Source organism: Pinus tabuliformis, chromosome X (assembly GCF_031772625.1).
Source record: "Pinus tabuliformis cultivar Carrire ecotype Pingquan chromosome X, CPIR1, whole genome shotgun sequence".
Lineage (NCBI taxonomy): Eukaryota > Viridiplantae > Streptophyta > Pinopsida > Pinales > Pinaceae > Pinus > Pinus tabuliformis.
In genome coordinates this window covers 506,689,794-506,761,882 of record NC_142308.1, presented here as the reverse complement: position 1 = coordinate 506,761,882, position 72,089 = coordinate 506,689,794, and the positions used below count along the sequence as shown (strand labels likewise).

The following is a 72,089-nucleotide window of genomic DNA, read 5'->3' as shown; positions in this document are numbered from 1 at the left end:
GACACATGACAAGAGAAAGTGGACAACTTCAACCTCTATCAAAAGGTTCATCATCACATTCAATGGAGCTTGGAGACAATAACATCTATGTAGTCAAGGGCCTTGGATCTACATCATTGGAGCTAGAAGGTGGAGGAAAGCTACATCTCAACAACATTCTTTATGTCCAAAGTTTGAAAAAGAATTTACTTTCCATTTCTTGTTTAAAAGATAAAGGAGATAGGGTTGCTTTTGTGGATGGTAAAGTTTTGGTTTGGGGAAAGGACTATAGTTTTGATAAAGCAAAGATTATTGGGATTCATGAAGGAATATTATATAGAGTCATAACACCATCTCCTCAAGCCCTTGTTCACATGGAAATTAGTCCCATCAAACTTTGGCATAGAAGATATGGACACATTCACTACAAGATAATACCCTCTCTAAGTCAAATGGTGAAGGGCACCCCCAACATTAAGGAAGATCATGAAGGAGTATGTAAGGGATGTGCCCCAGGAAAGAATGTTGGGAAACCCTTTACAAGTAGTGATACAAGGTCTAAAGAAATACTAGACCTCATTCATTCTAATGTATATGGGTCTATTACCGCTCAAACTAGTAGGAGTCCTACAAGGGGATCCTATAGAGAAACTACTAGGTCAAGGGGCAACAATGGAGCAATAGCCCATTGTCACCTCAATTAAAGATCTCTAGTCTTTATGGAGTTTCACCGATGGGAGGAGTCTCGGTATGAGAGGAATCACGAGGAAAGAGGGATCAATGATAATATATGGTGATTCCTAAAGCCTATTCACAAGAGCGGCTCAAATAATTGGCTTGCTTGCTTTGAAAGCAAGTTGATTAGCTCTCTAATAAGGGCTATGAGGATACCTAGACCTAGGATCAGGGAATATCCTTTAACAAGTGGTATCCTAGACCTAAGAATCCTAAAGGAGAAATGGCTTCTATGTGACCCTTGTGAGATGTGAATTACAAGTTTGCGGGACCATAAAGAAGCCAAGTGGACCCAAACTAGGTCAAGGGTGTGGAGTTGATCAACAACAAAGGGGCTTGACCTAGTTAGGGAGGAGAATAGGATCAAAGGACTAATTTTCTTTTTAAATTTGAATGCAATGATCCAAATGAGGACACTAACCCAAATTCACCTAGGGAGAGAAATGATCCTCGAGCTAGGTCTTGCGATATCTCGGGATTCCATTGTCAAATTACCCTTAAACTTGGAGAACCCCTTGAGAATACCCCAACATAGTTGTGGACCAACTTTCAAGGTGTTTGGATGGCTACAAAAGTTTTCCCTTGATGCCCTAGGTGACCTACTAGGTTAGACCTAGAAGGAGAAGAAAAGGCGAGAAAAATATTCCTTTAGGTGATCATCAACGGGTAGATCAGTGTCTTACCTTTGGGAGAGATGGATACAAGGTGATTTTGTGATTTGGAGAGACTTAAACTGATCAAGGAGACCTTTAGGCAACTTCGCATGGCAAATTAGGGCATGAGAGCAGCTACCAAAGGATTTTATACTTCGATGTGCAAGAATCGATGACTTATCAAGGTGTATTCGATGAAATTAAACCTCTAGGAACATTCATTCATCATAAATGGCACATGTAATATATGCAACACTTCAAAATTCCAAAATTTCCACAATTTAGCATAGATTACGACAAATTTCAAATATAGAGAGCGAAAATCCCATACATTATTCATGTGACGAGATAAATGTAAAGAATAGACATGAAAAAGAGCACTTACATGTACAATGAGTATATCCAATCATCAAATCAAGACAAATTTGAAGCTCCAAGACCAAGAGAATAGTATCCAAACAACAAAATTTATCCATGAAACCAAACTCGTCCTCCAAAAGGGAATGTGAGATTCTTACAAGAGCTACTAACCCAATCCCAGTGATGATGAGAGGAATGAATGAGCCTCTCATTTATTTATATCCTTCCTAAAGAGTTCAATTTTCCTAATTAGGCCTAATTAAGCCCCAAATGATAAAATAATGTGCAATAATAACATCCCTTGGTGACAAGCCCACCAAGATAGCTCAAAATAGAAAGATAAGCCTCTCAAGAGGGAAAAATAGTAATTATGATGAGTCGTTGGGCCATTGAGAAGGCCTAGTGGAGTCCAAAGTGTTTCAATGTGTGAAAATAGGCTCCAAAGTCCAAACAGAGTGGATGAGGGGTTGGCCCCTTGATATCCAAGCAAGTCACATGTGGTGTCCCCAAGTGGGTGTGGGGGCACAATGACATCCTCATGGGTCTCCAAGTGGATCAGTAATGCCTGTGAACAATCTATAAGGGCTAGGATGATGAAATAAGCCCTCCCTTTTTCTACCGCGGTGAGACACATCCTCATCTAGACCTTCAAACTTTTGCCAAGTGTGTGCTACAAGTGTGAAGTCAACTGGGTATGGTGATCTAGGTGCATCATCCTCATTCAAAAAGGTGGAACATAAGAAATCATTGAATGGTATTGGGGATCCATGAAGTGCTCTTTGCTATGGTGGAGGCCCATGGCTCTCAACTCTCACCCTACAAGTGCCAATGTGGTCCTCTAGAGGGCTTGGACCTCATATAGGGAGACCAAACCCCAAATGGAGACCCATCTACAATACGATCATAACAGATGGGCAAAGGACCACATTGCTAGTTCAGGTGGCAGATATAGTGGCACATCAAGCTATTTGGTGGTTGCAAGGGGCTGCCGGCTGAGGACCATCTAGGAGAAAATTTTCTCCTATGGCTACTACACACAAGTGGAGGGTAACATCTGGCTCCAACCGGGACATGAGCTCTTAGAAGAGTACACCAACGTACTCAAACAGGAGGTCATGAGAACAATAGCAATCTCTTAGGACCGCAAACCTGTGACCTGCACATATCAACGACCAAGCACCCTAGGCAGCTTGTTTTTGTGGTGTCTTATGATCACCCATGCTTAGTATTAGGCCAAGAAAATAAATTTATGCAATTTTAATCCAAATTCATCTTAATCTATCATGATGATATCATATGACGTTAGTTTTAATGAGAAAATGAGCATGCAATGCATCCTAACCTACCATGCATGTTACATTATGCAAATGCTAAGTGTAATCATATAGCCAATGTAACCAACATATTATTAAATCAATATAAAAACATTTTCCCTTATGAACCATCATGAGGCAAGGGACCCAAATATCACTCTTCCCATTGCAAGATTTGCTTGATGAATGGTAAGGGTGGGGGTGCAGGAACATTTGAGGACCATGCATCAAGGGTCATGGATGAGGAGGGAAGATAAGAATCCAACTCGTGCAACCTTTCTTGCAACGAGCATATGGAGAACTCAAGAACCAAGCTCATAAATTTTCAATGAATAGCAAGCTCGGGCATATCCTCCTCATGGCATGAAGAGATAGAAGGCTCATACACATCCACAATCACATCATCTTGATATCGAGGGAGGAACAAGGTGGACTACAATCATCATATCTTGGGAAGAACCACAACCCCCTTTCAGGGCATTGGGAAGGCTCCTCAATTTCATGGCTCCCAAGAGATTCATCAAGAGGGGAATCAAACTCCTCATGATCATTGGGTCGAGGGTCATCATCTTGAAACATATAAAATAGGCCTCTCCAATGATCCATTTATTGCCATGCAAATTTTTATAAGATTCTAGATTTGGAGTCACCAAGGTGAACTTGAAATGCCTTGAGAAATGCTTGCTTCACCATGTTGACCACTCCGTGTCAACTACCCTATAGCAGTACACTTTTTTTCAGAGGAATTCCATCATGTCCGAGTAGTCAAATATCCAAGATTCATCATCATCATTCGTCAGTTTATTAGAGTTGTAAACACAAATCCTGCAAGTTTATTGTAAACGACGCTAGTTTGACTGTTTAATTATGTAACAACACTTAGGTCCTATGATTTTGCCAAACGATTTTATCCTAGGAAGTTTTTTAACCTCACCGAATTATGTGTGTTTCTAAACACGGATAGTCGGCAGAGTTTTTCTTCCAGCTTAAACCCCAAAGCTAGGGTGGAATTCGTTGACATGTTCTTACGTAAGTCCTAGTGTTATATCGAGTCTTTTGTAAAAGTGTGTTTGGGAATAATTTAAGCACATTTCGCTAAATTATTTTATTACAAACACACTTGGTCTATACTAAATCATATTATGTCACATAATTGGGAAAATTATTAAGGGCTTATGTCTAAAGGTGTTTTCCCCTTTCAAGGGTTGAATTAATTGTAATATCTTCATGTAAAAATATTTTGGTGCATGGTCCCTCATATTTAGACACCATAGCTAAAATATTTGTAGGAAAAATTAATAATCCCCTCTAGCGTCAATTAATTAATTTTCCTGGCTAAATTAAATTAAAATTCTAAGCCAAAAAATTAGTTAATTTTGAGTCAAAAAAATAAATCTCTCCAAGTGGAAAAACGATTTTTGAAGAAAGTGGTCATTCCCAAGGAAGAATTAAATTGACAAACCCAATTTCAAGGCAGAAAAATCACAAGAAATTATTTGGGACCAGAAAACAATTATTTTTTCAAGAAAATTATTTATTATGGATCCAATGAGTTGAAGAAAATTCGTGGGTCCAAACGAAGTCAAATTTTCAATTCTCAAGGCAAAAATCAACTTTTTAACAAAAATTGAGTTTATGGACCAAGATGATTAAGTCAAAAATGATTTTTGGAGGAAAAAAGGTCAAAATAATAATTTTTGGACCAAGAAAAAAGAGAATTATCGTGGAATTCGAATTTTTTCATCAATATCAGGGGACGAGATTTATTTTTGGCATGGATCAAACACCAAGTAATTGTTATTATCCAGGATCAAGTCAAAAATGTGCAACTTCTTGGACCTAGCTATTTTCCACTTGGAGGGGGGTCCAGATCTCTCTATTTTCTATACAAGGAAGCTATTTGCTCCTCATTTGATAGAAATTTTGTAAAGAAGCTTTGAGTCAAGCTCTAATGGTTGTAATATTTTTTTTATCAATAAAGAAAAAAAAGTCTTTGGGGTTTACTTTTGATCAGTGTTGATAATATCGCCGATATTTCGGCGATATTCGTAAATATCGCGCGATTTTCTTGAAAACGAGATATCGGCTGGAAAATATCGCGCTATTTTCTCATTTTGAAAATCTCGCGAGAAATCCGAGATTTCGGCGATATGTTCATAAAAATCGCGCGACGATGGTGAATATCGCCGGCAGAGTTTATAAATTGGGTTTTTGTTTACCGTCAAAGCGTCATTTGATTTTCGTGAGCTGGAGAGTCGAGACGCTGCGAGTGCAAACAGTGCGGAGGGTTTGAACTTTGGCTGCGAAGGAGGGTTTACAGCGGCCAGCCTACAGGTATGCACGTCATTCTATATGCATGGAGAGTCGAGACTATATACGCACAGTCTATACACTGCCTGTAGCAGCCAAATCGCAGTCCTCTAACGCTGTTATTGAATACATTTATATTTTATGATTTTAATGTCTTTTGACTCTTTTCTACATAGCGTATGATGCTTCAAGGCTCAAGCCGTTATACTGGATTATATAATATAGTGTTCAAGGCTCAAGCCGTAATACTGTAGTCTGTCACGACTCATAACTTTTATAACTTCATATTTCATAATGTAACAGTGCAACTGTGTCTTGTAAATAAATTTATAAAATGACTTAAGCTTGACTAGGGTCCTTTGTGTGAAGATTGCAGATTACATAAATGATATTTATTATTTATTATTGACTATGACACATAGATTTGAAAACCTTGTGACTGTCCTTAATATTTTCAGAAGCATGTGATCACAGATAGCAAACACAATAAAAGATGCCTATTTGTGACTGATAAGGCTACCCTGCTACCGTAGTCTCCACTTTAACTGATCAGTGAGATGAAGATCACAAGCAAACCCATGCTCAACTTGCCCCAATAACACGACACATGATAAAATGCAGACTACTTCCAAGGAAATAGCACCATGAACCCACCAAAAGATGACGGAAGAATAATGCATGCCAAGCTGAACTAATTAAACATGAAACAGGTTACAGAACTAAAAGATTACTAGGATTGCTTTTGATTTTTACTCCTTTGTGAAATAGGCTACCCAGCTTGTGCAAGGATTGCTATCAGCAGGATTTGGTATCGCCTTTGAAGTTTGATGTATCATTTCTATTTGACATCATATATATCAGTGTTTTCTTCATATTTATGTGTCAATGTGTTTAGTTCATGTTGTTATTGCTTTATATGTTTAGAAATCTGAAAAAAATGAATATATTATGCATTTTTTATGCTTGCCGATATTTGCCGATATTTTCGCCGATATTTCCGATAAGATATTTTCCGGACCCTCGCCGATATTTTCCCGATACCGATATTATCAACAATGCTTTTGATAGTGTTCCTCTTCAATTTTCTTGTGGTAATGTTTTTTGTATCATGTGCTTAATAGTAATACCGTACTAAAAGAATTTTATAAATTATTATTTCTTTAGCAATTTGTTGGATCAACTATTTACAAAAGTATCTTGTATTAGTTGATGGGTTTTAGAAAAACATTTTAATTTGATTTATCTAGCAGGTATCTCTAGATTTTGAAAGTTATTTTGTTATCTATGCCGCTATTGATCTAATAATTTGATTTTAAGTGTGTGAAGACTTCAGGTATTTAGATCTTGGGCGTGAGGGGAAGTCTTTGGCTAGACCAACTGACTCTCAAGTCAAGAAAACTCAAGAGCCCATCTGATTAAATTTCATGGCTTATTTAATGATTTGATTGGCAGGTATTTTGGCTATTGATCACCATAAAAATTTATTTTCATTATCTATTTGAATTTATTTGTGCATTAAATAATAGATCTGCTTATAAGAGACATAAATCATTGTGAATATTGTAGATTATTTTTGTAAATAATTTTTATCTAACCATTGTTCATATTTTTCTTATTTTGTATATAGCTTATGGGGTTTCATTTGATTTTTTTTTGCAGAAGGGAGAAATCAATTTTTTGGGATTTTAGCCATTACCTAGCCTAGACAGCTAGAGTTTTGGGTTCATATTATCACCTCTTGGCTGGCCGTCTAGCATTTTTAGTTCCTCCATCAAGGCCGTAGGGGTTTTTGCCCTAGATCTGGCTTCTTGAGGCCCGGATCCACCATTCTTAGGCCTTTATTTCCCAACGATCATCACATTTGGAGGCTGTAAGCCCTAAGAGGGCTATTTCACTGAAAATCTGAATATTTTCTTAAGGGTTTATTATTTAAAAATTTGCAAGCAATTTTTGTGGTCTTTTCCAACCTATTCTTGGCATAAGTTTGATTTATTTTCCTTGCAGGCTCACTGAAACTTTTGAGGGTCAAGATCTGGTTTCAGAGGACATTTTCTAGCAGACTCAAGCTTGTTTTTGGCACATCAAAGGCTGCCACAGCCCTTAGGGCCATCCTTCTTTACTGCCACGGGCCTTAAGGCCTTGTTACCTTTGCCGCAAGCCCTTTTGGGCTCTAATAATCCTAATTGTAGCTCCTAAACTTGGCATATATCCTGGACGCATGCCGAGAAGGCATCTTCAATTCATCAATATTTGGTTATCTATACTGATTTCTCTGTTTGTAGGCCTAAGAGAATTTCTTTGAGGGCTTGGTATTGAATATTTGCCATAGTAATCTCTAATCTGCTGATTATTACAATAACCCTTCTTGTTGCAGGCTTGTATACCTTTTTGGGAAGGGTTTTGATCTTTTTCTTTGGGTTTGTAGGCTCGCTCTTTCAATTAACCAACCCTCTAGGCCTAGCCACAAGGCTAGAGGCCTTCCTAGGCTTGGCCGCAAGCTCTTCTAAAGTCTTACCATCTCTGCACATCAGTTCTGGGCTAACAGATTTGTGTTTCCAGATATAATGTTCCCTTGTAGAGGAGTTACAGCACTTTTTGAAGTCTCAACATTGATTCTGAGTCTTTGCTTTGGTATGTCAGTCACATAAGGAAGGTTGTGAATTTCTAAAACCTTAGTCCCTCTCCTTTCATAATCTTATTACAGACTGTCAAATTAAATCAGATCTGAAGCATACTATAGCAGACCCTAATCACAAAGACAAATCTGAAGACCCTAAAAACACCTAAGAACATCATTTAATAATCACACTAATGTTGACAAGTGTTGGGCCCTCATTACTCGCTATTTTGGTCACTGATTTGTGGTTATTAGAGGACTGATACCTTTATTACAGAGGGCTGATATCACTCTACAGTGGTATATTTACATTGAATTTGGTTCTTGTGCATTAGCTTTTTGTTCCTTGCATGTTGGTGGCTAACTGTGAATAATTTGAAAATTTGAGGGCTGATTACATCACTGAAGACTGATATATACTTGACAGTTGTAATGTACCTGTTACCACTCAAACTAGCAAAGGACCTAAAGGGCAAATGCTAGACCAAGGGCAACAAATGGAGACTTAGCCCACTATCACCTCAACTAAGGTTCCCTACTATTTATGAACTTTCACCGATGGGAGGAGACCCGGTATATTATGGAGTCACTGATGAAGGATAAATCGGTAAGTGGATGTCTAGCAGGGGACCTAAAGGGCAAATGCTAGACCAAGGGCAAAAAATGGAGACTTAGCCCACTATCACCTCAGCTAAGCTTCCCTACTATTTATGAACTTTCACCGATGGGAGGAGACCCGGTATATTATGAAGTCACTAATGAAGGATAAATCGGTAAGTGGATGTGGAGTGACCCAAATAATCCTTTTTCAGAAGAGGTTGAAGAATAGAGCTTGCTTGCTTTCTAAGCAAGGTACAAGGTCTTCTAGGAGGATGGGAGGATTTGAGGGTTAGGTTTACGGAATATGACTTGTGAAAGCATTTCCCAATCCCTAAAATCCTTGTTGAAGTTAGTACCTCGGATGGTTCTTAAAGAATTATCTTTTCAAAGTGATGGGACCACACGGGACCAAGTGGACCCAGCCTAGGTTAGGAGGTAAGATTTTAGCAACTAATGATGTTCTTAACCCAAACAAGGAGGGGGGGAAGATCAGAGAAATAATTTTCACTTAAGGTGTTGAATTGATCCTATGAGGCACTAGCCTTGAGGATACTAGGGCAAAGTTTGATCTCGGAGCCAGGGCTTGGCTTTTCTCACAACTCCACCGTCGGAATGGATTCAAAATTGGAGGAGGCCTTGAGGAGACACCAGTGCAGGAGAGGCTAGGAGATCAAACTTTTTGGAGGGAAATTTTGTCGAAAAAATGATGCCCTCAGTGACCCAGCTTGGCTAGACCTAGGAAAAGGTGAAAAAGAGTTGATTTTAAGTGACCACCTCTTGGTAGATCAGTGCCTTAGTCTTGAGAGAATGGAGTCTATGATAAATATGAATGAGGACCTTGGTTCTTAGTCAAGGAGGCCTCAAGACTACCTCGCTAGCCTTCTAGGGCAAAGAGAACTAATCTTGTAGCTTTTATACTTCGATGTGCCAAAGGTGATGGCTTATCAAGATGAATTGTTGATAGAATTATCCCTAGGAGATTTCATTCAAATTACATGGCCCATACATTAAGAGATGCTATATATAGACAAAATTCTACAATTTAAGCAGTAAATGCATACAGCGATTAGCCCTAAAATAGCGAAAGTCCCAATCCAATGTATATGAAAAAGTAAAACAAGAAATAGCATTAAAAGCATGTACTTACATGTAATAGAATATATCCAACCGTCCACAATTTGACAATAGAGAAGCTCCAAGATAAGATAAACCAAATCCACACATCAAAATTTATCCATAAAGCTCCAATTCATCCTCCAAGAAAAAGTGTGAAATTCTCAAGAGAGAGAAGAGATCCAATCCAAAGTGATGATGAGCAAATGAACTGATCTCACTTATATTTATACACTAACAAGGAGTTCAAATTAGTCTCCTTGGCCTACATAAGCTCCAAAATAAAATAATGTGCTAATAATCTAACTTTTGGTAACAAGCCCACCAAACTAGCTCACAATTGAAAGAATAAGCCTCTTAACAGGTTAGATGATGAATAATACATGTCGAAGAGCCCTCCAAGAGGCCTGATGAGGTCCATAGGTGTCATAATTAAGAATAGGACCCTCAAAAGTGATGGACAAGGTGTTGGCCCCTTGTTCTCCAAACAATAAACCTGTGGTGCTCCTAGTGGATGTGGGGGCACAATAATAACCTCATGTATCTCCAAATGAGTCAAAGATGCTTGTAGATCATCTGCAAGGGCTCTGATGATGGTGTAGGTGATGCCACATCATCCTACAAGTCCTGGGTCAACTGCCAAGGGTATGGTACATCTATGGGGTTGGCTGGACAAAGGTGAACCAAGTGCATCTTCCTCGTCCAATATGTGAATCTCGAGCAATCTTTGAACATCCTCGAGGATCCATGAAGTACTTTCTATTGCTGTGGAGGCCCATGGCTCTCAACACACACCCTACGTGTGTCAATGTAGCCCTCTGGAGGATTAAGACCCTGTATAGGGAGACCAAACCCAAGATGGAGACCATCTGCAATCCTGCATAAGATCCAATGCGTCCCCTAGCCTTCCAATACAACAAGTCATTAAAGAAATCGAGTAAATGAGCTTACCAACCATGGACCACGGGTGGGCACTTCATAATGGCATGCCCTTCCATAATGGGCCTTGGGATGTGCCAATGTCTCCTAAACTCCAAATGGGGTTAACCAAGTATCCTATTAGGTGGTTTTTACTTCTAAAGGGGATAATATGTTCAAGGTACATCCTTCAAAAAGTGGTGGCATGTGACAAATAGGTGAATGAAGTAGGGGATGAGAAGGGGCAACCCTGGGCCACATGCTAGGGTGCAAGGGTAGCTAATAAAAGGGAATCCCACACTTCGGTTTATAATGTATAGGAGGGAGCAATGGTGGTACATGAGGTGTCCCGACCTTAATTTTTCCACCCTTCTTTATATGCCTTTGCCTTTTTTATGATTTTCTTTGATTACTTACTTGGGGCTCAAGGGGTAAGAGCATGATGCATAAGATATAGTAGTGAATACCCCGTTTAAGGTATGGTCGTTCATTGCCCACCATGGGTTGGGACAATCATGGGTTCCTATATGATGAAGGAGGCTCATAGAACCTGTAGGAACCAGGGTGATGGCCATGATGATGGGGTAGAGCTCATGTATTGGCTTTTGCCCACGTACTGTATTGGCTTTTGCCCACGTACTAAATGAGTTTGTCCCGACCATCTTTTGCATTTTGTGGTACATTTTCCTGTTGAATGTGGCCAAATATGTTTTTATCTTTCTTTTTAGCTGCATCAATCTCCGAGGCATCATTCCAAACCTGACCCAAGGTGCGAGCAAGGGGAAAGGACAAGCTAACCCTATGTGGACCCAGTGGAGGAATGTGGACCCAGGTGGGAGAAATTATGAATGGGGAAATAATGAGTGGAAAGGGGGTGGGACAACGTAACCAAAATTGGGGTTTCCCGTGAAATACCATCCCTAAAGCCAAATGGTTAGTAAAAGAGATCCCACGGGACTAGAATCCAAGGTTAATATCCAAAAGGGGTCTAAGGGATAGGAGCATAGACCTAGCCCATTCTTTTCGTCGAATCCCCCCATTAATCCATGCCTAGAAGTGTCCATGATAAGAAAACTACAATACTCAATTACCAAATGAGAAGGCATACCTTTAGGTTTGAGAGGCCCACCTTCAAACATACGATCATGGCACATGGGCAAGGGACCACATGGCTGGATCAGGTGGCAGAGAAATGGCACAATGAGCTAACTGGTGGCTGCAAAGGGCTACTGGATACCGACTGAGGACCATCTTGGAGAAAAAAAGAAAAAAATTATCCTAGGGATATCACCCACAAAATGGTGGAAAACAGTCCCCAAATTAATTAATTTTGTTAAGAAGAATATTCGTTTTTATAATTTTGGCAATTGGGGGGGATATTTTGGCCCACAATTGAGGAGAATGGAGAAATCAAAGGAATATTTGACTTTTGGGTAAAGAGAAGGCCCCACTTTAGGAAAAAGCGGAAAAATATTGGAGTTGGTGGAATGTGGGGGCCACCCCTCAAGGAATACACACCCCATGGAGGTAAAATCGATTTTGGGGAGGGAGGTCGAAATATTTTGAGGGACCCACAAGGAAAGGTAAGGCAACAATTATAAATAGAAGGGTGAGGGCAGCAATTGGGATCTTTTGCTCATTTGATATCTGAACCATTGTTTGCTCAATCTGTTTAGTTGGGTCAATGGAGTATTGTTTAGCACACGAGATTTCCGAGGGGAGATCTCAACTCCTATTTCAGTGGACGACTACCACCCTAAGGGAGCTTGCTACATTCTTGGAGCCGTTCCGGAGGGGGTTTCACAGGGAAAATCGAGATATTGAGGAGCAGCCTAGGTGTAGTAAGGGACCACGCACTCTTGTGGGGAGTGAGCTTCATGACAGTGTGGGTTCCGGGAGTTTAGAGACATATTCGCTTGGCACCTAGCAGCGATTTTGCAGTGGTTTGAAGGGTTGGCTGAGTGGATTACATACAGGCCGAAATTCTTCTTCTTGGGCCAGCATAGAAGTGGTTTGGTTGGGCCTGCGCAGTCATTAGAGGAGCACGTTGGTTGTGAGGGCTTGAACCGAAGTTGGGGCTGAAGATTTACAAGGGTGCATAAGGATAATTCTTGGAGGTATTCTCAGCTAATTTTGGAGGGCTTTGGCAGCTATTTTTCAGGCAGTACGAATTACCTAGTTGTAAAGGGTGCTCACACAAATTGGGGGTGATTTTGGAAGGTTGGAATTAGGCCCAACCCTTTCTGGGTTTTCTGGGTTTGTTGAGGAGAGGCCAAGATTAATTTGGCTGAATTTTTTGAGCACTCTAGCAGGCTCAAACAGGTGTCTCTTTCCAACCAACAATTGTTGGTAATTTGCTCCATTTTGTGGGTTTTCTGGTGTGAAGGATTGGGACCAATTCCTTTCTAGGTCCTGTGGGAAAAATTAAGAGGAAGCTACATCCGGGCATTCCAGCAAGGGATTCAAAACATTTTTAGATAGCAACAGTGGCACAATTTCTGGGAAGCGCAGAGGCAATTTGGGGGTTGAAGTTTCTATTCATTGCGGCATCTTTGTCACCTTAGGTTTGCTTCAACTTGCTTATGCAAGCCTAGGTGCACTTGTTCCTTGTTATTGTACTCCCATTTATTCCAATTTTTTAATAAAATGGCTCAGTTGTTGTTCTAAAACTTGTATTGGGCGTTTTGGTGCCTTGTGTGTAAAGATTTTTGGTCGTTTTCTAGTTCATGCTTCAGTTATTCATTGCATAATTCCATTAGGAACATTACAGTGGTATCAGAGCCTTGATCTTGGCCCATCTGTGGGTAGCCAATAGGAACATGGGAGAATTGGGTATGAATGCACAGTGACGAGTGAAACCCTAGACAACCCCATGGCTCAAGGGAAATTCAATATGCATAAATTCTGGGGTGGAATCTGTTGGAACGATTAGAGGTTGGCCCAGTTGAGGACAGCGACATACCAGACCCATCCTCACCCTTACAGCAGAGACACTAGAGGTGCGCATGCCATGGGGGTGCAACCATCTACATCATGTGGGGAAAGTCGACAGAATCAGGGCACCAGATCTCCTGAAAAGGAGAAGGCAAGACAAGGACAGTTAGAGGGTGAGACCATGGGGCGCTTTTGTTGGTGGAGACCTAGCTTTAGATATAGGAGCCTGAGGAGGAGGTTGAACATGATGCTGAGAGCCCACGGGATGGTGAGGAGCACATTGATATACCCGGTGTGGCGTAGGAGTCACCATTATTAGAGACCTCTTTGATATCCCTAGTTGACACCTTGGTGCAAAGGATAGAGCCTACACCCATAGAGCCATTTGTTGAGGAGGTGCCACCCATGGATGAGATGCTGACAGTTGTTGAGGAGGTGCCACCCATGGATGAGATGCTGACAGTTGTTGAGGACAGTTGTTGAGGTATCCAGAGCGGTGACTGAGTCTGTAGGTGATAGATGCCCACGGAACTTTCATTAGTTCCAGGACGGCCTTTTAGCACTGAGAGAGAAGGCCACAACAGTACTAGAGGCCATTTTGCAGCAAAACGAGGGGTTGGAGGGCGTGAGAGCGGTTTGTGCCAAGTTAGCGGCCAAACTGATTCGTGTTGGGGAACGATTGGATTTCCTAATGGTCCAGCTAGAGTGCACATTAGAGAACATACATAGATGGGGCTGGCAGCACTAGTAGGTTGCCTCTGCACATTGGAGAGGGAGAGGCAGAGTCACCTCGACATATTTTATGTGTCGACCAAGATGATGATATAAGGCAACATGAGCTGTGCAGGGTGCAACATCCGCAGGATGGGGGGCTTGCTCTGTGTACAGGAGTTCATACATTCAATCCCTCTCTTGGGGTTGGATGGCGAGAGATTTTGAGTTGGTACCTAGTGGAGTGGACTGTGGAGATGGTAGTGGACCCGGGTGAAGCTCAACAGGAGCTTCCAGGCACTAGGGATACTAGAAGGCCAGACTGGCAATGGGATCCAAGTGGGACTACCTATCATTTCTCAGATATGTCGATTGACTATGACCTTGGCGGTATAGTTGACCTAGTGGTTGAGCGCACGCATTTGCTAGGGGAGTTTCAATCAACACCAGTGGCCAATCTGTTTATGGACAAACTCCTTCGGTTGTCTTGGTCCGATGGTTGTACATGGGATCACAAGATGATTAGCATGCTCTGGCAAGAGTTTGTCGGAGGAGGTGGCATTAATAGGCCACCAGACAGTGCCTTGTATGGAGTCGAGGGTTATCCTTAGTTATGTGGGGCACAGTGGCCACGGAGGAGCAGCACAACGATGGCATCGCCACTGGTACATATGAGGATTCACCCCTCTTATATCTCAGGGAGGATTCAGAGGCGAGGTCCAACCATCAGAGGGAATGGTGATGCAACAGTGGAGGTGGCAATACTGATAGGGTGGGGGCTGACACCTACCATCTCAGCTTTAGATCATGGCATCCATTAGTGTGTAGGGGCGTACAGTGTTGAGCAGTGGCTCACAGGTGACCACGGAGGTGCGTGGTGGTGTGTCACAATGCATGGGGTCACACCATGGAGTAGGGGTAGTGACTCACACCACATTGGATTTGTTAGTGGGGCGACAGATGCATTGGTGGATATGGGACACCTGACAGTGCAAGATGATATTGCAGTAGGCAGGGTGATCCAGTGGTGTACAAGGACAGGTTGTGGCATACAATGGCATGTCGAGGAGTGCAGTGATACTTGGTGGTATGCAGTGGCACATCATGCGGCACAGCAAGCTCTTGGAGTGTTGCCTCCAAGGAGACTTATGGGTAGGGGTATTAGGTGTACCATTGGATGCAGCTCACCTAAGATTGATGAGGACATTGTTGAGCATATAGGGACACCATGTTTAGTGGAGACAGGTCTTCAAGGGGGTTATCAGCAAAACCGAGGCGGAGAGAGGTTCGTCCACAGGATTACTCAGTATCCCTGCAGACTCTCGATCATACCCTTGGGGACCTACCCAACCATCATCCTCCAGTGTTGCTTACATTCGCAGAGCATTAGGTTGCTGCCAACTGATGCTCTCCGTTCAAGCAGCAAGACATGGGATGCCTACCCTAGGCAGTTGGATGAGACACTGTGTGTCATGGGCAGGGAGGAGACTCTCCAGTTGAGACATTTGGTGGGTGCACGAGTTGACGGACACAAACTTAGGGATGGCATAGTTTATTGTCGAGGTAGCATATGTTCCATCCCTGGGCTCACACTTAGGGAGGTGACCGAGAGGGAGTTGCATCGTGATCTTTCCGCTAGACAACTCGAGGCATTAGGCGAGCATGAGCTACGGGGAATGGTAGTCCTTGTTGGCAGGATGATGCCTAGGCTTTTGGCAGTACCCAGGTACATCATCAAGAGTTGGGGTAGCAGATCTTGCTATGTGATTTCGCAGGTGCAGAGCAATTGGTCATTCGTAGCACAGGTTCTTGACACTCGGTGCCTACCTGTTGGATACATGCAGGAGTTAGAGACAAGGCACAGAGGGGTCCCAACAGCTAGCAGCATATCACAGAGGAAGGCAGTGAGGATTGGGAGTTGTGGACCTCCAGTATGGTTATGGGATCCAGGGATCCAGTGGGGTGGTGGGATACCCCACTTCTTAGCGAGCCAGGTCAAGATAACAGGCGATCCGATTCATTCTCAGGTAGACACATGGGGGATCACCAAAGCCCTCACCATATGGCGAGGTAGATTATTGCTCAGGACTGGGGCTAGCCATGGAGTGTTAGGTGCTGGCACTGTTGAGTCTCTTTGGCAAGTTGGGCCTAGCCTCAATCATCGCATATCTTATGGCCGAAAGTTTTGGGGTGGAGGATCTGGTACGAGCATGCTAGGCAGTCAGTGATGACCACAGTGTCGTGGGGTCAACAAGACAGTTTCTTGCTGCGATGGACGTGGGACCCTAGCATCACAGTACTTAGCAGTTCAGCTACCCATAGGGGTGAGCTGGTTTCTACAAGGGAGGGTCATCCAAATCTTCCATCGGGTTTCAGTGATTTGTTGATGGTGTGAGGGACTTCCACAGCATGGCAGGTCGATCAACCTGAGGACATCAGGGGAGGCTCATGTGGATGAGGACTCAACCCCACAGAAGTTGGATTGCAACTTTAGGAGTATACTCCTCGAGTGCATGAGCAAGACTATTCAGTAGAGCAGTTTCACAAGGAGATGACCAAGATTTTATACTACCGTGATACTCTACTTAGTGGTGGTCTGCAAAGGGCATCTAGTGCCTATGCTGAACGGGACAGCGAGTGGAGCACGGGATGCCTCACACTGACCAGGATGGCTTGGGACCCTGGTAGGACAGGGTAGAGATCAGAGATGGTTGGATGGTAAATTTGGGACCCTAGTATTGGGTACATTGATTGTTTGGGTCAACTGATTGAGAGGGTGCTTGTTTCAGGCATTGCTTGAGGACAAGCAATTTTTGGTGGGGAGGACTGTAATGTCCCCAAATTATTTAATTGTGTTCAGTAGAATTTCCGTTTTTGTAATTTTGGCAATTGGGGGGATATTTTGGCCCACAACTGAGGAGAATGGAGAAATCAAAAGAATATTTGACTTTTGGGTAAAGAGAAGGCCCCACTTTAGGAAAAAGGGGAAAAATTGTGGAGTTAGTGGAATGTGGCGGCCACCCCTCAAGGAATACACACCCCTTGGAGGAAAATTCGATTTTGTGGAGGCAGGTCGAAATACTTGGAGGGACCCACAAGGAAAGGTAAGGCAACAATTATAAATAGAAGGGTGAGGGAAGCAATTGGAGGAAGAAATTGGGATCTTTTGCTCATTTGATATCTGAACTGTTGTTTGCTCAAGTTGTTTAGCTGGGTCAACAGAGTTTTGTCTAGCACACGAGATTTCTGAGGGGAGATCTCAACTCCTACTTCGGTGGACTTCGAGTGCCACCCTAGGGGAGCTTGCTACATTCTTGGAGCTATTCCGAAGGAATTTCACAGGAAAATTCAAGCTATTGAGGAGCAAGTTGGGCACAATAAGGGACCACACACTCTTATGGGGAGTGAGCTTCATGAAAGCATGGGTTCCAAGAATGTAGAGGCATATTCTCTTGGCACCTAGCAATGGTTTTGCAGTGATTTGAAGGGTTGGCTGAATGGATTACATACAAGCCTAAATTCTTCTTCCTGGGCCATCGTAGAAGTGGTTTGGTTGGGCCTGCGCAGTCATTAAAGGAGTATGTTGGTTGTGGGGGCTTGAACCAAAGTTGGGGCTAAAGATTTACAAGGGGGCATAAGGATAATTCTTGGAGGTATTCTCAACTAATTTTGGAGGGATTTGGAAGCTTGTTGTAGCGGCTACAACCACCCTCCAAAATTTTGCCTTCGCTTCGTTTTGGAGCCTCCCTCCTCGAAATCATCGCAGTTATCCTGCACTGATCAGGTACTTACGTGTATTTGTTTTCATCTGTCGTTTAACAACTTGTGTTCACTCACTTGTCCCATCGGTCAACCACAAGCACACCCAGCACTTGGTTCATACCCAGTCAATCGTCTGTCGGGCAAAACTCTGCAAACCTGGAGGAAAGTCTGTCTTCCCCTTAGGAATTGTGCAGAGCAGCCCAGCAGCTGCCCTGCACTCAGAAATTACGCAAAGCAAGCCAGTCGACGCTGCTCTCCAGAATTGCGAAGAGCAAGCCAGGCCAGTTGCACTACCCTCCAGAAATGCACAGAACTAGCCCAGCTGCACTGCTCTCCAGAAATGGGCAGAGCAGCCCAGGCCAGCTACACTGTTCTCCAGAATTGTGCAAAACTGGTCAGCTGCATTACTCTCCAAAAATGCACAGAGAACTCCAGCATCACTGCTCTGGAAAATTGCGCAGAGCTGGCCAGCCAGTCAGGGCCACTCAGTCCAAAAACAACGCAGAAGTTTTCCCTTAGTGGTTGTTTGTCGCATGTGCCGATAGGTTGCCCGGTTCCCTCCAGAATTGCGCAATCCTTCTTTGCATGCCAAGCAGCTTTTCTCGAAAAAGCAAAAAGCAAAAAGTGAAAAAGTATCCCTAGATTTTAGGGATCTATTTTTAGCAGCAAGAGTTACATGCAAAACTGTTTTTAGAAACTCCTCGCCAAGTGTCGCTTTTTCCTAGATTTGTGGCATGTGCGTCATAAACCCTAATTTCACCAAATCTATTTAAACGATGCCTTAGATCTCATTCTTCACATTCGATCTTGGAGCTCTGGCATTCCCGAGGCATCTAGGAACCTTCGGCATAGTCGGCGCAACTTTTCCGGGTAAGTTTTTCTTTTCATGCCTTTTGCCGCTTTTTTGTTTTCAGCTTATATGAGTATTGTTTCCTTGGTTTTATTGAACGACCACTGGCGTTTCAATATATTTTAGCTTGTAGAAGTATTGTTTCAAGTTTTTCATTACCTTTCCTTAGTCTCGCATGCATAACACTGTTTTTGCCCTCACAGTCACTGTTTCGGCAACTCGCTTCATGAGCTTCTTGGTTTTGTCGTCTAATTGATTTCTACACTTGCCTAAATTGCATGGATGTCTATTTCACTCAGATCTACACTAGCTTCGCACACACATTCAGTCCTTCATGTTTTCAAGTTGCCATTGGGCAAATCCAGGCTGACTTGGCCTAGATCTTGTCTCTCCTAGCATGCTCTGCGCATTCCTGGCAGTCAAGGCTCTGCCTTGCCTCCAAGAATTGCGCAGAGGCTACCCACACTGACTCCTAGCTGTGCTCTGCGCAATACTGGGAGGCAATGCCCAATCTTGCCAACTGGAACTGCGCAATGCACAGTTCTAGCCAGCAACCTAGCCTGACTGTTTTGCGCATTGCGCAGTTTCAGTCAGTAGTCAACCTCACTGGACTGCGCATTGCGTAGTTTCAATCAGCAGTCAGCCTCACTAGGAGTTGAGACTGTGCAATGTGCAGTTCCAACTGACAGTCTCCCGGCCTCCCAGAGTTAATGCTACGCAATCTTGCCCAGCAATCATTAGTTTGTTACCCGAAGGTTTCTCGAGTCGCTTGATGTTTTTAGCTAGCATTGTCTCGTCGTGAGTGTCTTCTCTGTGTCCAAGTACCACAGGTTTTTTAGCAGCTTCTCAGCAGTACAGGTATCATGGCCTCCAAGAGAGATGGATCAAAAGACACAGTTGAAAGCAGTATTGGGGATATGGTTGAACAGGGGTCTATGAGCTTGCCCGTGTACACAGACACATACTTGTTCATCAAGAAAGACATCAAGATCACATGGCAAGGCATCAATACTATTTTCTCAGGCAGCTTTGAGGAGAATCTGGAGGACCGACAAGTCTATGTCAACATGCATAAGTTAGGATTGTACAAGGTTGCATGCAGGTATAGTGTATTCCCGTGCACAGACGTGATCCACTGGATTGTCTGACACACTGACACACTGATCCTGAGACAATGATACTGAGCAGTGTCAGTGGAGCAAAGCTTGCTTCCTTCTAGACAGAAGATTATCAGCAGATGTATCATTTGCCACTACCGGTGAGCAGGATGGATGCACCGTTCTACACTCCCAACAGCAGCACGAACACAAGAGACATCTTGAAGTGTTGGGTAAATGAGCCAGCAAAGTTCTGGACGGCACCCAACCAGATATATAGGACAAAGACACTTAGGAAGGCATACCAGTTCTTGGTCATCTTCGCATGTTGCTTGTATGGCCAAGGGATTACAAAGACCTTCCTGCAGAGTTGGGTTGCTATGTTGGATCAACTGACAAGTGAAGGCAAACCTTTCAACTGGTCCGACATGTTGGCTCTCCAACTAAAAGTGCATGTATCCAATGCCCGGAGTCCACCCAAGGATCAGCAAGCAAGATTCTTCATGTCTGCCTACCTGCTCGATGCAATCTGTGCCTGTCAATAGTTTCTTGGCATGGGTTGGGCATGGTGACCTTTAGAGTGTGTTGTGAACGTATATTGCAAGTTTCTCCCAGACTGCAGCTACCATGGAGTACTGGCTAGAATATCTGACCATTTCATCGCCCCTCTGTACACGATGATCTTTGAACAAGATCCACCCTGCATGTCCCAGGCAGCAATGGAGGCGTTGTTGAACATTGCAAATTGGTACACCTCACCCGAGGGCACCTTCATCAAGATGTACAGTACGGAGAATGCTCCGCATGTTTTGCCGAGGTTTGCCACGGACAAGTTGGTAATGCAGGAGGTTGCATACCACATCTCGACAGGGTTATCAGCTGGATTACACGGGAAGAAGGCACCATGGCCTACACTTCCTGTGCGAATTAGGTTGTATGCGATCGGGAGTTTGAAAGAAGTTGATGCCATGGTCGTAGACTTCAAAAAGTTTAAGTTCACACCAAGAGTTTCAATCCGTACGACCCACATGGATTTTGTAGGGACCACTGTGCGAGAGTGTACTATTCTTGGATCCACAGGGCATGTCATTGGCCAAAGGAAGACCCATGGAGATATTGTTATAACTCCTCTAGGCTCAATGAACCAGTCAGCATGGCAGTAGAGTGGCTAGCAGCACTCAAGGCAGCAACACCACAAGGAGCAACAACACCACAAGGAGCAGCAACAATAGCCGCAGCAAACAGCAAACCTGTGCAAGACAAAGGCAATAGGAAGATTGCCGAAAACACAGAGACGAAGCAAAGCTACAAGTTTAAGGAAGATCCACTTGTGGAAAAGGTAGCTTTGGAGATAGATGCAAAGAGGCGACAGCGCAACAGGAGGATAGCACAAAGAAAGAGAGAGAAGCAAAGACTGGAAGATGCAGAGAGGATGTTGCAAGAAGTCCAGCAGAAGCTCAAAGAAGAACAAGAGTTGCGTAGAAGAGAGAAGGAAGCGTAGCATGAGCATGAACAGGAACAGGAACAGGAGGAAGTGCAAGGCGCACAGACAACGCAAACTGCACCGATACAGGTTGAAGACTCTGAACCAGCAGCAGATGAGGAACAGGGTGAGCAGCCGCAAGAACAGGAACTTGCTTCGTAGGATGAACCGATAGTAGAACAGATGGACATGGAGATGGAGCAGCCGGAACATGATCAGGATACCAACCTCATGCCAAAAGCAATCGAGGTCACTCCACAGGCTTCACCAGCTCCAACAGCAAAGCAAGTCCCAAGTGAACAAGGGGATACCATTCTCCTTGAGGACCATCCAAGAACAGATGTGTACAACATAGCCTTTGATGAGTCACAGCACAGAGTTGTACAAGCATGTAGAGCGCGCACCCCAGATGAGCATGCATCACCTGCACACTTTGAAGAACAGGTCATTTTTGTGAAAAATTCTAAATAGAAATCCTACTGCAGTGATTAATATTATTATCTCAGAAATAAGTTATTCACAGTATTCTTCCGGCAAATATCCAAATATATTCTATTCCAGCCTTCACAATTAAAACATTGCAGAAAGTAAATGTAACGAAAAATATTGGCACAAATACAATCACAATGACACAATTAGTTTTGGACAATAGTCCCCGGAAAAACCCAATGTGCGAAAACCTGTGCAGCAGATAAGGGTTTTATTATTCTTCAGCAAATTCTCATGTACAAATTACAACCAGCAAAATAGGAATGAGAAATTTTACAGACACTTCTTGACCAAGTTCTACCCTAAGGTGAAGCACTTCTTCTTCCCCAGAATCCTTCTGATCCTCTTTGCGTCAAACTACTCTCCCTGGCTCAGCGTCAAGCTGCCCACGCAGACTCTGCGTCAAACTGTCTCTGCACTGCCTCTTTCTGCATCACCTTGTTCCTACTCTGCATCTTGTTGCCTTGCACTCTCTGAATATGCTAATGCCCTCTCTTCCTTTCTCACATGCAAATCTCCCTCTGATTCGATTTTCTCTTGCCAAACTTCGACCAATGAGAAAATCGATCTTACTCGGGTAATTGAGTATCTGCCTCTGGTGTGTTCTCCAAGTGCCCATCAAGTCTCCTCTTATGTCTCCTCTTATAATCCTCTCCTTGATCAATAAACGACCCAAATTAGATTCTAATCAATGGTTAGGATCATTTGACTTGATCTCTGCCTTCTTCTAGAAGTTCCACCCACAGTTTAGATTAATACCCATTAATTATTTTTATTTCCTAAGTTTAGACTTAAGGTCCCATTAAAAATAATTAATTATTTTAATAAAATTGTGTCAAGGTGGAATTTCCCAAAACCATTTCTGGGTATTGGAGAATGCATGTGTCTAAGCCTTTCTGCAAATTTTGAGGCCTAGAGCACATCCGATGCTACTCCAAATCAACACTCCCTCTTAGCGAGGAATGTGCTCTAGCAACATACTGCTCTGACTCGGAAGCATCGTCCTCTGCGTTGCTGATGACTAACAGACTGTCCACCAACTATTGTGCTACTGCTATAACTGTACTGCTGCTGACACTGTCACTGCCAACACTGCATCCGTACTACAACTCCCTCTGAATGTCTACATTTGTACTGTTGTTGGCACTGCCACTGCCAATTGTCCCTGTACTGCAAACTGTTGTTGCTACTAAAAGAAATTTTCTACCATACCCATCTACTCTCTAAACTGAATGAACTTAGCTCTTCCGAGAGACTTTGTGAGTATATTGGCCACCTGCTCTCATGTGGGGACATATTGTAGCTGTACTACCCCACGCTGAACACAGTCTCTGATAAAGTGACAACGGATATCTATATGTTTTGACCGATCATGAAATACTGGATTCTCAGAGAGTTTGATACAACTTTGATTATCGCAGTAAACCTTGGTCGCTTCCATCCTTTTTCTAAATAAGCTCACAAGCAATTTTCTAAGCCATATGGCTTCGAACGTATCTATGTTGGCTACCATATATTCTGCTTCTGCTGAGCTCAGTGCTATTGATTGTTGCTTCCTGCGGCACCAAGATATCATCCCTGATCCAACACTGAAGTAGTACCCTAAGGTACTTTTTCAGTCTACTGAATTACCTACCCAATATGCATCAGTGAACCCATTCAAACTGATATCCTCCCCTTAGGAGTACTTCAACCCATATCCAACTGTTCCACGTACATACCTAAGAATGTGTCTTGTTGTTGCCCAATGCACCCTTTTTGGTTCCACCATGAACTGACTAAGAGTGTTGATAGCAAAACAAATGTCTGGCCTATGTTGACCAAATACATAAGCGACCCAATGAGATGCGTGTACAAGGTGGGATCTACTTCCTTGTCTTCTGATGCATCTATTGTCTTCCAGTTTGTGATCATGGGAGTAGCCATGAGTCTGCAATCTTGCATTTTGAATCTCTTCAAAGTTTCTATAGCGTACCTTCCTTATCCAAGGAAGATCTCCCCATTCTTCTGACAAACTTCCAACCCCAGAAAATAATGCATCAATTCCAGGTCCTTCATGTCGAATTCAGCTTCAAGATTCTTCTTGCAATCCTAGATGAGCGTGGATGATCCAGTTAGGAACAAGTCATCTACATACAATACCAGAATAAGTGGCTCATTCTCTACCAACAAATAGTAGATATTGGGATCAACATCACTCTTGAAAAATCCCAACTGCAGCAAGTAACTATCAATCCGACCATACCATGCTCCAGGTGTCTACTTGAGCCCGTATAGGGCTTTCCTTAACCTGCAAACATGAGTTTTCTTCTCATGAGTTTCTAAGCCTTCGGGTTGTTCTATATACACCCCCTCATCTATCACTCTATTCAAGAATGTTGTCTTGACATCCATCTAGTGAATCTCCCATCCCATTTGAGATGCAAGGGATATAACAGATCTGATAGAGGTGTATCGAGCAACTGGGGTGAAGGTCTATTCATAGTCTATTCCTTCTTTCTGAGCATACCCCTTTGCCACGAACCTTGCATTGTACTTCTCTATACTGCCATCTGCAGCGTACTTGATCTTGTAGATCCATCGTGATCCTACTGTTAAACTAGGTTGTCATTGATGTCAATTTGGCATTGGAAAATATTCTTGACATGCCAAAGGATGACTATAACTCATGTTTAATAAAGATGTCAAGACAACTTGATGATCTAGAAGCTCTTGATGACTTATGAGACATACACATGATGACATGTCCTAACTCGGATATCTTGATGATGGAAGACTTTATGATGACATGGAAAAGTCAATGTTGCATATGATTAATGGCATATCACTATCTTGATGACATTATAAGCCTATGATGAAGAAGCCTAACAAGAAACAAAACCATGAAGAAGCCTAACTACCCTACCTCAAATTCTGCACCAATAAATTACCAGTCACGTTAAAAATATTTTTTTACTACCTTAGAGGCAGCATTTCATTATGACACCTACACCATCTTTTAAAGCACATTTTTGCCTTTCCAATGAGCTATTACTTGGCCCGAAACTCCAAGCGGTTTGGGAGAAATGGATTTTTAAAATTAAGAAATTTATTTATGACAGTAAGCCGACCTGTGCTAGCCTACCCAAGTCGGCCTACCTTTAGTGACATGTCTCGTCGCTTTGGCTTGCGAAAACCACTATTTATAAGGGTTTCAAACTTCATTTCTTATCATCAGTTTCGGTGATCATTTCAGAGAAGAAGCACAGAAGGCCGAGGAGGACGTTATAGAATACAGTTTGGGCAAATACTCTTTGTGATTGGGCTTCCTCCATTACAGCAGCAGACGTGTGAGAAAAAATTCCTGAGGGTGTAGAACTCAAACCTTTTTTTCAGGACTCAGACTTGTTGATCCGCAGCTCGATTTTGTTGGGTGATCATTCAAGCTACATACTTCGGACTGCCTGCCTGTGGAGACTTGTTTTGGAGCTCAGACCCTACTACATCACCTCAAACCTTGTGAACAGTCAACATTTCAAGTTGTGGAACAGTCGGACCAGAACCTTGTAACAGTTCAGAGACCTATGGTGTCATCACAACTCGGACATCCTACCTTGGACCTGTGATAAGTGTGGTACGCATATCTGCGAGGGCTCAGATTGGAAAGAGAATCACAGTATTACGGTAGGACAAGTCTCTTATTACAGCTCAGTTTTACTAAACAGTCATCACCTCAGCTCTGTGGCAAGAGGACTACACCTCGAACAATTGCCTGTGGGAAGTGTCATTGTGAAGCTTGAACCTGAAGAAGGTATGAACAACAGACTTGTAAGACCTCAGATTAGTATATGAAAGTTGAGGTGTCTGTGGAAGGCTCAGGATAGTCTACAAGAGACTCAGATCTGTGGTGTGTAGACTGCCACTTATCTACAGTGGACAGTTTTTTTGTGATTGCAGATCAGGACTTGAACTTGTGGAGGATCAGACCCATCCTGTGGAGCAATACAGATCTTTGGGAACATTCCTTTGGTCAAAAGTTGAAACAGGTTTTTAAACAACTTTGTTGATCATTTATTGAAGCGGAATTGAAGGCTTGTTGAAGCATATTCGGAGCATCTCTAGTAGCAATGAAAACCCACAGTAATCTCTTTGTGGACTTGTGACCTGAGCACATTTGGTTTTGTGCAAGAGAGGTTCTTGGGGCAGTCTATTGTAGGTACTTGATTGAAAGCCCTATGGAGTGATCTTAAGAGAAGATGCTTTGACAATCTTGTGATCAAATTTGAACAGCCTGGTTGAGGAACTGTAGTGGAATAGACCTTGGGTTTAAACAAGCTTGAAATACTCTTGAAGGAGCATCTCTTTGGAGCATATTGAAGATTCTTAAACATACAACCTTGCCCTATTGAAGACATCTTGTTGAGAAGCTTTAGCTGATCTTGAAGGCACCCTTGGAGATGATGATACATTGAAGCCGTCATGATGTGACCTTGAAGAAGTTTTGTTTGGGTAACATGAAGAGCAATGGTGACACCTTCATGTGAAGAACAAGGTTGTCATTAGTGACGTCACGTGGAGACTAAGTGAAAGCATTGTTGAAGATCGACAGGGCTCAGTGAAGAAGACCTTGGGAGCCGTGAAGTACAACCAAACATACCTTGACAAAGTGAAGCTATAGGGTTGGAGCCCTTGGGGTTGGTGCCTCAGAATTGACAAGGTTGGTGCCTTGGAAAATCCAAGTTGGTGCTTGGCAAATATAAGATTGGTGTCATTGGAGTTGGTGCTCCTAAACACAAGGTTGGTGCCTTGGATAAGATAGGGTTGGAGCCCTAGAGGATCAAAGTCTTCAAGAAACCAAATCGGAGTCTGTACCAGAGAAGGGTTGGAGCCCTAGAGGATCAGAGTCCTCAAGAAACCAAATCGGAGTCTGTACTAGAGAAGGGTTGGTGCCCTAGGGGTTGGAGCCTCTAAACGCAAGGTCGGTGCCTTGAGAAGATAGGGTCGGTGCCCTAGAGGTCGGAGCCTCACAAAAGTCCAAGTTGGTACTTCGCAACAGGTTGGAGCCTGGGAGATTGAAGATTGGTGTATTCAACTAGGGTTGGAGCCCTACATATATTGTACTTAATTTATTGTAAAGAATAAATTAATAAAAGCATTTATTATTATTGTTCATTTTGTGTTCTAAATATAAGTGATCTAACTAGTAAAAGTAACAATTAAAAAGAAATATTGACTCACCCCCCCCAGTATTTCCAACAATTGGTTTCAGAGCCAGTACCTTCACTCAAAGCCTAACAACTTGAAGGTTGATCATTAGAACACAAATGGCAAAGCCAAGGAAGAAAGTCTCCAATGCTCATAAAGATGTGTCTCCCTCAACCACCAAAATTGAAGTCAATCAATTTATGAAGGCTCCATTGTTCAATGGAAACTTTGATATATGGGAGGCAAGAATGAGGAATTTCTTAAAGACTCAAGGCATTGAAGTCTAGGAATTGGTGATTGTTGGCAGCTTGATGGATGGAGAATCCAAGGAACATAATACAAGAGCAATAAAGCAATCTTGAATGGGCTACCTAATTCTATGAAGGCCAATTTTGAAAAATGTTCGTCAACAAAAGGCATATGGCATAAACTTCATGATCTTCACTCAAAAGGAGTGTTGACAATTATCTCTAGCCAAGAAAATGATGGGATACAAGAAGGAAATCCAAAGCCCATCAAGAAAGCTGAAGATAAGAGTGATAACATCAAGGCTGAAGAAGACCTAGAAGATGAAGAGAATGAAGAATATTTTGAAGAAGATCTCCTCTCTAAGCTTATGGTTGCCATAGAAGAGATTAACAATTTGAAAAATGAAAATGAGGAACTTAATAAGAAAGCGCAAGTTTGTGACCAGGACAAAACAAGGAAGGAAGTTGACCTTGTCAATCTTCAAGTACAAGAAAGAGATGAGGAGCTTACCAAGATTAAGGAAGAATTTCATCAAAACGAGACAAAGCATCATGAAGAAGTCATATCCGTGACAAATCAATTGGATAAGGAAAAGAAGCGGGAAGATACCTTGTCAAGCCACCTTGAACAAAGGCACAAGAGCTTGAACAAACTAGAAGGACAAGTTGATGAAGCAGAAAAGGAGAGAAACACCATGACATGCCAATTAGAAGAAAAGGATGATGACATCACCAAGTTAAGATTAGAAATCACTTCTCTTAAGACCCAATCATGTGAAGCAACCAAGATGAAGGAAGAAATGGAGATCATTCTATCAAAGAAGGATGAAGAATGCAAGGAAATGAAGGACAAAATTGTCTTTCTTAAAAAGGAAGTTGACTTGTTGAATAAGAACTTGAAAAGTTCTCAAACCCTAGATGACATCCTAAGTCATCAAAGGTCTCCCCTTGATAAATCAGGTCTTGGCTATGCAGGTGAACCCTCAAGCAAGAATGATGCAAACCCTAATGCTTCAAACAACAAGGATGTGGAGAAACTTGGAATAAATATTGATGCTCCCAGTTCCAGCAAAGGCAAGGAGAAGAGTCAAGACAACAATGGAAGAAATCCTATTCCAAGAAGAAATGCAAACGAAGTCAAGGATACAAGAAGCAATGGTTATCATCAAAGGATCCCAAGGCAAAAAGACTTCGGAAGTACATCAAGGAAACCTTCTTCTCCCAGGTACCAAAGTATATTTCTTGGTTATTGTTATTCTTGTACAAACTTTGGGCACATGGCAAAAGATTGTAGGGCATATCACAAAGAGATATTTAATGGTCCCCGAATTTTCACACTTAGCATCTGCATGCCAAATCTTTTGCAAAACAATAACATGCAAAGCATACATGAAATAACTTCTGCTTAATAATAAAAACCCTCAGATCTGTTGCACCAATTTTCCCGCATTGGGTTTTTCCAGGGACATTTGTCCAAAAATAACTAGGTCCTTTGTGTTGTATCTCTCTATTGTTTAGTTTCTTGTTTCGACATATTATTTTAAATGGTGTAGGCTGCAGCGTATGTATTTCAATGTTTGCCATAGGAAACTGCAAACAACTTGTTCATGTAAATTAACAAGTAGGAGAAATATTATCAGTCGCTGCAGTAGGAATTCGGGTCACAGAATTTTCACACTTAGCATCTGCATGCCAAATCTTTTGCAAAACAATAACATGCAAAGCATACATGAAAATGGGTTTATACCCAGAAAAACAAAGGAAATGACTTGGTAACTAAGGGTTAGGAATGCACAAAAGTCACCCTAGTTGTCAGTCACATAATATGATGCACACAAATGATGGAAATCAAATGTAGGTAATTCCGTGGTCGGAGCTTACTTCATCCCCAATGCTTGAATTTGGTGTCAAATCCATGGTGGGTTTGACCTCCACTAGCAAGTTGATACCATATGCATACACCCAAGTCGAAACACCTTCAACACCAACCACACAAACTCATCCAAACTTTGATTTATTCAAAAAAATTCAGCCCTCACTCACAAATGTAGTGAACACGTGCAATGAGAAGAGTTGGACCGCAATCAACCAAACAAACAGAGCTTCAAAGCAACCAATGAGAACCATGCACAAGATTCCTTCAAATATCATTCAAAACCATGTAAATATGATATGGCACTCTTAGCTTCAAAATTCCATTACCAAATTGATCTCAAGCAGAGCTCCAAAGAACAAAGTTGAAATGACTAGCTTCATTAGGTTAAGTGCCATTGAAACAAGGGGCTCAAGTTCCACACTATCAGAATGAGATTGAGGGCTATGTAAGCTCGATGCATTAAGCATGTACATACACCAATGAAAGTGTAGTGTTGATTTGAAACGCGTCGGCCAAAAATTTCTCTTATGTGATTTCTACCGAAAGACTTTGCTTAATTCATTATGGAACACAGAAGCCTGAATACAAAAAAAACCAATCACAGTGTTAAGTGCACTCATAATCTTAAGTGCACTCATAATCTTGATGAGATTTAATCGCAAGTCCATAAGTCACCTCATAAACATTTGCCAAGTTTACAGCTGACATGGTTGGACACTTGGTTAATAACTTAATTATTGAGGAAGGTCTTGATCCCTAGTCTTTTCATACGCATATGCTTGTAATCATATAAGCCTTGAGCTTGGAAGCTTTTCTCCATAGCTCTAGCATTGAACACTTGTGCATACACACATACCATTTCATTAACTCAAACTAACAATTTGTTTGCAGGTACCCAATATCCACACATAAAAAGAGACAAAGACCAACAAACCAATAAACCATCTTCAACACAACCATGCAATATTTTTGTTGCTCACGCATTAATGCTTAAAATCTGTTTGCGGGTACCTTGTATCAAATCAGGGTGAAGTTGTACTTGTACATAAGCATCACCATAAAGAACATGTCACGACTCACAACCATATCATCATCATCAACATGAAATCATTATAACCATAATCACCACGTGAGAATCAGAGATAGACTAAAGTAAACATGAACAGATCATCGTAATAAACAAGACTGCCATATTCAAATTCAAGCTTCTGTGATCCATATTCTGAATATTTGAAGACTGCCATAGCCAACTGCTGAATACATACTCATTGCTCCAGTGCACACTAACTACTAAGTTACTAACTAGTGGCCCCCTTGGTAACCTATATAGGAAATAAACAGTGAGACAATTTGCCAACGTTGAAGTCAAGGGTTCAGGTGGCAGTCTCTTTTAATTAGGATTAGCCTTTAGGTTTAGGGACATATCCCAAAACTTTGCAATCATATATAAGTTGACCAAAAAATGGGTCAAGGCTCAACAGATTATTTCTGTGAACAATTTGGAAGGGTGATTTTTATGTAGCTTTGTTCACACTATGACTATAGTTATAGGAAAAGTCATTCAGATTGAAGAAAGGCTAAATCCCACCATGTCAGGTGCTCTTCAACAATAACCCGCCAACCAGCTCCCTAAACTTCTATTTACCAACCTCAATTTGCCCATTGGTTTACAGATGATACAATGAATTGTATTGTAATTTGTTGTCCAATTTATGCCATAATGTCCACCAATGACTTGGAAAATGAGTATTTCTGTCACTTGTAATTGTTTTGGGCAAGCACACAACTTCTTTGAAAATTAATCCAACCTCATTTGTCCTTTTGCAAAAAATAAAATAGGTCATTTTTAAAACCTATCAACAATAACAAAAAATTGAAAAACTATGTATCCATGTTTGAGGCAACCTCAACAAAAAGTGTATAGGAATGCTATCTGGTATTGGTAATGGAAATAACAATTTGATATTTTTTGAACACCCTTATTGTACTTTATTATATCCATCAACATACTTGACCACCAATCTACACATGCGGCAACAAAAGAATAACTCTTCAACCATACTCAAGGTCTTAACTTATCCAAAATGCTCGCCAAGTTCTCCAGCATGCAATTCACAAACGAACTTCTCTCTCATAGATTCTGCAAATGAATGCATAGCTACTTGCCACAAAAAAGGTACCATCCAAATATCAAATAATAATCAAAATAATTTTCAAATTCCTCCATGGGATTTCTAAGATGCTCAATAACTTTGCGAAAGAAATCATCAGTCTCAATGCCTTCTTCATGGACTCAAATTCAACGCTATCATTCTTCATTGTTACAAGCTAGTGACGTCTCCTACTCCAGTCATCAATAACTTCAATCGACTTCTTACTCTTGTGTTGAACTGCAAAGGAGTAACTCTGCAAATATGATGCCCACTTGGAATGCTTATGAGACAAAGTTATTTTGGAATTTACATATTTAAGAGCTGGATGATCAGTTGGCAAAATAAATTCCTTATGTAGAAGGTAGTGTCTCGAATGCTATAAAGCCTGTACAATGGCATAAGGTTACAGGCTATTGGAAGAATACATCGTCTTTGCTTCATTTGGCTTTTCACTTGAGAGTGAAGCACGTTGTCTCTCTTGAAGCATCACATTCAACACAAATATATTGGAATTAGGGGATGAAAATAAATTGAAGTCTGTCAATTGCTTCGTTTAGTGTTACCAATAATCCCGGCATGAACAAAACCCTCCTTTGAAATGATGGAATCGAATGGCATCTCTTAAAATAATTTCTCGCCCAACAATCTTAGATATGAACTTCATGGCAGTATGGCAGTCTCCACATACACGGAGATTCTTGACAATTCTGATTGGTGCTCCAGGAGGTGCATTGATAAGACCAAATGCCAGAGCAAGTTTCTCACTATGGTGGCGCAGAAGGTGTTCTTTTTGCTCCTCGGCCACATCAAGAAGCACGAAGCTGGTATCAGGTACATAACCTTCCTTCTTCATTTGTTCAGTTAGCTTTTCCAACATTGCATAAATCTCTCCAGTTTGTGGATGTGATCCATCATCTGCTGTAAATGTATGTACACTGTTCTTGACTTCAATCCAGCTGTAACCTGGCTTCTTTTTAACAAGCTTACCGCTCATTATTTTTCTGACATCTGCCACATCTTCCCACTTACCATTTGAAGCATAAATATTTGAAAGCAGCACATAAGGTGCAGCATTGTCAGGTTCCAACTCAAAATGGCGTTCTGCTGCTAGTTTTGCTAGCTTTAAATTACCATGGACTCTGCAAGCACCAAGCACAGATCCCCAGATAAAAGCATCAGGTTCAAACGGCATGTTGTTAATAAAGTGCTCCACCTCATCTAAGAGCCCTGCACGGCCAAAAAGATCAATCATGCAGGTATAGTGGTCTACTGTTGGGGTGATGGAATGATCTTGGCTCATTGAATCAAAATAATAGCGTCCTTCATCCACTAGACCAGCATGGCTACATGCAGTTAAAACGCCAACAAAGGTGATGTTGTCAGGCTTCATACCAACGAGCAGCATTTGTTCATATATTTGGAGAGCTTCCTCCCCACATCCATTCTGAGCATATCCAATGATCATTGAAGTCCATGAAACTGCATTTCTATCAAGGATGCTGTCAAAAGCACGGCGTGCGTCATCTATGCTCCCACATTTGGCATACATGTCAAGAAGGGCACTCCCTGCAAAGACGTTTGACTCAAATCCCGTTTGAATGTTGTGAGCATGTATCTGCTTGCCCGTGCCCAGAGTTGCTACCGAGGCACAAGCACTGAGTAAACTGGCAAGCGTGCACTGGGTGGGCTTTAGGCCAAGACATCTCATGTCTGAAAAGAGTTTTAAAGCTCCATCGCCTTGGCCATGGCGTGCGTTGCCTGCAATCAATGCATTCCATGAGACCACATCTCGTTCTGGCATTCTGTTAAAAACTTTGAGTGCGTCCTCTAGACACCCACTTTTGGCGTACATGTCAATAAGAGCATTCCCTAAAATAATGTTTGAATTAAATTCATCTCTAATGATGTGGAGATGGATCTGTTTGCCATTTTCAAGTTCAGATAGACTGGCACATGCACTCAGAGTGCTTGCAAAAGTGAAAGGTGTTGGATTCATGCCTGCATGTTGCATTTGCAAAAAGAAACTTAAGGCTTCTTTCGAATACCCGTACCGTGCACATCCAGCTATCATCACATTCCATGAAATACCATCTCGCTCAAGCATCTCATCAAACACCTGCTGAGCATCATCCATGCACCCACATTTAACATACATCTCAAGAAGAGCATTCATCACATAGACATCTGAGTCAAATCCAGTTCTAATTAAGTGGGTATGGACTTTCTTACCGTCTAGCAAAGTTGCCAAGCTTGCACAAGCACTGAGAACGCTGGCATAAGTAACCTGATCCGACTCAACGCCTACCCCTTGCATTTCACTGAACAAGTCCAGAGCCTCCCTACCACGACCATTCTGAACATATCCTGCAATGATAGATGTCCATGATACAGGCCCTCGTTCAGGCATTTTGTCAAGCAGTTTGCGGGCTTCATCTAGATTCCCACACTTGGCATATCCAGCAATCATTGTATTCCATGAACAAGAATCCCTTTCAGGCATTTTATCAAACAGTTCGCGTGCAGTAACCAAACTCCTACATTTGACATACAAATCAACCAGACGATTGCTGAGAAACACCCCCGGCTGGAACTCTGACTGGATCATATGAGTATGAACCCTCTTGCCCTCTTCGAAAGCTTTCATCTTGATGCAGACCTTCAAGAGGATGCCATAGGTGGTGGGATCGATACGCATGCCACGCTGCCGAAAAATGGGTAATAGGTCAACGGCCTCCTTCAGTCGGCTTTCTTTGCATAAAATATCAAGCGCCTCCTTCAATCGCCCGCCCTTGCGCATGGGTTTCTTATTATCCTCCATTTCCCAACAAAAACTGTAATACCTTGTGAAAATATTCATATTAGAATACATAGAATTGGTCTGGTTTGTAAAAAGTGTGCATGCCGACATCCTCAGAACAAGAACGATTCTCAATTTATCAGCTAACATCTTCATTTTTGGGCATAGTATCGTCAATGCATATTGGTTGAGAAATCAAATTTGAAAAATACAAAGCGTACTCCATCCATTATATTCACATTTCTCCAAGGTAACACCTGGCACTCTCTTGGGCGATCCTTCATCGCTGATAATCCACTGATAAATCTTTAATCGAGCCTCAAAGCACTCCCATCGATATATCTTTAACCATCATGCTCCCGACTTGTTCTACCGCTCTACAATAGAGGGATTGGAACTGCCAGACTGCCACTGGCACGTCGTAAACTTGTCAGTCAAGGTGAATTCAGTGGTAAAGTACTTCATGTTATATACATTTGACTCTATATCTTTACCCATCGTGCTCCCGAGTAGTGTTCAAAATTGAACCCTTCCTAGCCCTTCTTTGGCCTCCTGGCCCTTCCTAGAAGGGTTAAAAAAAAATTTCACTTCCAAAAAAATTTAAATGATCAAAACCACTAGTCAATTACAAAGGTCAGATTAAATTTTTATATTTCAAAAGAAGGGTAATATTTTTAATAACGTGTCAATACTTTTTTAAGTTTACTATAATTTTGAGTTTGTACTAGTGCATAAATTTCTCTGACTAGTGATAGTTTCGTAAAAGAGACCAGTTAAAGTCCAAATGACCTCATACAATTTAATAGTTATGTCATGATTTGGGAACGTTTCCTGAGGCCCCTAACTTAGGCCAACATGATGCAACTTGCAACAATAATACATGCAACAGTGATGGTACTATTACACCTAGCACAGGGTGGCAAAGCACATTGAATAACCATTCAACAACTATGCACGTGCTCTTGCTCCTCTGTGATTATCCTTGACTGCTCTTTCCCTGCATACACTTTTTCCATTTTCATTTGAATTGCAACCCATCATCCATAGAAGGAAAGTTATGGTTCCACGCTAGACTATAATGTATTTTTCATTATCCTCCTCATATCTTCATTAACATTTGGTTTTTCATTCTATGGATTCTTTAATGCAACACTCCTTGAAGTATTGGCAGCCTTGTCACACAATGTCTCATGGGCACCACAGAATCCACCCCAAGAAATCAACATTGTGGCTAGATACCCTGAATACAACTGCTTGCCATCCTTCCATTCTAGGAATGGGTGGTGGAGTTGTTTTCTACATTGTTAATGGTGCCATTTTTATTGTCATAATTATATGAATCTACCAACTATGAAAATAATATCTATCTTATATCGAGGGTATTGGACTCCACAACTATAACACTTTCGTTCAAACTCTTGCTTATTTTTCTTCGTTGCTTAGATCCATACAAATTTCTTGTCACAGTATGATTTTTCATGAAGTGTTTGTTCTCTATCATAAAGCTACAGGTTTCCTTGAATGTTACAAAACATAATTCAACAAATCAATGAATAACCTATCAAGAAATCTATAGTCAAATCCTATGGAATCTTTCTAAAGTTGAATTTTGTCTATCTCAATCTTGCTAAGGGATTTTTAATTTATGTATTTACTTATTCTATTGTTTTTATTTATTTAATAGGCGTAAATCTTGAAAAATTCTCCTATTGGTTGTCCTAAGAAGGATAAAATGCAATTATCAATTGTTGAATCATTTGGCCTTACACAACATTCTAATCAACCATGTAATATTCACAATGAAGTTGATGCTCATCTACATGAATATGATGAATCAAATAGTGTAGAGCTTGTTGAAATAGAAAACCCATCAAAGAAACACAAAATAATATTAAAATCCAAATGGAATACAAGGTTTCCATGGGCTTATGTTTTAAAACATTTAATGGTAATGAAAGAATAAAATGTTCTTGACGTGTTAAATTTAAAAGTGAGACTCCATTTTCAAAAGAGTGAACTACCACTCTTCATGTTAGTGGTATAAGTGGCCATGCAAAATCAAAAGCTTATTTTTTTTTCAACTTTTGGAGGGAACAAGCAATTGAAGCAATATTCCAATCACTAAACATGTAGAACTAATGGTAAATGTTGGGAAGGAGAAAATTATATCAATGATTGAAAACATGTATTTTGTTGCTATACATGATTTATCTTTAAAATGTATCATTCAATATGTGACTTTGAATAGGTATAAATGAACTCCACCACCAAGAAAAGATTTTCTTCAAGTTTCTAAAGAGGTGTATTGGAACAAACTAAAAGAGAAGATTTTACATAGGTCATTTTACTCAATTTTAGTTGATGAAAGCACTGATCAAATTATGAAACACCAATTGATTGATTATATTACATTTTTGACGAATGGAGGAAGAGTTCAATGTTTAACAAAGTTTATATGTTTACTTCAAATAAAGGATGGAATAGCTCAATGTAAGTATGATCTAGTGAGAACTCTTTTAGCATAAATGGATTTATATTTGATGAAGTTTGTTGGTTTTGGTTCAGATGGTGCTTCTTCCACGAGGGGTATTCATGAGGGTTTATCTCCTAAGCTTCGTATGCTACTCATTTATTAGTTATCCATTTCATAGATCATGGGGAAGCATTAACAATCAATGAGGCTTCATCTCATTTTCGAGAGTTGCAATATATTAACAAATTTGAAACAAAGTTTATTCATGACTTGGAAAATCAACTAAAGGACAAGGAAAATTGAGAGAGCTAATGTATACATTTCAAATCACTAAGTTAGTGGTCTTACAAATTCATCAAATTAGGCAGCTCTCTAGAGGAAAGGTCATGGAAAGACTTGTTAAACTCATGCATTATTTATCACGATTAGGAATCACGGGAGAAACAAATGTATGAGTTGGCAACAATATTTCAAGTGCATACTTGCATCCATATACTTTAGACATGATCGTTGAGTTAAATAATTTAAATCAAAAGTTCGAAGAGGATCATGTTGCTATTACATATATTGACACTACTTTACATGTTTCTATTAGCATTCTTCATAAATTATTTTTGGAAAGCATTTTTGGTGTAGATGCAGTGCATATGTCTTCTTTTTTAGTTAAAGCATAAAGAGGAACCCTTGAATTTGCAGATAGTACAATTATGGTACATTTACATCCATTGAGGTTTAAAATTTTTCCAAAGATGAAAATATCGGGGCTACTATATGATTGTCTTTTTTTGGGAAAATGTTTTATTGTAAAGGTGATTAAATCTTTAGATAGGAGATTCATAGATTTACATGTATTTAATGTGGATAAGTTTTGCACTTTTCAACATTATTATGAAGAAGTGAATGATATAGACTGTCCAACAAAAATATAGTTGAAATGTTTATGTGAAAAATCTATTGTGGATAATTGTGGATACTGTTAGATGTTGGGGTGAAATGAATTAATTTATTTGTGCTATTTGTAAATCATACCTGAAAAGCATATGTATGGCATGACACCTATGTGGAGATGAACATGGATGGTTTTAAGACTTTCCATATTGATGCAATTATGGCAAGCTATTCTTGTTATCCCAACAACCACATCAGTGTGTGAAAGACACGTCAGTGTGTGAAAGAGGCTTCTGAAAATTAAACAGGATAAAAAATGATGATAGATAAAGACTTTCATTGCAGACACTAAATATGTTAATGTTTCTCTCTAAGTGCACATCATGCTCTAAATGAGGTAGATTGGAATGCTACTTATGATGTAAGGAAATAAATGAAAACTAGAAATCCATTTCCATTGGGAGAATATATTTATATTTTCAATTATGTAAGTCCAAATACTTTTGAAAATCATCTAATGAAACATATGTTTACCTTTTTTCAATAGAATTTGAGATTTTTTTGTTTGTTTATTTACTAGTAATATTGAGATTTTATAGTGTTTTCATAGAAGCTACTCTTTAAATTTTTAAGATTTTAAAGATTTAGAATGACACTATTTTATTATGGATTTTTTTTGAAGGGTTTATTTAATATATACTTTTTAGTAGAAGTGAATTTTTTTTATAACCTTTCATATTTGAAGGGTTAGATGAATATATACCCTTCCAAATTAAATTAAGAGTAGACCTTCAAATTTGATCACTGCTCCCGACTTGTTCTACAGCTCTACAACAGAGGGATTGGCATTGGCATTGGCACTGGCACGTCGTAAACTTGTCAGTGAAGGTGAAGTGAAGGTGAATTCAGTGGTAAAGTACTTAATGTTATATACATTTGGCTATATAAAATTACAATTCAAGTATATTCATATTAAATGTCGCGTATGTTAAGTGTTAAAATGTTTTGCTTTTGATAGTGAAGTAATAAATAGTGTACATGTTTTAGTGTTTTTATCCATGTAAATTTTGTAGTGAAAGTTTTGGTATTTTCTTAGGGGAAAATTTCACAATTAAGTGCGCTTGAGCTAGAGGTTGTTGGAGATCAGATGCACAGTTAATGAAAACAAATACTCAGCAAATAAAATCAAGGACAGGAGACACAGCAATTAAAGTGGTTCACCCAACCAATCTGGGCTACGTCCACACAACATAGGCATCGGCAATTCTTTATTAATCAAACAGGAGATTACATAAAACAAATCTTCACAAACTCTCACCCTCCCAAACCATCCGTATGGATACCTGTTATATAGCAAGGAGGATCTAACTGCCTCATAATTCCTCTCACATCAAATTTAGGATGCATTAACTCCCTCCCAACAAACTGGAGCTAATCTAGGAACTAATTCCTATTGTTGTCATCTACTGAGATTTTGCCTATTTTATTCAAAACAGAAAATCTCAACAATCTCCACCTTGACAACAATTAGCCTGATGCCCTGTTATTATTATTTTATCTTTTCTGCAAGCCAAGAGAAGCCAAACACCAGCGTAGCTTCTCTAACAAAACTGGTTTCGTGAACATGTCTGCACAGTTTTCCTTTGTATGCACCTTTTCAAGAGAGACTCCCCTTTCAGTGATAACCTGTCTTACAAAATGGTACTTAATTGGAATATGCTTTGATTTACTATGATAGGCCGGATTCTTAGCCAAATGTATTACACTTTGACTATCACAAAGTAACCTGATGTTGTCCTGTAACCTACCAAACTCACCAAGCAAACCTTTCAACCAAACCGCCTCTTTACAAGCATGCGAAGCAGCAATGTATTCTGCTTCAGTAGTGGATAAAGTGACAATGTTCTGTAGCTTTGACATCCAGCTTATAGCTCCACCTGCAAGAGTAAAGACATACCCTGAAGTTGACCTTCTCTTATCCAAATCACCTGCAAAATCGGAATCAACATATCCGCAAACAAATTCACTACTCTTATTGTAAGTGATACAATAACTACTTGTGCCTCTCAGATACCGAAGCACCCATTTCATTGCTGACCAGTGTTCTTTACCCGGATTTGCCATGTACATGCTGACAACCCCAACTGCATGTGAAATATCTGGTCGCATACACACCATCGCATACATTAAACACCCTACTACATTAGCATATGGAATTCGAGACATATAATCCTTTTCTTCATCTAAATTAGGACATAAACTCAAAGAAAGCTTGAAATGGGAAGCGAGAGGGACTGACACAGGCTTCACATTATTCATACCAAATCTCAAAAGTATTTTCTCAATATACTTCTGTTGTGATAGCCATAGCTTACCATTGCTCCTGTCTCTGGAAATCTCCATGCCCAAAATTTGTCTTGCTGCTCCTAGATCTTTCATATCAAATGTCCTTGCCATCTGAGCCTTCAACCTGTTGATTTCTTCTATGCATTTGCTTGCTAAAAGCATATCGTCAACATACAATACCAAGATAATGAATATGCCATTATTTAACTGTTTAAAATAAACACAATGATCATATTCACTTCTAACATATTTCTGACTCAACATGAAAGAATCAAACTTCTTATACCACTGCCGAGGCGACTGCTTCAGGCCATATATTGACTTCTTGAGCCTGCAGACAAATTTCTCATTGCGATGCTGAACAAACCCTTCCGGTTGTTCCATATATATTTCCTCATCTAAGTCTCCATGTAGAAATGCAGTCTTAACATCTAATTGCTGCAACTCTAAATCAAGCAAAGCCACTAATGCTAATACAATTCTAATTGAAACAATTTTAACCACTGGTGAAAAAATCTCATGAAAGTCAATACCGGCTTTCTGAGAAAACCCTTTTGCAACCAGCCGCGCTTTGTGCTTGTCTTCCGTATCATTCACACCCCATTTCAGCTTGAAAACCCATTTACACCCCACAGTTTTCCTGTCTTTCGGAAGCTCAACCAGATCCCATGTGTCGTTCTTACCCAAGGCCATCATTTCGTCCTTCATGGCTGCTTTCCACTTGTCACTTTTCGAACCTTCTATTGCTTCCTGATAGCACAGAGGTTCATCGTCATTAGCAGTAAATGCACCAGAAGTGACATAATCATCATACCTTCTCGGTGGCCGTTTGATTCTTGTCGACCTCCTTAAGGATGTTTCTGGCGCTTCCTCGATTGGCTGACTACCATCTGTAGGAACTTCTTGTTGATCAGTATCTAAGACCTGTTCATGATCTAAACCTGAAACCTGTTCATGTTCTGATTCTGAAACCTGTTCATGACTAGTATCTGAACTATGGTCATCATGACTATCATTAGAAATGCTATCAAACTGAATGTGTTGAAAGTCAGATACATCATCCTGTTTCAATCTACTATCTACATCTAACTGTACAAGAGAGGATTCATTAAACTTTACATCTCTGTTGATGATGATTTTGCGGGTAGTAGGATCCCACAATCTATATCCCTTTGTTCCAACACCATACCCAACAAAGATATACCTTTTGGACTTTGGATCTAATTTAGTTTGCTGATGTTTAGGCACTAGAGCATATGCATCACAACCAAACACTCTGAGTTTAGAATAGTCACAAGGGTGTCCTTTCCATACCTCTTGCGGAATCTTGCAGCCTATCGCCGTTGATGGAGATCGGTTTATCACATAACAAGCTGTTGCCACCGCTTCCGTCCACAACTCCTTTTGCAACCCGGCGTTACTCAGCATACTCCTTGCTCTCTCTAGAAGAGTCATGTTCATGCGTTCAGCAACTCCATTCTGCTGAGGAGTATAAACTGTGGTCTTATGTCTCTCGATCCCTGCATCCTTGCAATAGTTGTCAAACTCCTTGGAAGTAAACTCACCACCATTGTCAGTTCTTAAACATTTTATTGTTCTACCAGTGTTGTTTTCTACCAATGCTCTAAATTGCTTGAAAACTGAAAAAACATCAGACTTCCTTTTCAACATGTAGACCCACACTTTCCTAGAAAAGTCATCAATGAATGATACAAAATAAGACGAACCACCATATGAAGTTGTAGGAGCTGGACCCCACACATCTGAATGGATATAATCAAGTATGCCTTTACTAGTATGTTTGCCTGTTTTAAACTTTTGTTTACTTTGTTTTCCAAACAAACAATGCTTACAGAAATCTAACTTTCCAGACTTTAGATTTGGAAGTAACTTGCGATCAGCCAAAATTTTTAACCCTCTTTCACTCATATGCCCCAATCTTTGATGCCATAAGTGAATGGAACTACTGTCATGCTCAGACACCGTAGACACATAATCTGACCCTATACTTCCTTCTAACTGAAATAGATTTCCTACCTTCTTAGCTTTCATAACTAGTAAAATACCTTTGTAAATTTTCATTACTCCACCTTGAATTACAGTTTTATATCCATTTGAATCAAGTGCTCCTAATGAAATCAAATTTTTTCTTAAATCTGGTACATGCCTCACATCAGTTAATATTCTAGCTGTCCCATCAAACATTTGCAGTTGTATACTCCCAATTCCCACAATATTACATGTTACATCATTACCCATGTACACAACACTATCATCAATTGATTTATATGTCTTAAACCATTCTTTATGGATACACATGTGGTTTGATGCACCGGAATCTAACAACCAATGTTGACCATGATTTGACACATTAACTGATAATACTTCATCACTCATACCTGAACCAGATGTCGAACCTGTATCTGTCGTATTTGCCTCCTTCTTCTCTGTCGAAGAATCTGCTTTTGAATTTTGTTGCTGTCGTTTCCAACAGTCCTTCTTTAAATGCCCTGATTTGCCACAAAACCAACACTGTAGCTTACTCTTCTTCCCTTTCGAATTTGAACGTGAGTCGCTCGGCCTCCTGGAGTGTCTTTCTTTCGAACGACCTCTAACCATCATAGCTTTTGATGTAGAGGTTTCGGAATGCGACCTTCTCCTTGTTTCTTCCGATAATAAGGATGCAACTACATCATCAAACTCAATAGTTTCTGATGAACTAAGACTTATAGAAGTAACAAAATGATCCCATGATTCGGGCAACGAGCACAATAAAGTAATAGATTTATCCTCGGATTGAATATTTACTTCTATACTTTGTAATTGCACAAGAAGAGTATTAAAAGCATTTAAATGATCAGCAATCGATGTACCTTCCTTCATTCGCAAACTGTACAACTGTTGCTTCAGGAGAATCCTATTGGTTAAGGATTTAGTCATGTACAGTTTCTCCAGTTTCGTCCACAAACCAGCAGCTGTTGTCTCCGACACGATATTAAACAGGACATCATCAGCTAGACACAATCGAATAGCACTTATCGCTCTTTCATCCATCTCGGCCCACTCATTATCTGTGATGTTTTAAGGCTGTTTGGATTTGCCCAACAACGCCTTTGCCACACCATGTTGGACAAGCAAATCGTACATTTTCACCTTCCAGATCTCGAAATTATTTTTGCCATTAAACTTCTCAATTTCAAAACGGGCACTTTGAGTTTTCGCCATTTTGTATCAGCAAAACACAATAATCTCCAAAATCCAAAAAATAGTTAATCTGAAAACACTGCCTATGCCTTACTCCCTTTGTTTTTTTTTTATTTAAAAAAAAAACTTTTTTTATTTAGAAAAAAAACTTTTTTTATTTAAAAAAAAAAACTTTTTGAATGGTAAATGCCTTCCATCAATACAATGCCTTTGCCTTTAAATATCATGGCTTATTACCATTTAAAAAAAAATGATATAGATATAATATTATATCTATTCCAAATCCCCCTTTTTTTTTGTCTTAAATAACAAAAAATAACTCTTCTCAGGAAATTAAAAAAAAAATAATGCGGGGAAGAAATTACAGAAATAAAGATCACCAAGTATCACATGGAAGCCATTGTGATAGCGTAATACATCGCATACATCAAATTGTTGCGCAAACCCAACTCACTGGTATGAGGATAAAGGGAGGTCGCACTGTATTTTACGCTCAGGATTTACACCAGCAAAACATAATACCAGCAGCAAAACAAAATACCAGCAGCATTGTACTTTACGCTCAGGATTTACACCAGCAAAACATAATACCATCAGCAATTGAAAGCTCCAGCAATCATATATGCACCAATTCAACCACACCAGCATCAATTGAAAGCTTCAGCAATCATATACGCACCAATTCAACCGCACCAGCATCAATTGAAAGCTCCAACAATCATATACGCATCAGCACCAGACATCAATGAATTTAACTCGGCCACCGCAGCAATCAATTAACACACTACCAGCATTAACACACCAGACAACAACGAATTTAACTCGGCCACCGCAGCAATCAATTAACACACCACGCAGCAGACTCGGCAATCTTCACGCAGTTGGACAGCAGTCCAACAAGCCTCCAGCAATCAATTGAATACCACCTCAACTTAGCACTCCGGGACTCAACGCACCAGCACTCCGGAACTCCACGCAGGTTTATCACGCAGGCTCAATCATGCATCAGTAGTTGGTCCACGCCCAACGCATCAACAGCAGTGCGCACCAACGCTCCAGCAACACCTGTGCTCCATCACGCTGCTTGATCCAATGCACGACCAACAATCAACTGTGCTCCACCTCCAGCAAAGCTCTGATACCAATTGTTGGAGATCAGATGCACAATTAATGAAAACAAATACTCAGCAAATAAAATCAAGCACAGGAGACACAGCAATTAAAGTGGTTCACCCAACCAATCTAGGCTACGTCCACACAACATAGGCATCGGCAATTCTTTATTAATCAAACAGGAGATTACATAAAACAAATCTTCACAAACTCTCACCCTCCCAAACCATCCGTATGGATACCTGTTATATAGCAAGGAGGATCTAACTGCCTCATAATTCCTCTCACATCAAATTTAGGATGCATTAACTCCCTCCCAACAAACTGGAGCTAATCTAGGAACTAATTCCTATTGTTGTCATCTACTGAGATTTTGCCTATTTTATTCAAAACAGAAAATCTCAACAGAGGTGATCTGGGATAGGTGACTTTCTAGGTAGTCTTGGTTACCAGGTGCTAGTCCCAAAAGTGATGATTGATGTTATGTGATTGATCCAAAATGGATCTAAGATAGATTTCTAAGTCTAAAGTGTTCCTTACAGAGGAAAATAAAAGTCCAAGGATGCTCTTGGAAATAGTCTCATTGCATAGATCTTCTCATTCTAAATCTACTGCAACTTGAATGGACTAAAATGGACTTTGAATGATGAAGTTATCGCAGAAAGAAGATTGCCTTTGTCCTTTGAAAAATGAAGAAAATTCTTATGAAAATGGCTTAAAAGGCTCATTGAAAAAATCGCATCGAAAAAAGCCAAGGAAAGGACTTAACACAAGGGCGTAAGGACCCCCGATCAGCGATCTCCGATATATCGGGTCGGAGGTAGGCTGCACCCGATATCGGGACCCCAGGTAGAGCGATATGCGATTGAATCGGCGATCGGAAGAGTAGAGGCATAAACCTCGTCGATGCAATACGCGAGGTGCGATATCAGCAGATCGGCGGATCGACGGTCGGTATAACCAAAGGGAAGACCCTCGGGCCGTTGTGACAACGATATTGCGACATGCGATAAAGCAATGGGCCGATGTGCGATTGCGCGTGGACCGTTGGATCGGGTGCACAGATCAACGGTCAGGATTCGATCGGGGTGATCGGCGATCGGGCGATCGGCGGATCCCCGATACAAAGGGCCGTTACATGCACCATGCGACTTGCGATAGCGATATGCCAATAAGGGCCGGACCCGATGGGTTTATAGACCCGATTTCATAAGTTTTGAAATCCGAGAATGCAGGATTTCTTTGTATTTCCTGTGTATTGGGTTTTTTGACCATTTCGCTATGCGATTGCGATAAGCGATATTTGGACGGACCTGATAGGTTTTTAGGGGCAATTCAATAATATTTGAAGTCTGATTAAACGCTCCATGAAGCATTTTCTTGTGTATTTCCGTTATTTGGCTGTCACGACCAGAGGAAGGCAAAACGATCGGGTTTCCCCACGCCGACAATTCCTTTCCATTGTAAATGGATTCTTGTGGTGAACAGTTAGGTTTTCCATGATGGAGGACTGTAACCGACGTGTTACAAATGCACAGAGCGCACAATTGCAAAGGATGGCTAAGAGAGCGCAGAGAGTTTTGGAGTCGCTTGGAGGTCGAGCGAAAACTAAAGAGCTCAGAGAAGCCAGAGCCAGAACCGGGAGCAGAAGCAGACGCTGACAGAGGTTGGAGGCAGTTGTAGAGAATAGAGCCAGCGTTCATTCTCAAGGTTCCAATAGCCGAAGTGACTATAGGGGACCGTTGAATCCATTGACATGGAGTTCAGAAAATCTTGAAGACTTCTAAGAGCCATGGAGCAGTAATGAAGCTTCAGAATAGCAAAGAGATCAAATGATCCAGCTGTTGCTGGTGTTCAGAGTGTGATGAAGATAGAAGGCATTCCAAAGACAGCGAGAGAATTCTGAGGGAGTTGGTCCAAGCTAGAGCTCAAGACAGCTCAGAACGTTGATTGAAGGAGTATAGTCCAGAGAAGCCTAGATCTGTCTACAGAGTATGGACAACCAGCGGGACAAGATGGTATTCTAAACCCATAGGTTCAGTTGTAAACCAATGGAGTTGAGCGTGGACCTTGTAAAATAATTTATGCTATAATCCCAAAGAGCCTAGTTGAGTTGACTAGAGCTCAAGGAGACATAGCCCAAGAGGTTTGGGTGAACTCCATATTATATTGTTGTTATGTGTGATGCTTATTTGCTGCACTGTTTCACTGTTATATGTTTTTATATCAGTTTAAGCAAATCAACTTAAAGCACATAACCAGTTTAAAAACAAACACAAGCATACACATATTTTCAATCACTTTTTAATTCCGCAATTAGTTAATCATAAGGTCTTGGAAATATATAAGCTTTGGAGTGGGAGAGGTTCTTGTAAGCTTGACAAGAAGCCTTTAGTGCCCCATTTCAGATCAGGTGGTATCAGAGCTTGAGATTGATTAACCCCACCTTCAGGAAGGTGATATCAAAGCTGGTTATACCAGAGCAAGTGGTATCAGATCAGAATGCTTGATTGACAGAGCAAGGATTGCTTGTCGGAAAGGTGTTTGGGCAGTCAAGGATTGATTGTCTGATTGATTGTATGCTTGTTTGCAGACTGACTATTGTTTGAGTTTGCAGAGGTGAAGGGAAAGCTATTGTTAGCTGAGTCCAGGAGAGGACAAGAAGGAAGAAGGGCTAAAGGCATTCTTCTCATCCCAAAGGACCTCAAGGCAATCCTTGAAGCACAAGAGGTTTGTTGCAAAAGGTTGCTTGAATAAGCTCTTTGTTAATCTTGTTTGAAGTTCTTTTGTTCATTTGCATAATGACAACTTCTACAACTGAGTCCTCAAATTCCTTCTTCATCACAATATTCTTTGATGAAGACATGAAGCAAGACTTGTTCACCATGATGGACAAGGTGAGAGAAATGTATGAGGACGGAAGGAAGAGCAGCATACTTAGAGAGTAGTTGAATTCCGTGGAGGAAGAGAAGCAGTTGCTTTCTGACAAATTGCAAGAAATGGAGAGGCAACTTCATATTGCAAATATGAACCTGAAAATGATGCATGAGCTGGAGACCTAGCTCTTTGTTGCCAAAGAAGCCTTAGTAAAGTATCAGCTTGAAGAAGAGGTAAACAATTCCTGTTTGTCTTCAAATTCTTCTAAGAATGCTTATATAGGTTCCCTTGAAAAACATACCAGAGGCATAGGTTCCAAGTTAATGTCCAAGATGGGCTATGAAGGAAAAGGCTTGGGTAAACATGCACAGGGTATTGTTGAGCCAATAATGGTTAAGGAAAGGCCTAAGTATTTGGGTCTTGGCTATGGACAGTCTTATGAAGAAAGTTCCAAAGCTGCCATGAAGGCCATTGAAACAGTTCCAAGAAGGGGTTTCATTTCAGGTCTTCTACCTCAAGAGTGTGAAGATTGTGTTCATGGAGAATGCAAAAGCTTGAAACATCATTTGCAGGATGCAGTTGTTCATAAGCATGCACTTGAACCAGAGAGTTGTGGAAACTCTGAAAGCCTTGAAGAGATTGATGGTGTTCCAAGGGGAGCTACTTCTTCATTCAATTCACCTCCTCAATAAGGCAATAAAGGTGAAAGAGAAAGGTATAAATCTAGTTCTAGCGATATCCCTTTTGATTATGTTCAGCATGATAAATTTCCATATGAGCATGGGAAAAGAATTGCATTTTCCTTTTGTGGTTTGGTTAACCATGATGTTTCTAGATGTTGGAAGAGAATGGCCACATACAGGAAACTTTTGAAGGAAAAGAAGCAAGAAGCCAAAGGTCCATTGGACAAGGCAAACCATGTTGTCAAGCACTTACTTCCATAAGCAAGGACACATTGCTGCAAAATGTTGGACTCTGAATCCAACAATGCTTCCATGAAACTTGAAGAAGGTGGAAAGAGAGAATGGCAGGAATGGAAAGAAAGTTTCCATGAATGACGTGTTTCAGGATGATTCACATGTTGATGTTGATGTGCAGACAAAGGAAGCACCTTTGAAATGGATTGGTAAGAAATGGGTAGAGTTCTTATCCAATTAAGATTGCATGTCTATTGAGGCATCTATTTGCATTTCTTTGTTAATGAGATGCAAGTTGCAGGTTTTTACCAAGAAGGTGAATGGAAAAAGTTGAGCAGGAGACTCACTTTATTGCTGCAACATTATATTCATTTCAACTTCGAAAGTACAGTGTACTTAAGCGAAAGTTGAACGATGAAATGTATGCCTAAGCTTGATATGCATGAACACAGGGATGTTGATGATTTCCTTGTATTTGAACATGTATGTGTAATTAACTTGAAGGGTTGATTGCTTTGTTTTAAACATGCATGCAATATTGACTTGAGAAAAGTTAATTTGGTCTCCAAGATGGAGATGATGATGAAGTGTTTCATCTTTGAAAAAGAACTGTAGAATTCTTTTTCCACATGCTTGACTTGAAGGGTAATTTGTTTTAAAGGCATGTTTTGTGGGCTTGTTATCTAGTCCATCATTTGTATGCAGATGTAAAGACATGGAGGTGTTCACAAGATGTAAAATCTGTTTCTTTTGTTGAAGCAGGAGTTTAGGCCATCCAGTTGTTGTTTGTATTTCTGTTGTTTTTAACATTTGTTGTTGACAGCATGTCAAACATGTACAAATGAAAGTTTTTGTGAAGCAGATGTAACTTCACATTGGTTTGGACCACCTTGGATCAATGATCAAGGAAGAGAAGTTCAAACTACCTTATGTGACCATCTTAGCAAAAGTTCTGCATGAAGTCAAGGAGGAAAACAGTTCTTCCCAAGAGGATCAGCACACCCAGAAATGAAAGTGGTCAAAGGATTTGGTTTAGAGGCACTATGCAAGGCAAGTGTATGGAGGCTGAAAGAAGAGGGTGTTGCTACTCTCATTTACTGTTTAGATCAGTATATCAGTCTTTTGGAGACCAAAAGTTCTTTTAGTGGGAAGGTGTGATCCAAAATGGATCTAAGATAGACTTCTAAGTCTAAAGTGTTTCTCACATAGGAAATTGAAATTCCAAGGATGCTCTTGGAAATAGTCCCATTGCATAGATCTTCTCATTATGAATCTACTGCAACTTGAATGGGCTAAAATGGGCTTTGGATGATGAAGTTATCGCAGAAGAAGATTGTCTTTGTCCTTTGAAAAAGGAGGCAAATTCTTATGAAAATAGCCTAAAAGGCTCATTGAAGAAATCGCATCGGAAAAAGCCAAGGGAAGGACTTAATGCAAGGGCGGAAGGACACCCGATCAGCAATCTCCGATATATCGGGTCGGAGGTAGGCTGCACCCGATATCGAGACCCCAGGCAGAGCGATATGTGATTGAATCGGCGATCGGAGGAGCAGAGGCATAGACCCCGCCGATGCGATACGCGAGGTGTGATATCGGCAATCGGCGGATCGACGGTCGACATAACCAAAGGGAAGACCCCCGGGCCATTGCGACAACGATATCGCGACATGCGATAAAGCGATGGGCCGATGTGCAATTGTGCGTCCACTGTTGGATCAGGTGCGTAGATCAACGGTCAGGATTCGATCGGGGTGATCGGCGATCGGGCGATCGGCAAATCCCCGATACAAAGGGTCATTACATGCACCATGCGACTTGCGATAGTGATATGCCGATAAGGGCCGGACCCGATGGGTTTATAGACCCGATTTCATAAGTTTTGAAATTCGGGAATGCGGGATTTCTTTGTATTTCCTATGTATTGGGTTTTTTGACCATTTCGCTATGCGATTGCGATAAGCGATATTTGGACGGACCCGATAGGTTTTTAGGGGCGATTCAATAATATTTGAAGTCCGATTAAATGCTCCATGAGGCGTTTTCCTGTGTATTTCCATTATTTGGCTGTCACGGCCAGAGGAAGGCAAAACGATCAGGTTTCCCCACGTCGACGATTCCTTTCCATTGTAAATGGATTCTTGTGGTGAACAGTCGGGTTTCCCATGATGGAAGACTGTAACCGACATGTTACAAATGCACAGAGCACACAATTGCAGAGGAGGGTTGAGAGAGCGCAGAGAGTTTTGGAGTCGCTTAGAGGTCGAGCGAAAACCAGAGAGCTCAAAGAAGCTAGAGCCAGAGCCGGGAGCAGAAGCAGAGGCCGACAAAGGTTGGAGGCAGTTGTAGAGAATAGAGCCAGCGTTCATTCTCAAGGTTCCAATAGTCGAGGTGACTGTAGGGGACCGCTGAATCCATTGAGATGGAGTTCAAAAAATCCTGAAGACTTCTAAGAGCCATGGAGCAGTAATGAAGCTTCAGAACAGCAAAGAGATCAAATGATCCAGCTGTTGTTGGTGTTCAGAGTGTGCTGAAGATAGAAGAAGGCATTCCAGAGACAGTGAGAGAATTCTGAGGGAGTTGGTGCAAGCTAGAGCTCAAGACAGCTTAGAGCGCTGATTGAAGGAGTCTAGTCCAGAGAAGCCTAGATCTGTCTGCAGAGTATGGACAGCCAGCGGGACAAGATGGTATTCTAAACCCATAGGTTCAGTTGTAAACCAATGGAGTTGAGCGTGGAGCTTGTAAAAGAATTTATGCCATAATCCCAGAGAGCCTAGTTGAGTTGACTAGAGCTCAAGGAGACGTAGCCCAAGAGGTTTGGGTGAACTCCATATTATATTGCTGTTATGTGTGATGCTTATTTGCTACACTGTTTCACTATTATATGTTTTTATATCAGTTTACGCAAATCAACTTAAAGCACATAACCAATTTAAAAACAAACACAAACATACACCTATTTTCAAGCACTTTTTAATTCCACAATTGGTTACATAAGGTCTTGGAAATATATAAGCTTTGGAGTGGGAGAGGTTCTTGTAAGCTTGACAAGAAGCCTTTAGTGCCCCATTTCAGATCAATGATTCATTTCACTAGTTTCAATCCCACTTCTTCACCCCTGTGAACATCACCCTATGCAATGAGTGCTAAGTGGACTATTCAAAAATCATGAGAAATTAGTCAGTTACGACTACCTCTCATGGAAATGGTCATAAATGAATGACTTACTAACGCAATTGAATCCCAAAAAATGATATCTAATACTAGCAAGAGGTATGTAATAAATCATAATCTCTTACATGATGCTCAAAGTACTTAACCATTCTAGTATTTTATTTGTGGGGATATATATTGTTAGATTTGAAGATAATCACTTTTGTTTATTTTTATTATTATACTTTAATCAAATTATATATATCAAGAGTTTATTTGTCAATAATTCCAACTTAAGCATGTTTTGATGTAAACATGCCACATTGTTATATGGGGTATGTCGAGTATTAGTTCATTGTCTTTAGGTGTATTAGTTCCCAACAATCGTTTCTTTGGGAGTGGAAATTGCAACCAATTGAAAATTAAATAAATAAATATTTATATATATGCATATGTCAATATATCCACATGCACTAATTAGAGTGGTAAGTGCTTTGAGCTTCATGTAGGAGGTCCTAGTGTTAGTTCTCCAAGTTGGTTGTCTATAGTGCATGCCTCCATTAATGTCCCTACTAGATCAAGGGGCATAGTCAATATCAACTAGTTACATTGGTTGTCATTTGTGAAATGCAAGGAAGTGCATGTAGTTTCTCCATGAGATTTTAAAGGTTAGTGGTGTGGTATTTACAACTTAATCTGTTAGGAGTTTGGGGTCACTAGAGTCATAGAGGTTAGATGTTCGATGTTGAGGTCCATAAGGGTTAGTGGGGCTAGGGATGTTTAATTGTTTATGAAGCTATAAAGGTTAGGAGGTGGGGGTGTCCATTAGAGAAATTTTGAGGTCTAAAAGGAGTCTCCTAAGGAATATTATAAAATATTAGTGGAAATAATAAAATAAGATTATATTACATCATCAATTTTTTGAGAGAAAAAATAAAAAACTATTTTTCAACTCGTATTTTCAATTTATCTCCCTACAGTTTTAATCAAATTTCGAGCAGGAGCACTCGTTGGATGCTTAATTTAATTCCTCGTCTAAGAAGTACCCATGTTGCATATTTTCGCTAGACCCTGCTACATGAAAAATGAGAATAAATGAAAAAACATGATTGCAATCATGTTTTTCATGTATTTCTCATTTTTCGTGTAGCAGGGTCCATAAAAAATATGCAACATGGGTACTTTTTGGATGAGGAATTAAATGCTGCATCCAACGAGTGCTCCCACTTGAAATTTGAGTAAAACCATAGGGATATAAGTTGAAAACGTAGTTTTTCTATTTTTTAATCTTTTTACTTTTTTCACTTCAAAAATAGTGAATCATTCCCCATGGTTGACATCATCATCTTGAATCCTAATGGTTCTTATACACTTTACTTTGGTTGTACATTTTTGTTTTGAGGCTTATTTTTTATCTCAAAATTTCTCTAATGATAAAGGTTATGGATAACAGGTTAATATTTAGTTAGGGGTAGCTTCAACAATGAACAACTATATATAATCATGGTCTTTTCAAGAAACCATCATGACTAGGTTAGGGGTTAAGACGTTATTGAGTCAACGGGTTAGTAGCATCAATCATTAACATATTTAATAATCGCTACTACTGTTCAACCAAAATCAACAATCATTAATGGGTTAAGCTTTAATGGTTTAAGTAGGTGAATAGTATTGCATATTCACATAGTAGAACTACATTCAACCATAGTCCTTTGTATTTTTGAGTGGTCTTTATGTGAAGAATTAATTGTAGGTTAGTGGAGTAGTTTTAGCAATTGAAAAATATATGAAACCATGCTAAATTGAGGTGAACTATTGTTACTAAGTTAGAGGTTAATGGCTTATAAGTGGGCGAATAATGTTTCCCATTAACATAATAACGACACATTCAACTATGAACATCTACAGTCAACCATGATTAACCATATTTGTTAGTGATTATTATGTCAAAGTCTGGTGATTAATTAATGGACTAGCATTAACCATTGAAAACTATATGCATCCATGGTTAATCAAAGTCAACCACAGTAAACCATCTTTAATGTGTTAAGGATGAGCAATGTTTTCATGCATGAATAACATCACCCATTGACACAATATGGTTGCACTCAATCATGTATAGCTTTAGTCATCACTACAAGATATTGCCATAAAGTCTATGTTTTATGGTTGCACTCAATCATGTACATTTTTAGTCATTGCTACAAGACATGCCAATAAAGTTTGTATTTGTGTTTTCTTTTATGTAATTTGGGAAATGTGAACACTGCTCTTACATATTTTTTCCCATCCACTTCTATGTCCTCTATGCCTATTTTTCCATTTCATTTTAGTGATATGCATCTGCATGGTGCCATACATATTTTCTTAGAGATTACATCAATTATGTGTGCAAGTGTGGATGTGTTAGGAATTTCTATAATACTTATGTGGATGTACATAAGTGAGACACACACATGAGTAAATGAATATGTGTGTGAGTGTGTAGATGAGTACATTATTCAAATGTGTAATTGTGTAACTTATATTGTGTTGATTATGTGTATGTATGTGTATGTGTTGTTTAGGTGTGTGGGTATGTTGCTTATGTCAGGTGTGCCACTTATGTTAGGTGTCTTTCTTATTTGCACAAGTGCAACACTGATGTGTGAGTGTGTTACTTCTTTTTAAGTGGGTTACTTATGTGCATGAATGCATCACTTATGTTTGTAAATGTGTTACTTATGTGCTTGAGTGCATCATTTATGCATGTTAGTGCTGTTTATGTAACATCTCCTCCCACATTTACCCAATTCCACAAGCTCATCAGGGTAAACATGAGACGAGTGTCACTATGACATGACTCGACCTCCAAGTTTCAGTTATGGAAGTGGGGCTGACATACTGACAACTTACTGACATCCCACAGGGACTACAAATCACTCAGGAGCTAGACAACCACCCCAAGTTATTAATCCTTGAGTTGGAACCTTTTTTCTTTGACCTAGCACCCCAATCGCATGCACAACAAGGCAAGAGTGCAGTTATAGGCCTCCAACTGCACATGTAGGCCTTCTTCCCTGCAGTTATGGCCTAAATCCTTTAGTTCCGAGCATGCAATTCTAGGGTATGTGCCACCTTTTCAGGTCAGCTTCCAAACCACTGCCCATAATTGCCTACAACTTTTCATAATCATAATTTACATGATGATAATGCCAAACATTCAAACTTAAAGCAAGAACTTGATCTAGATTTTCTAATCTATAACAGACATTTCGTCAAACATATGGAAAAAATGTAAGCTACAAGTCATGAATGCATATATGATCATAAATTGATCTTCTTCATCTAAAAATCAACAAGAAGACTCTAAACCCTCTCTAGCTAGCTGCAATAACACTTGTTAGTCCATGCATTCATCCACCAATTAATAACTTATCAAAACATGTCAAGAGTTATAGATGAATTACATCATATAACCAACATAAAACCATGGCAAGTTAGCCATAATATCACCAACATAATCACTACAAGTATTCATAAATCACAATAGGAAAATAACTATTATTAATATATGAGAACACCGACCAAGTCAGGCACTTCCACGTACCGCCCGACCATAGATTGGGTTGAACCAAATCTCTCTTTCAACTAATCACCCCCACTCCATATTCCAAGCATGAATGTGGGATTTCATGGTTTAAACCAAAACTAAACCATTCAGGGTTTCCATAGGCCAAATCACCTCAACCCTCAACCACAATGATTCCACCTCTACGGTCTAAAAATCACTAACATCAACCAAATTAGTCTCTACCCAAGTTGTCCATGGCTCCAAGAACTAGTAACTCAACCCACAACCTTCCAAGGCTCCAGAGAATTTGTTCCAACGACGACTCTAGGGACTAGTAACTCAACCCACAAAGGGCTCTAGAGCGTTTGTCCCAACCAATGGATCCATGAACTACTAACTAAACCCAAGTTGTTCTAGGGCCTCCAAAGTGTTTGTTCCAACCCACAACTATAAGGAACTTGAGCACCAATCAGAAAAATAAGTGGAAAAACCCACAACACCATGACTATCCAGGAAATGGAAAGGCAAGGCTAAAATCACTGTCAATCCAGACAAATCCCCATGCCAGTGACAACGCATAACCAGAGAATCACATGCATATACCATGCATCCAAAAATCAACAATGAAATCACACATTCAAGCTTTTACCTGCTAAGCAATTCAATTGTAGTTGTTGATCCAACTATTTCCTTGCACTCCCGACTTTCCTTTAACTTCTTTCTCCAAATCCAAATGGATGCCAAAGTGCTCTAAGTGTGCAAGAGTATGAGATAATGAAGTGAGAGAACCAAAACTGAACTAACAAAAGCTATGAATTGATCCTCATAAGCCTTTTTATCATTGATGTCTCTATTTTCTTCATTTTCCTTCATTTTTCCTCTAATTTCCCTTGCATGCAAATTTGTGTCTCTTCACCTTCATTTTCTCCTATTTTCCTTTATTTTCATAAATATATGTCAATTATTGCCTCTTTGCCTTCGTCAATTTCCATAACCATAAATTAATCACAAGTGATGCCCACTATAATTTTTTGCTCAACATTCAACTTGGAATACATGTTCCATGACCTTGGTCTTATTTTATTTACACAGAAAATCAACCAGGGGTTGTTACAGTTTATATGCAATAGTATGTCACTTATGTGTTTGAGCAAGTCATTTATGTGCTTGAGTGTGTCTCTTGTATGTATAAGTGCATCACTTATGTGAATACAATTTATTTTGTTTTGACCAAAGCGATTAAGAGTATTTAAAAACACAATTGACTAGTAGGAGAGGAACTTTAGTCACTTGAAGTTAAAAACCCATTGTGAAAATGGATATATGTTAGGTGCATTACTTACATGTATAAGTGCATTGCCTATGTTAGATGCGTGTCTTATGGGTATGATTGCATAGTTTAAAGTTAAGTATGTCACTTATGTATGTGAGTGTGTCTTTTTTTTTGTAAGTAGATGGTAATATTTATATTATGAGAAAACCAAGTTTACATAGGTAACAAGGTTGTTCTAGAAAACTTTGTGTGGACTTACAAACTAATACACTGTCCAACACTTGTTCCCAGTTGTCCACATCTATCCAAAAAGGACATGCAAAGTAGCATATAACAAGGTGGCCCTTCTAAAATTCCATGCGATGAATATTGTGGGCTTGAAAAAAAAAAACATAAGCAACTATAGTCTAGTAAACCATAAAAGTCGCCATGAATTTAGAGTAGAGAAGAACACGACATAGACCAAAATGGACCAAGAGCAGGAATACTAATATAGAACAATAACTGGAGAAATTTCATTGACGTAGCCTTGAGGAATGCCTTTTTCTAGTGCAGTGATGACAGTTGGAGTAGGAGGCTGCGAACCAGAGCCAAAGTCTGAGTTAGAAACTACATAACGTTCCACCCGGGTCATCTTAGAGTCTAGATCATCCAAGTTGTGTCTTATGTCCCAAAGAATCCTTTTGATATCCTCTTGTCTGACAAATAGTTGATAGTGATCAACTTGCTTGTTTGGTATGACCATATGCAACAAGTTGTCTAATTACATGTGTAGAGCTAATGAGTGTAGGAAATAAATTCTCCTTTTCCGGAATTTACCTTATTCAAGAGTCCATCAGAATGTTGAACCAATGATTTATGAGTTTGAATGATAAGCTTTATCTCCAAATTATTTATCTTCTAGTTGAAGAATTTCATTTCTAACCTCAGGAGGAACTACATAGAAATGATAATCCATAGAATGTCATCCAAAAAGGCATCGACGTCGAGAGGAAGAAGCACCTGACGCGCCTCACCGTTGACTAGGTTGGCGAAGTCGTGGTGCCATAAGCACAATTGACAGAGGTTGAGTTAGTAGGGGTTAATGCCACAAAATAGGAGCAGGCGGATGAACAAGTTTGGGTTGCGAAACCACCCAAGCCCAATTAGCCCAGTATGAGAGAGACAACACTTGAAAATTATACACTGGGATGCAATTGTTGAGACAAAACTATAGATAGTCGTCGTCAAGATAGGAGTGAAACACCCAAACCCAAGTGCTAGAGTAAAAGAAAGGTGGTGTTGGAAAGAAGTGTAAAAGGTCATGGTAGTTGAAAGGAGATTCCAGAAGGGCGTCGTGAGGGTGAAAATAAACCAACAACTGAGTATATCCTAAAACAACCAGGCTTAGACCTACCACCCCAATTGGACCATATATTAGCTAGTGAGGAAGATTTTGAGGACGTGAGACAAGTTTACCATATATAGACTGGACATAACCAGTTTGAAGACTTAATATTGGCCTATAGAACTGAAACTTGAACTAGTAATCAAAACCACAAGGAAAAATTTCCCGGATACCACATCCTACAAGCAAGAACTAGGCAGCTGAATGAAATTCCTGCAGAGTCGAAGATTTGAGAGGAAGCAAAGGGAAATACAATGACAAGTTCGAAGGATGGGCCTGTTGTTGTATTGTGGATGAACAAAATGAAAAACCTGGAAATTTACCACAAATAAATTGTGTGCCAGATCCAAGGAGAATTGAGTGAGAATTAAGATAACCTGTCAAAGCAAACCAGGGAAGATACAAGTAGGAAGACATACCTGGCTGGAGGTCGTTGAGCAGCAACGAACCACTGTTGTAAGATGTCACAATGAGCACTAGGTGTGTATCCATAAGCACAAAACAAAGAATCCACCACCCTGCAGTAATACTCCCACACTTATAAAGAAAACTCCCTACCAACGAGTATAATGGTCGAGATGCAGTGTCTAAAGGAGCAATGACATGGGAAAGACAAGTGGGTGTTGGGGCACACATATTCATGCCTGCATTTAACACCCCAAACATGTGCACACAGATTCATGCTTGCATTTAACACCCCAAACATGTGCACACAGAGTTGAGGTACCACCATGAGCGAACTCACCTCTCGGAAAGCATAAACCAAGGGAATGTCGGACTAAAACTCTATGTCTTCCACTTGCCTAACTTTAAATAATGAGACAAGGGACACCCTTTGGTATTGTATAAACGATGGGGAAAACACATGTACACTGCCATCTAATAGGTGGTCACCTCTTTTCTACCTCCATGGTTAGCCTCCTGATCGCCCACTCCCCATTCATGCATGGAAATCATGCAGGATGTCAAACCACCCATCCTTAAATGCACCCCCATTGTGAAGGGGTCCCATCTCCTGGCCCCTCGTATGCCAATGAACAACAAAGGATTGGCCATCGAAGCACTCACGATCATATTGAAGCCACCAAAGGAGTTGAGGTACTAGCTCCACTGGTGCCTCAACTGACCATGGTCCATCTTATTGGAGCCCTTGTGCACATCTACCCCAATAAGATAAAACCCAATTGCCTTCCTGCTTTGTGTGACGTGAGATAATGACTTGGATTGACTCCAACAGTTTTTTGATGCCCATTATTATCTCAGTTAGTTTCCATCTATGACATACATGTTCCTCTGATTGACCCTGCAATAGTTTTCAGAGACATTGTATGGAAATATAGGAGTCACCATGTACTTATAAAAACTTATTGCCCTCTCGTATTGATATTTTCAACTCTTTTTCGAGACCAAGGAATTTTGCTATGTTGTTTGTTGAGATTCCACAAGACGAAGCATATAGATGTAGAGGCTAAGATGACACATCCTTGAAAATTTCATCGTAACCCACTGGTCCTGGGTTCCCCTTCGAGGCACCATCGAAACTCAGTACTTTAAAATGTTCTGGAGGCGGGGTGAATAAATTGTTGTCATTATGCTAGAGGGAAAGCGACTTGGTGGGGGATGGGTTGGACGTTATTGCCTGCAGATCCAAGTTTTTAAAACTCAGCTCCTCCAACGCTGAAGTGTCTTGTAAAGTAGTAGCATTCCTTTTGGATTCCTAAAACATCTAAAGGTTCCGTTCTTTCCAGAGGTTCCATAGGACAAAACCATAAGTGAGTCACCAAGCTTGTGAAATCGTGGGATTATTAAACTTGTTGTCTAAACATTGCATTACTATTTCCTGGAGATTACAAGGACGAGGGATGGCACAATGGAAGATTCTCCCTATCATCTCCTAGACATTACATGCATAGGTACAAGTCACGAAAATATGGTATGTTGTCTCCTCTGCTTGAGAACATAGAAGGCAGATGGAAGGTCCTTCATAGCCTTTCCTCCTTAAGTGATCCCATGTAAGAGTTCTCCCATGTGCCATTAGCCATAAAAAAAGAACTATTTCTGGCCAGCTCTTACAATCCCACAATTTCCTCCACAACTTTGACTTGTCGCCTTCATGGCAATTTGCTATTATTTGATAGGCTTCTTTTAACTCAAACTTTCATGTTGATTTATGACTCCATCAGAGAACATCCCGTTTCTTCAAGATGCGAGTGAGAGTGTCACTTATATACATGAGCACACCATTGTACCAAGAAAAGTGAGGTGCATTTCGCCAATCAATATGGATGAAATGTATAATGTAATTAATAATTATAAGTTGAAATTAGATAAAAATAGAGCTCATAATAATAAAAAAAAAAATAGAATGCAAGACATTGTTCTTGGAGCCTCAAACATAACAAATATTCCACCAAGTTTAACAACATCTAAATTAAAGAAATAACAATATATTTAACAACACCATTTTTTTAAATCTGACAACATAATATGTCTATGGTTCATTTAATGAGCATTTTATTTGAATTTAATCATAACAAGAAGAAGAAGAATACCCGGTTAGGGTGGTTCAGTTGTGGTGTTTCTATTAGGATCGCTCAACTGAATATGTCACCCTGCCAACTAGGAAATTCAATCTGAGTTCCTAGTTTAGGGACCTTGACAGGTTCCCTAGCCCTCCGAGCCCAAGTCCAAACCATAGTCATAATGTGCCCAAACTTGGAATAATGCTTACATTAATATATAGGCAGGATTGGTTTGTTGAGTGGATTTCATTGTTGAGATATTTTCTCAATAATAATCTATTAGTTTAGAATTGGTTGGATCTCATAAACACTATTGTAATTTGGCTTTGAATGTAATATACTAATACTTTTGTGTGCACCATATTTGCTTCTCAAAATTCTTATTTAGTATCAAAGTCCATATGAATCCGACTCCCTCATAGGAAGGCCCAAGAAAATGGAAGATATCTGAGATTTGATATTCTGTACATAAATTAGTAGAGTGCCTCGATTTTCAATGTGCTAGAAAATATTGTTGTAGGTTGTTTTTTGTTTGTTTGTTGTGTGTTTTGCACGAAGTGTAAAATTGTGTGTGGCTATGTGTTGTTCTAGTGGCATTATTTGCGTCGTGATTGTAGCTTCCGCCATCGTAGTCTTATGCAAACAATGTTTACAACATCTCGCGTCCCGTCCTCTACAGACTGGTAAATAAAAAACAAAACCCATCTCATCCATTCCACTGTGAAGAGGTTGAGTGCATTATGACGTTGCAACGCACAACATCACCACCATCATCTACTCCTACGCCACATTGTCAATAGATATAAAGTTCCATGATAAAGTTGTTTTCCAAGATATGTAGAGATTTCCATTGCTGACAGTCATATTATATTGCAGGTGGATTCAAGTAAAGCGATATTGGAGATGAGGAAGATGGACGATGGTTATTATTCGCTGGGATATGCGAAGATGGGCGTTTTTCCGATATAAAAAGCTATGAAGTCGAGGTTGAGCAGATCAGAACTTCACCTGTCAAAGAAGCCTTTCAAATCTTTGACGGTGTTTTATGGGCTTCATGGCCATAGTCGGATTGGAATATCACCTTTGCTATGATCACGACTGCATCAATGGAAGATCGCTTTGGAAAACCGCTTCTTGTGCAAAGTCCGTGGAAAAATATATCTGCCAGTTGGGAACCTCATCGAAGCAGTGGGTCGAATCCTGGACAATTATTGTAGTTTGTTTCGAGTTATTAGTCGCAATGTGATTGATCTGCAGTTGTCGGCTCAATGGCTCTGGGATATTAGTTCAAGTCGTTTTGTCAACGGTATACATACACTTTTCTCTCAAGCCAACTCGAAAAGTTTCATATTTATGAGATTGAGCCTTCTTATTCCATGCTACAAACGTGGAGCAACGGATTTTAGGATGTCATAGAGATGTCTTTTAATTTAATGCACATTAAAACGCATAGGTGGAGGAAATGAATTTGGTTATTTTTCATTTTTATATAGTTTTGGTTTGTAAAAAGGTGTATAACTAATTATTGAACAATGTTGCATAATCAAATTAGTGGTTTTTGGTGCTCGGAAACCCTTGGACACATCATTAGTCTGATTGTGTTTATACTATTACAGTTTGTTGTTTATGGTGCTCGGAAACCCCTGAACAATGGGTACAGGTTACGATATGAGATCCATGTGTGTAGAAAGGTCAGTTGCATAATTGACTGCTAGATACACTCAGTACCCAAACAACTTACCTATACAACTATCAAAAGTGTAGTTCGCTACATTTTGATAGATGGGAGTTTGTCCATAGGGTGGTCTAGTATCGAGATTGTCCTTTGGGAGATCGAGAAGCGTCAATTATACAAATTTCATCAAAGATAGTCAGAGGCATTTATGTTTTAAATGGAGTTCAAGTGACAACTCAAAGATGAGGTGGTGAAAAAATAACAGTGTTTGCATGATTCCAAAGTCAATGTGAGTGCTAATGAAGATCAGCAAGACATATGTGACTATATGTAATTTGTGTTTTCTGTATTAATATTTGTAATGATGTAATGTAAGCATTAAAGGGGGGACTTGGAATAATTCTTACATTAGTATATAGGTAGGATTGGTTTGTTGAGTGGATTGCATTGTTGAGATATTTTCTCAACAATAATCTATTAGTTTAAAAATTGTTGGATCTCATAAGCACTATTGATATGACTTGTAATTTGGCTTTGAATGTAACATATGAATAGTGTTGTGTGCACCATGTCTACTTCTCGGATTTCTTATTCCCAAGTCACATGTGCCAACTAATATCCACCTCTCAGTGCCAGCAAAATTAATGCACTCCCAAGTGTCAAACCAATTTCCCCCACAAGAAACCTCTCAACTCCCTCCCTTCCAAGTTTCTCCCAAGTCTCCTCGTCCAAAATCCTTCACCCAATTTCCCATAAGAGTCTCCCTCTACCAAACTTCTTCCCGCACTTATGCCTCCCCCTGAGTCAATATCACCAACCCCTATAACGCCCCTATCATTCCCCACCTATCCCTTTATGCAAAATTTATTTTCCGAGGATAGTCATGTCAGGCATAGGAATGCTAAACAATAAATAATAATAATAATAATGATAAAATATTAATATACTTTTTGGGTGAGTCAACTCTATGGATTTGTAAGAATCCTATAAATTTAATTATTAAATAATCACGTTAAAATATAATTTATTAATTATAAGTTAGGATTAAGGGTTAAGTAAGCACAAATAAAGCTTAAGGTTAACCATAAGCTTGAGCATTAATCAAGCTTAAGGTTGATTGTAGCTTATCCACTCATCAAATTTAATCATTAATTAATTGTCTAACATAATAAGCTATAGAACACTAGTGTGTTCATGTGAGGTGTGGGTATGTAACTAGCATACACATACCTCATATGTATACTAATAATACTTATAAGAGTCTGTCACAAAAGTGAATCGTTTAGCAAATAAGTTAATAACCTAATATAAATAATAAGATCACAACATAAGCACTACATAGAATAAAATAACATAGGTACTACACTGAATAAAATAAAATAAACATTTATTAATATAATATTAAAAAAGTTAACCAAAATAATAATAAAAGATATAAATTATACAAACATAAATAAATCTAATAAAATAAACCTTTATTAACATAATATTAAAAAAAGTTAACCAGAATAATAATAAAAGATATAAATTATACAAACATAAATAAATCTAGGTTGATTTATTTTATGTGCATGAGTTTGTGTATGTTTCTTATATTAGATGCATTACTTATGTGCATGAGTGGATCACTTATTTGTGTGAGTATACCACTTATGTTAAGTGTGTTGTTTATGTGTATGAGTGCATCACGTATGTTAAGTGCATTGCTTATATGCATGAGCACATCGTTTGTGCAGTCACTCATCACTTATATGCATAAATGCATATTTCCTTATGTACATCACTTATGTTCCTCGTATTGTCTCTTATGTTAAGTGTACCAATTATATGCATAAATGCATCACTTAGGTGCATATCTTATGTGTATTTATGTGTGTGTTTTTCTTATGTGTTAAGAGTGACACTTATATGTCTAAGTGCATCACTTATATGTGTGATTGTGTTGCTTATGTGTGTAAGAGAATTGCTTATATTTATCACATGTCATTTATGTGTACAAGTGTGTTCTTTTTGTTATGTATATTTCTTTATGTGCATGAATGCATAATTTATGTGTGTGAGTGTATCATTTATATTATGTATGTTGTTAATGTGTATGTTTGCATCACTTACATGTCTATGTATGACATACGTGAGATGTATTGTTTATGTTTATGAATATATCATTTATGTGAACAAGTTCATCATTTATGGGTGTGAATAAAATGATAATGTCAATCACTTATAGTTATATTGAAAGAAAAATGTAATTGATAAATAATTTAAGCATATTTGCAAAAAAAGAATAGTTAAACTTTTTTTTTCCCTTGTCTAAATTATATGTATAAATATATTATTTATATTATGCATGTTGTGAATATGTATGACTATATTATTTACCTACAACTATAAATTACCTATATAAAATATGTCGCTTTTTTTTTTTTACGGGTGGTTCATGGTCACTGGGTGGTTGTTACATCCACGGAAAATCTGGGAAGATCAACCCCAAAGGGAATCTTTTAAAGCTCGTCGGCTAGACTAGCAGGGCCTAACCCCAAGGGCGTCGAAGAGAATTGACCCTGTGACCTCCCGATCGACGAAGTACTTAATAACGAGGACTCGACCAGTTGAACTAACCCTTGGGGCTATATAAAATATGTCATTTATATCTATGAATAAATTATTTATGCATACAAATTCATCATTTCTATATATAAATATAATAATCAAACAATATTTTATATTTAAATTAAAGAAAAATATATTTGATATATATATATATATATATATATATATATATATATATATATATATATATATATATATATATATTTCCATTATCTAAAATTATTATCTCTACAATAATATTAATTATTCGCAATGCAATAACATTTAAATCAACATTATTTTCAACATAGTTGCATAAAAATTACATTAGCTTGTATTTAAACTTTTATTTTTCATATAAATGAAAGAGACCTCACTCTATTTGTTTTGTTTTTCAAACCAAACACTGAGCAAGTAAGAACACTGAAGGAGTTTGATAAAGCTCGTTCAGTTTAATAACAAGTAGGGCTGCAGAGGCAGCAAGTCCCAGACGAGTAGTAATTTAGGAACTTCATTATCAAGGGAACACATATAAGCACAGGATATGAAGAAAATATTTTGACCTCACAGGTTTATTCAGAGACAACGAAGACCATCAGCATTAAAAAGTGCAGAAGTTGGACTATCTTGTTCCCTTCTGAAAATGTAAGAGATGGGTAGTTGGCCATTTGGAATCAGGGCAAGGTGTAATGATTTCTCCAGTTGACTTTGCTGGAGTTGTCACTCTGCTAGAAACTACACTAAATGAAGCATGTCCTGCGTTGACTGACCCTAGATTGTGTGAGAGATTCCCAGTTACAGTGATCCCAAAAGATGTTGGAATAGCTGGTGTTGTTGTATATTGTAATGATTTTGATTTAGCTATCCTTGTAGAGCTGTTGTTGATGGACCTGAGCCCAAGATTGATACCATATTTGTTGTTGTTGTTGCTGAAGACCCCTTGACTGAAGTTGAGACCACATATAATTTTTGCTGGGATAAATGAGAATATTTCTGAGAGAGAGAATTTTTGTTAACAACACCAACCCCTGATTTCGAAACAGGTTACCTGTGTAGAAAGGAGGATAAGTGATCAAATTCTAGAGTACACAGTGAGTATTTTTCAGCTTCACTGGTTACCTGTGTAGAAAGGAGGATAAGTTACTTGTAATGGACCACGAAGTGGACACCCATGACAAGAAATATATGATCACAAGATAAGAAATATTTGATCTCAAGGGGGATTAAGATTGGTGAATTTCTCTTAAGCTAATAGATGTTATCATTGATATTGATCTATGATTCCTACTTATAATGAAGTATTGTTTTATGAAATATTAACCTTAACTTATCAATGATGAACTAAGCTACCATAACAAAGAGATAATAACTATACTTCATTATCAACTATAAACCAGAGAAAGCTACAATCACCTAATTGTATTCATGGCATATAGTTATTACTTCCTATTGCCATTTTAATCCATCATGCTTGTTCATTGAGAAGGCATGTGAGATGTGACTCCTCCACACGCTTTTGGGCCTAAAAATACAATTATGCATTCCAATCAAATTAAACTATGCAATTTTGCTAAAACTGTTGGTCAAATTGAGCTACAAAGCAAAGATCAATTTCAGATACAGATCAAGTTGCTTGTTGTTTGTTTTGCTGAAATTGTTGATCAAATTGAGATGCAAAGCAAAGACCTATCTTGATGTTTGTAAATACTTGTAAATACATAGAGAATAGGTGCTTTTGTAAAGCTTTGAGGACTTAAATCTATATATCACATTGACAATATGCAAGAATGCAAAGCCACGACTCGAGAATCCCAATGCAAAACCACGATTTCTGGATAAACTGTGCAATTGGAAGAGTTGTGTGAAGCCACGACCCCAGAATCTAAATGCAAAACCACCACCACCAGATAAGTTGTGCATGGTCTAAGATGGCGTACTATGTAAAGAAAAGTAAGCTATAAAAATCCAGTTTGGAATGTTAAAATTATAAATGGGTCCAAGATGTCGTACGCTTGGAAAGAATGTCCCAAGATGAGATGCACGTATCCATTTTGTTTGTATAATTCCTTTTCTTCAGAAGATATGATGTACTCGTCTCTATTTCTTCTATCAGCCATTGATGTGAAATTGGGTGTTGATTCTAGTTACTTTTGGAATCTGATAAAAGGACCGTTGCAGTTCAGGACATAATGTCACATTCTCAAACACAAACACCTTAAAGATAAACTATTGGATGAAGAACTGTAGACAACAAGAGGCCAAAGTGCACTCTCCATAGAAGGTGGATATTGAAAAGGTCTGGACCCAAGAGTTCACAAACTCTGTTTCGTTTTACCACACCAACAACAAAGGAATTGCTTCAGAGATTCGTTGTTTTTGGATCCATCCCTCTTGATTCAGATTGTGCCATTTAAAAATGCCCATCGAATAGGATTTTAGATCGATCTGTCATATGTTTGTCATACCAGTTGAAAATATAAATGGGGATTTATTTCAATTTTGAAGTTTGTCATACCAGTTGAAAATAGAAATGGGGATTTATTTCAATTCTGAACGTTAGACTTAATTGAGTAGTAGGATTTCACAAACAAAGTTGCGATAAAATAAAAAATATTTATCCATAAAGGTGGGGAGACAGAAACTATGGTGTAATGTCGTAATACTAGGGGTGGGTTATCTGGCACTTATTCCAGACATCATCAAAATGGGAAAAATGCCAATAAAAAATAAAAAAATAGCACTGTAAAGGAAACCATAACTAAACAGAGATGTACTAAATAATTCAACAAGTAATAGACTCGAATGCTTCAAGTAAATATGAAAGTAACACATTATAACTAGAAAATACTCATACAATGAATTATCCAGTCATTTTGGACGACCTGCAAGTAAGAATGACATCTCTTGCAGTTTAGAAACTAGTGGCTTACCCTATTAAACCAATAGCAGAAACCAGTGGTTTACACTATTAAACCAACACCAAAACACCAGAAGCTTACCTTGTCCAAGCCAATTTTAGTAACTTATGGGTTGTTCCAGTAAATAAATTTTGCAAATTTATGTTGCAGCCACGTGTAACACATGCACACATTTTTTTATTCTTTTATTTTAATTCAAACTTGAAAACGTTGATGGGTACGTGCCTGGGACCTCGCATGAAAGACAGGTGCTTGAGCATTCTATTATCAGCACGCCATGCGTCCATCCTAAATATCTGGCCTCTCTATGCTCTGACCTTAGCTGGAAGGTCTGAAAGGTGTTGTGCTTACCTGATCTGTTCAAAGTGAGGTTTCCCCTATTTTGAAACAAGAGTCTATCCATGAGGTTGGCGTCTGAACCAGCCCATCATCCAGGAGAATTTCCTAGAGGGATGTTGTTCCAACCTTCCCCGCCTATCCCTAATATGGTGAGATTGCATGGGATAGTTTTGGTGTCGGAGTGAAGGAACTGAGCCCTTCCACTCGCATTTCAGCTTCTGAGACACATGCTTTGCATACGTATGTTCAACAACATTTTCTCATTCTAGTGAGGCTTGCCCATAGTACTTTGCAGGCATAGTAGCTCTCGCCCCACAACTAACGCATGATTAAGAGTGCCTCATACAATGAAATGAGAAGGAATGGGATTGTTGTTCATAAATTCAATGGGGTTGGTTTTTCATTTCATTAATAATTGACTTAATTAGAAGTGAGCATAGATTGAGTTCTTATTTAGGAACCTTGGTGTGTCACCATGCCAAACCCTATTCCACCTATTCACTAACACAGTACCCTTTTCGCTTCCAGGTGCACCGTTCATGTCACGGCATGACACAACAGATGTTCACGAAAATGCTGGGATGCAAGCCAACTGGAGGATAATATGAACAGATAAGTGAGTGAGCATGTATCAAGAAAACTCAATGAACATGAAAATCTATTGTGATTTTCCTATACTTCTAAGCTAAACAGGTAAGTTTTCTTCACCAGCCATTTATTTTTGAAGTGGAAGAGTCCCTATTTTTCATATAAGATGCAGTCTGTTTGTATGCAAATGATGGCAGTGATGGGTTTCACTCCCAAACGATTCATAACCAATTTCAACTGAGCGTTGGAGGAGTAAAGCAATGACCTGGTTGTTGTGCGTTCTGCATTGAAGAGGTTGCTGGCAGCCTGGGGTGACTAAAGAAATGAGATTTGGAGTAGAAAAACTCGCTGTGCTGGCTAAAGAAATGAGATTTGCAGCAGACAGACTCATTGTGCCGGCTAAAGAAATGAGATTTGTAGTAGACAAACTCGTTGTGCCAAAGGGGGTTTGAGGTCTTTGTGCCTAAGGGGGTGCGAGGTCTTTGTTCCTATTCAGAGAGGTTGTTGGCAGCGGCTGTGGCACCCTGCAGCGACTGTTCCTGTTCAGAGCTATTAGACCGGATATTTCGAGCAGTTGGACCGGATATGCTTCCCGTATTCTTTCAAGCAAGCAGTCCGTGGAGTTCAGCATTAGCCAAATCCTACAGTGCTCTCTTTGAGGCCTTTCAGGACTAAACAAATAGGTAAGGTCAATGTCGCTCACTAATATGAATAAAGAAAGCATTCTTTTTTCTTTGTATCGAACCCCAGACATAGTAGTAGATTAGAATACCCTTATCCTCTCTCTCGCAATGGAAATTCTTGTAAGAAAAACTGCTTGAGCTTACCCTTTAAGGCCACAGACCTGTGATGAATTATCAACTTTCTTAGTCCTTGAGTTCCTTGCCTCCGCCTATGATCAAGGGAGTTGTGTATCGTGCTTTGAGCCTCCTTAACCAATCAAATACAATTCTCCATTAAATTTTGTAGCTTGAGATTGAGCGACGGAGGACCAGGGTCTCAATCAAAGGTTGGTTGTTCACTTCCAAAGCTTCTACTGCCAGGTGCGTTGATAGTTAGTCGTTTAGTGGTGTGTTTGAAGTCTTTGAGGACCTTCTCCTCCTTCCTTATCCTTCCTTATCTATGAAGGACTATCATATGATGTGCAACTGCACAGTTTGACAGCATAGGGAAAAGGGACTCAGAACCACAGACACCTAAGCAACATGCAGGGGTGCCAACAAGTGGCAACTTCAACCACTTATAAAGTAGTTCAGTTTTTTTACACTTCCAAACTCTGCTAGCATTTCATTTTGCTAGACTAATGCTAGCATTAGTTTAAACCAATTCCTAATAGTTCTGAAATATGAATGACATCAAGCGAAGGTACTATATTCTTATAGCCTCTTGCCTCAGGAAGAGGCCAAATAAGACCACAAAAAAAGAAGAATATAGTTTTCAAATCACATAGTGTTGAGCGAAGTAAAAATAGAGTAAAGACTAACAAGAATTAATGTTATATCGGTGGATTCCGATTACTATAGTCCATGCCATCTGCCAAATGGCAGGGACTAAAAAGGGAAGAACAAACTTCTTAGATTCACATTAAAGTATGCATTTTTTTAAGATACATTAAAGTATGCATTTAGTATGGATATTCTCCTTTTTTTTATATGAATTATCTTCTATTAACATGGTGAATATTGGAAAGGTATAAAAGAAGAGGAGTTGAGAAACATTTTTCATTTTTATGGTATGAGGAGGGGAAAACCTATAAGGTTGATATGTATTTTGTATGTTATATAGTTATTTATAAATTTAGAGTTCGATATTAGGGTTGTGTTTAAATGAAAAATTTTATTTACATTGTTTAAGGAGAATTTTTATGTAATGTAATCAAGTTGTAATGATATCAGGTCAAAAGATTAGAAGTTTTGGATGTTCTGAGATTTTATATATCATATTGTAAATGATGAAGTTGATTGATCATAAAATTAGAGGTGTGGCTCTAAACATTTTGTTTGTTTTGTCGGTTAAGGGTTCCCAAATTGAATCTATGAGTATTATATGTGATGTTCACTGTTTACTTTCCTATTTATGAACAACATATACATGTATGTATGTATGTATTGCTTATTGTGAAGGTTTAATATGTACATTTGGTTTCAGAGCGAGTTTATTGGCTTCAAGAGATTGCCTTTGTGGCTAAGGGTTTGGTTATCTTAGGTTTATGATATGTCTGGTTTTAGTGGGAGCTCTATGATGGTGATTCTTGTGCTAGAAAAGAATGACATGCACTTTGAAAATAGAGATCGAGAAATTTAATGGGCAAAGTATCGAGTTGTGGAAGCTCAATATGGAAGATCTTTTGGGAGACAAAGATTAGTGGTTCATTATGCATTCAATTACTACGCCTTTAGGAATGTCAACATAAGACGACATAAATTTGGATTGAAAGGAAAAGAGAATAATCCAATTTTGTCTCTCAAATTCAATAGTATTGAATGTTTCAGGAGAAGTTGTAACCATGGTACCACACGATAAGTTAAGGACTTTGTATCAATATAAGTCCTTAGTAAACAAACTTTTCATGTGGAATAAGTTGTACAACCTACCGATGCATGATGGAAACTATGTGACAGAGCATTTAAATGCCTTCAATATTGTGGCAAGTTAGTTATTATCTATTGGTATTAAGATTTATGATGAAGATAAGTGTATCAATTTATTGTTCTACTAAACTTGTGGGATAGTCTAGTTGTAGCTATGAGTAATATGCAACTATTTTAAGTTTCAGTGATGTGGTATCATCCTTGTTATCAAAGGAGATGAGGTAGAAAAACATGCCAAGTCAGAGTAAAAATGCCTTTTCTATAAGAGGATATTCCACTGATATAAATAAAAATAAGTCCTCAAGTGGGAGATCTAAATCTCTAGGAAAATTAATAAGAAGTTTTGGAAATGTGGTAAAGAATGGCATTTTAGGAAGAATTTCACATCCATAAGCACTTAGAAAGTGAATTGATCTAATGATGGTCCTTCAAAGAATAGAAGACCTCCTCAAAAGAGGGAGGGGATGTGTACTTGGCTTCTTGAAGCACACATGCAAATCATGACATATGGTTGATCAATTCACATGCCTCTTTTCATATGACTCCCCACAAGAAATGGTCTTGTGAATATGAAAGGTATGATGGAGGTGACATTTTCCTTGGAGATGAATTAGCAGTCACGGTCACAGGACATAGAAAAGTCAAATATATACTCAAAGATGGAAGGATTAGAACACTCCTTGGTGTTCTGCACATTCTAAGGTTTGTTAGAATTTCAATATTTATAAAAAATGTGAGTAATGCAAGTGTAAAGGCTATGCTTGAAAATGAAACCTACAGGATGGTTTGTGGGGCAATGGTGTTGCTAAAGGAAATTCAAAGTCCAGACTTGAACTCTATGCAAACTATTAGAAAGCACTATCACTAATGGGTGTAATATTTCTACTATTTGTGAGGTCGGAAATGAAGAAGATAAAACTCCCATGATCTCTAGAGAAAAGACAATGTTGTGGCATCAAAGACTGAGGCATATTAGAGAGAAGGGCATTCGAGTACTGCATGGTAAAGGTATGATTGAAGGTATGTCTGATTTCTTGGAAATTGTAACTAGGTTCAGTCTTCATAATGACCTATTTGTAATCATGACATTGTATACTTTGTATAAAGAAAGAAAAATAAAGAATTTTTTTTTATTTTTATTTTATGAAACGCATGGGTTTCATGTTCAAGTCTAGGTCAAAAGCATGTTCTTCGTGCTTCTAGGTATTTCTAGGACAAAGAAGAATTTATGTCATGTATTATAGTCCCATTTGGACTCATTGTAACAAAGGAAAATATTTATTTTTGTCAAGAAAAAGCCATTTATTCCTCCAAGACCAAGTCGGCCCTAGTCAAGGACAAGTTGGCCTAAGGGAGGGCTATTCGACCCCTCAAGAAGGCTATAAATACAAGGAGCTCAATCTCATTTGGCACACTCACTCATAATCAAGTTCAATATGCAATAACAAAGAAGAAGAAAAGTTGGAAGGATAAATAAAGGAAGAAAATAAGTCGAAGTTTCTTG

General features: G+C 39.5%; 1 pseudogene across 2 annotated transcripts; it reads right to left on the bottom strand.

Moving 5' to 3' along the window:
• Positions 1–31,277: 31,277 nt before the first annotated feature.
• LOC149140898 (putative pentatricopeptide repeat-containing protein At1g68930 pseudogene) lies at positions 31,278–33,751 on the bottom strand (annotated as a pseudogene). Of its 2 annotated transcripts, none has more exons than XR_016264334.1 (2): positions 33,615–33,751; positions 31,278–33,504 (listed from the first exon to the last, which is right to left on the bottom strand). The product of XR_016264334.1 is annotated as a putative pentatricopeptide repeat-containing protein At1g68930 pseudogene, transcript variant X2 (transcript). The 2 variants fall into 2 exon arrangements; XR_016264333.1 differs by having other exon boundaries at positions 31,278–33,501; positions 33,615–33,748.
• Between the last annotated feature and the right edge of the window lie 38,338 nt (positions 33,752–72,089).